The following is a 72,089-nucleotide window of genomic DNA, read 5'->3' on the forward strand; positions in this document are numbered from 1 at the left end:
TCATTCCACATCAGAGAAAAGTACATTTGAACCAAGGAGGTACTATGTTACCAAATCAAGCATTCTTAAGTACTTGTAAGTGCAGATTAGAAAATTAGATAGTGATGACAATGACCATTAAGTTGAGAGGTTAAAATTAATATTTCAAAAGTTCCCTAAAATGTGTGATTGAGTATGTTTCTGATGGTCTTAAAAAATACTCTACATTTCCCAGTGTAATTTGAACTTTTTTCTTTTTAAAGCAAAACAGATTTTAGTTGAAGAGAATTTAAAACAGACTGTAGCTTATGTAACTAAATTTAATGCCCTAAAATATTTCCTCCTAACTCATGCTCCACATATTTTATTAATCTATGAGTAAAACTTATTCCGGGATGGTACTGCACATATTTAATCATAGTCAAATCATTCTTCATCTAGAAGATCAAATACGGCTAATATTGCTTAGAAAATTGGAACTATAAAAGCTTTAAAATTAAGAAAAATTTCAACCACATTTAGATTCAAACAACTCTCTCATTCTAAAGCATCAAGAAGTCTAAAGCACTGTCTTTGTTCAGAACAATCAAGATAAAACATCAAATAATTCCAGTCTTACATGATTTTATTAAATAGTTCAGTACTTAAAGTCCGGCAATATACTAATGCTAGAATACATACAGAAACTATGAATACAAGTTGAAAACTAACTTTAAAGTTAAAGGATGATATTCTGTTAATTTGTCCCCTAACGTAAGCTAATAGCATAGCTGAAAACTACAAATGTCAAATAATCATACATTATTTAAAACAAAACAAAACAAAAAACCAAAACTAACCCAGTTGGACATGGGAGGCTGAAGTAGGATTGCAAATTCAAAGCCAGACTGGGCAACTTAGTAAGATCTTGTATCAAAATAAAAATTTTAAAGGGCTGGGGATGAAGATAGGTGGCAGTAAAGTACCTTTGGGTTCAACGCTCAGCACAAAAAACCAAAAGAACCCAACTATAATAAACAAACACCTAAATAATTTCATCTATGTAAAAAATACACTATAATTTTGTTGATAAATAAGATATCCTAATAAAAACATACACTTAAAGCCCCAAAGATATTTTCTAAATTCTTACAAATCATTACATTTTCAAGCATTTTAGATCAAAATGTTTCATTCTTGTTCTCAACCCAGATAAATACTTTGAAAAGCTGTAAGAAAATTTGTATTTCCTATTTTGTTTGAGGTGTCTCAATATGCTTGGGAAAAGATATTTTCCCCTTTCTTATTTGGGAATTTATATACATATTCACACATGGTATAAATTTAAGCTTTGAATTGGCATGCACGAAATCACAGACCAGAAATAAAAAGCTGGCAATTTCTGATTTCTGAAGCAGAGCATGGAACAACATTTGCAGTACCCTACTTTCCTTAGTGGTAAACTAGGCATTCATTCTGGCCAGATGTTTGTACTGTTATCCAAAGCCCAACTGAATAAGGCACTGGCAAGTAAGACATCATTGAGAAGTTCCTTTCAAGGATGCAAACTAAATGGAAAGTATACATTTTTGTATGATTTAAACAAAGTTTACAGGAATCAGAAGGTGGAAACAAAAAGAATTCAATGGTTTCTAGTAATAGCAGACTAGATAATCAATACATATTGACTCACTGCAGAAACTAGAAAAACTGGGCAAAACAACAAAAACAGCTGCTTGAATGCATCAGGATGCTGAAGAAGCAGTAAAAAATCTACAGGATTGAGAAGTAAATGCATACAGGTAAGCCTAGCCTTTGGGCTGCTTTTCTCCCAGCGACATCTGCTGATGAGGTAGTTCACAGCAGAGCAGAGGCTGCAAAGGACTCTTTGAGACAGCAGACAAAAATGAGTTTGGGCCCAAGACAGAGCTCCTGTGAATGCTCCAGGCTTAGGAAGGAGATCTTCCCTACTACAATGCAAAACTCTGAAAATAAAAATGGGATAGAATCTGGAACTGAATCTATCTCAAGCCCTTTAAGAAACAGTGACACAAGATCATAAAAACCCCTACCTATCTTCTAGAAGCAAAAATAAACATGAAGATGACATCATCCTTCTTCAAAGTAATTCCTACTATTTTCCAGATACAGTCAACACACAAAATAATTACCAGCACCATCACCAGGTATACTAAGTGAGAATCATTATCATGAAAATAGGCAAACTCACAGGGGAAAAAGATAATTGAGTTATGACATACAAACTTTTAAGTTTGTGTAATAAAAGAACATCAAACTCTTTTGACTAAAATTTTTGACAGAAATTTTGGGGAAAAGTACCAAATGGGAAGTCTAGAACTGGGGAGGGGGGGAAATATCAAATTGAAAATTCAATAAATGGATTTAAAGAATTAAACACAGCAGGAGAAGGGGCACATGCCTGTAATCCCAGTGACTCAGAAGGCTGAGACAGGAAGATCACCAAGTTCAAGGCAAGCCTCAGCAACTTTTCAAGGGTGTAAGCAACTCAGTGAAACCCTTTTTCAAAATAAAAAATAAAAAGGGCTGGGGATGTGGCTCAGTGGCAGAGAGCCTCTGGGCTTAATCCCCAGCACCAAAATAAATAAATAAACACAGATGAAGAAAATTTGGGAAAACTATAATGTAAGTCAGATGTAAATTAACAGAAACTTTGGACTGTGCAGAGGGGAGTGAGGGGAAGAGTGGGGCTGTGCGGATGGGAAGGATGTTAGAATGAGACAGACATTATTACCTTACACACATGTATGATCATACTACTGGTGTGACTCTGCTCCACGTACAGCCAGAGAAATGAAAAGTTGTGCTTCATTTGCGTACAATATGTCAAAATGCATACTATTGTCATGTATAACTAATTAGAACAAATTAAAATTAAATTAACAAAATCAAGACAGAAGAAAGGATAGAAAATATAGGAAAACATGTCAGAGACAAAGGGAATTAAACAAAAGGTTCCAACTAATATAGCTAGAATCTTAATGGAATAAAGGTGAATGAAGGCAAACCTGTACTTGAAAATTAATGAATTTTCTAAAACCAGTTACAAGTATTTTAAATCATTAAGTAATGATGGACATTTTCACACATGATTATGTGCTGACACAATTAAAATCCTTGCTGTAGGAAAATCCATAAGACACACAATCAAGGTTCATAATCCTGCAAGACAAAAAAAGAGGTGAAGCACTAATGGAGAGCATCAGGGATTAAGAAATCAACTAATGTTACTCTGTTACTCTATGTGGACTGTAATTGGATCCTGATTCAAAGAAATCCACTTGAGGGGAAAAAAACAACTGTGATAACCATTAAACAGGTAGGCTCCTGAACAGTAACTGCGTATAATTAACTAAAGGGTTATTGTTTGTTTGATTTAGGTATGACAATGATTTGGGGATTATGTTAGAACTAACATTGTTTTAGAGAGTTGATGTAGAGGAAATGGTAAAGTAAGTGGAATTTGCTTAAAATAATACAAAAGTGGTAATAATGGGATTATAAATTAAAGAACTCAACATGAGTTAACTATCAAATAGGTAATGTATTTATGCAAGTTCATTACACTCTTCTGTATACTTTTGCCCATGTTCAACATTCTTCATAATAAGTTTTATAAAATTATTAGTAAGCCTGCTTTCCTCACAAAACATCAGCCATCTTCAAATCCAACTTTTAAGGTCAGTTTCTAAGATAGTACAGAACTAGCATATCATTATGTGACTTTTCAATCCACTCTTCAAGGCCTGGTTTAATAAACTTATCAAACATTAATTAAAACCACAGTCATTAAACTGAATTACCCTAAGCCAAACACCTATAATTTTATATAATAGGAAAAACTTCAGAAATGTAGTAAGGCTATTATAACAAGTTGAACTTGATGAAGAATTTTGGAGCCAGGAAACATAATGCAGATTTAATTTATCATAATTTGTTTCATTTTATTCTATGGCACCCATTATAGTAAATTTTCAATAGTGCAACTTCAAAATAAACCAGATAAAAATAATGTGGAATTTCATTTTTCATTAACTTAGACTTGACCAATTCCGGATTAGGTGCAGGTTGACTATCCCTTGAGTTTCTCAGATTCTGGAATACAAGCATTCCAAATCAAAACTCCAAAATCTGAAATGCTCCAAAGTCAAAAACTTCATGAACACTACACCATGACGCTCAACCTGTATTTTACCATGCCACATGTTTGCCACAGTACATTATTTACAGCATCAAGTTGTGTCTGAAACTCTCTTTAAAACAGATCTCAGGGGCTGGGGATGTGGCTCAAGCAGTAGCGCGCTCGCCTGGCATGCGTGCGGCCCGGGTTCGATCCTCAGCACCACATACAAACAAAGATGCTGTGTCTGCCGAAAACTAAAGAATAAATATTAAAAAAAAAAAAAAAAAAAAAAACCAAACAAACAAAACAGATCTCAGCACTGCATTTTGAAAGTTTAGAAATTTGCTTATGGGTAGTGGTGATACGGGAAGTTTACATGCATTAACCTATAAGTAAACAGAAAAAGTAAACAATGCCTTTAATGTAGCTTTGACCACTCTGAGCATTAAAAGGTGGGTGGATACACAAAGATAACATAAAACATAAGCAATCACATTTAAGTATGAAATGTATTTTTAAAAACAATCTGTGATTTTATACATCCTGTATCATAGATATTACAGATTAAAGATTCTATCTACAACAGACACTTTCTGGGAGTTGCTCCATGGGAATTCCAAAGGAACGTGGTAATGTTTATATTCTTTGAAATCTGTATCTACAAATAATTGAATTCAGCATGGAAACCAAAATAAGCCTTTCAAGTACTTAAAATAAATTTTCCAACATCATACCAAGGTGAAAAGTGATTTCTAGTCATGTTTTCATTCCTTTCCAAGTATATACTGTAAAGAAGTTCTCATTAACAAGCTTTACATATAAAATCATATGTAAGTCATGACCTGATATTTCCTGTTGATAGCTTTAAACTACTCAAGATTTACTCTTACTAAACACTAAGAAGACGCTTCTGAGGTAAGTAAGGCAGTCAGCTTGGAATCTTTGTGGAAAACTGATGGTCAAATTCTATGTAACTTAATAATGGAACCTATGGTATTTAATTTTGCTTTAAAAAAAAAAAAAAAAAAACCATGATCTAGAACTACTTGGCTCTAACAAATCAAAAAACATTGCTTCAACTTTTATTATTCCCCTGAACAAAATCTGTCAATGGTTTACCACTGAAAATACATTCATTCCCCTTAACTTGCAATTGGCAGTCTTTCTAGAACTTATTCAACCTTAATTCTTGTATCATGGTAAAAACCACACACCCCAGGCATTCTGGACCTCCAGGTCTCCAAACAAGCTTCTTTCCTTCTGATTTCTATTTATACTGTTCCCTTTTCCCAGAATGATAATCCCGGCCTCTCTCCCCATGGACCCATTATTCCTGATCATCCCTGCCAGAAATAGTTCCTTCCTTTCAATAGCACTTGGAACAATCTACTCCTGTAATGTTTACTGAAGAGACTTAACTAAGACCCCATAGCTACTCACCAACTGAATACCAAACTCCATAAAGGGGAGAGTTGTTATATGGACAAGATGCATCTGCCTGGATGTTCTTTCTGCTGGCTTTGCCACCAAGCATCACTGAGTTTGTTTATTTACATATGGCAAATGTAGTTTTCCACAACATGGCACCAGCAGGCTGTAAAGGGGTTGAACATGGCTATACTTTTAAGGCCAAGGAAATTCTATAAACGTGAAATAAACAATATATTTCAGCTTTCACCTGACTATGGTGTAAAGCAAATGAAAGAAGATATAAGTAGTAAATGACAGCAGGGACAAAGTCTTATTTGAACTGTCCTTGTTTTCCCTTCCGTTTTCTGATCACTGGAGGCTTGTGAATGAGATAAAATACACATTGTTTTCTTAGAATACTTAAGCTAATTCTCATTTCCTAGAATGTCTCTGCCCAATTCTTTAATTTCCTAAATATAGGTAACAATATCAGGAATTATACTAGTGGGCTATAATACCTTGATTGATATACAGCTAAAATAAATTTGACTTAGGTAATCGCATATTAAAACTACTTTCACATACTGAAAATAAAATTCATTATAGGTGAAAGTTATTGAATCAAAGCCTACTAATACTAGGAAAAAAACGTGAAAAAATTTTAATTTTAATTAAATAACAGCAATGGCAAAAAAAATTGTTACTTTATTCCTATGATGTAATAAAAATTATGTTTTAAAACTTGGGGATATAATACACTGAAGTTATGAGAAAACATATTTGTCTGTAGTCCATATTTTATGAAACAGAATTCAAAACTGTACATTTAAAAAATCTTTAAAGACTAAAATTCATCACATAATTAAATCTATTCTGAAAAGTAAAATAGATCCACACTATCAAGTCTGTCCTGTAAATTACAAAAAGAAAGCTAATATACACATATTTTGTGTCACTTTAAATAAACAATTTAGACTTAACAGCAAACTACAAAAATGACAGATAAAGTATCTGTGAATAGAAAAAATATTTTAAAAAGCCAGAGACCCTTAAATAGTTGCTTTAGAATTTTTTAAATCAGTATTGATTTCCAGCCCAACAGAGTAAACTTATTAAAAAACAATTTAAAACCTGGTTTTTAGTTTAGACTCCGCCTGCATTAAGAACACTGATTACTTGTTTAGTTTCAGATGTGAAATCCAACAGCACAGCCTCATGGACAACGAACTTACTTGCTTCATAACAATTCTATTACTGAATTTCTTATACCAAGCAGAATACATTATAATTTTTGAATTAAAAATTTCAATGCAAAACCTTTGAAACCCCACCCAACAAGCTCTACACATGATTTTTTAAGTATCGAGAAAAATAATTACACACCCAAACACTTGACAGGAGTGACTCGATAAAAAATATTCAATCGGTAACATATACTCTGTTTCAGGTTCTTGATCTAGCACATTCCTATGTTATCTTACTTAAACTTCAACAACAATCTAGTTAAGTGGGTACTATCATCATTCCCATCTTATAGATAAAACAACCAGGGCCCAAGAAGACTCAGTAATTTGCCATGAGCCAGTATGGTTCAAGTCTGTTTTTAAACACTACACTACTTGTTTCTTCAACTGAATGTTACTCTACATTGAATGTAATAAAAATTACATGTATTTCCTATAAGGAAAAGAAAGTTCTAAATAACAGAAGTGAAGGGCTATTGGGAATACCATATCACATTTTAGTAGAAACAGAATTTTATTTTTTAAAACAGAAAAACTAAATACTATTTAAAATATCATAATATTTTTATATATTTGATTTGGAACACCTTGAATGTAATGATCACAGTATATGGGTTGGGTTCATGTTTAAAAAACATAAATATTCTTGGATATCAGTATCAACTTTTTAATTTATATGTGAATAAAAGTACTTTGTTGCTTGAAATATAAAAAATACATATTAAAGAGCACTCCCAAATTCTGAAGCTTTATTGTATTCATTGCCATACATATATAACTAGAAGTCCTTTTAAAGGGTTAGATTCTAAAACTCATCTTTACTATTTAATTTGTATAGTTTATTTAGTCAAGTACATTCCAACCTTCTTTTGTCCATTCCTTGTAGTTGACGTTGTAATAAAATGCCACCTTAGTGTCAGCTTTGGTCAGGCAGAAAACATCCCACAAAGTTAAGGGGGCAAGTGATAAAGGCTGTGCAAAGGAATGACAAAAGATGAGATCTGTCAACTGTCACATCTGTTCTTCTCGGTAGTCCATAGACCATTATGTATGATAAAATCAGTTCTTAACGCAAAGCAGCAGCCATTACGTATGAGTACTAATTGTTCTTTTCCCATTGCCGGTTGTGTCGTTTTCTGTACTGTTACTTTTTATGGAGTCTAACAAGCTTCTAATTCTTTCACTCGCAGGCCTTTTGTTTTTCTTCTTGGCAAGAGACTTACTATTTGTGACGGATGACAGCAGTAGGGCTGCCAGCCCCCAGGGCTGGTTACTTGATGGAGAAGGTCGATCTTTATCTTCCTCTTGTAGAATCCAGGCACTTTCTCTGGCCAAATCTACAAATTTTTGTAGCTGACTTTGACTTACATTTTTGCTAATGTTGAGAGAAGTTTCAAAAGGGTTCTGAATGTGCAGAGGAGAAGAATCGGGTTTGTTTTGTTCCCTTCCCTATAGATTATGATACAGGAGAAAAACATGTATAAGTATATGAAGGGTTTTAATGACAAAAATACATAAAATATTACCATTAACTTCACAGGGTAAAAAATAAATCCTTCCCTAAGAGAGTTAGGTAGGTATACATGTGATATGAATGTCAATGTGTATACTTCTGTTATCTTTCCCATTTTAGTTTTATGAGTATCTTTAGAGAAAAATAATTAGATTCATGATCTATGGATGATGATGTCACTGCTCCAATGTCAGGTAACTGCACTAGTTTAAAAATAGAAATATATTTAAAATAATGTAACTATCTGAAATAACATGAAAGGAAGAGAAATGATAGAAAATAAGATGAAGATACATGTATCTTGGTAAAAACCTATTTCAGTGGCCACAGAAAAATACAAAATTAGAATCTTCAAATGTAGAAATTAGTTTTCCAAGTATGAAATGAAAAAGAAAGAGAGGAACAAAGGTATATTCATTCTATTACATTCGTAAACATCCAGTAGTAAGGTTCTTGCACTTAAGACCTTACCTCAGAAAAATATAAACCATGAATCACATAAACAGTAGTGAGCCTATCTATTTTTTCCTCCTTCAAATGATACCACAGATATTACATAAATATTCAAAAACCAAAGATTTGGATTCTCCAGACTTGGCAGCACCTATCTATTCCCTAACTTCTCTCACACCACTGCTCAGTGGGTGTCATGCCTGCCTGCCATCTCTGAACCTCAATTAAAAAAAAGAAAAAGAACCTATGTTTGGTGACCTTTTGCTTCTAGATCACATTCCAGAGCTTTCAGTGTCCCTTCCCGTTCCCTTCCTCACACTTTTACTTTAACAAAGTCTCCCAAACAGGAGAGCGAAAAAAAAAAAAGACAAAAAAAGAATATGTATGTTTTTGCTTTATGAAGCCAGATCTAAACAGAATAAGCCCAGAGCTTTCACAAGCATTCCCTAATTGTAAACATATTTTGCCTAGGTTTCTGCTGCAATTTTCTTTCTTAGAATAAAGTCTATCATTAGAAGAACCACAATCATAAATTCATATACACTAAATAAATTCATTCCTAAGGGCTCAAATCAAAACTTGGGACTTCATATTAAATTTGCTGCATGGAAACCCAAATCTAGTTTAACTGTATGTAAAATTACCTTTTCCAGAAAACTTTTCAGGATATAATTCCACATTTTAAAGAATATAGTATTAACACTAAATGATGTCAGAGGTGCCACAGCACTGTGATGGAGGCAGAGTTGCCTTTTGCTCTTCCAATTAACTAGATGAACAAGCTTAGGCAACTTAGACAACTCCTATGGATATCAATCTCCTTACTACTATTACTTTAACATTATAATGTTAGAATACTCTGAAAACTAAATTTAAAATATCACTACAGCAGAACACCAGATAACTTATAATCAAATACTAAAACATTTACCTGTCGAATATTTATGGAATTCTTATTGAAAGCGAAATTTCCAAAATATTCAAAAAATTCCTTCAGTAGTAATTCTGCAAGAAAATAAAGTAATAAGAAAGTTGAACCCCAAAAGAAATAAAGTTGAACCCAAAAAGAAATAAAGTAATAAAAATAAGAAAGTTGAACCCCAAAAGAAATAAAAATAAGAAAGTTGAACCCAAAAAGAAATAAAGCACTTACCTAATGTTTCTGTGTTTTCTGAAGGTTTAATTTTATTCAAGTCACGAATAAATGTACAGTTGTTGCCTTCTATTATACATTTATCTTCTGCATCTTAAATAGAAGTTAAAATATTTCATATTATACTTCAAAGATATTTCCTACCTCAGAAAATAACTGATTAAAAAATCAAAGTTTTATAAATATATGTGTGTATGTCCTATTATTAGAGTTATATATGTTTATAGTTAATAAAATTTAAAACTTGATTTAAAAAGATTTGAGATTATACTACAGTAAAATTAACATTACATTTTTTTCTTTTCTTTTTTTTTTTGAGGGGAGTGGGACTGGGGATTGAATCCATAGGTGTTTTACCACTAAGCTACATCCCCAGCCCTTTTAACTTACTAATTTTAAGACATGATCTAAGTTGCTTAGTATCTTGCTAACTTGCTGAGGCTGGCCTCAAATTTGCAATCCTCCTGTCTCAGCCTCCCAAGATGCTGAGATTATAGAATTATATGCATGCACCACTTTGCCCAGGCAGTACTTCAGAGTGGCTAAAATTCAGTAAATTCAGTAAAACAAATTCAATGACATACTAATTTTAGGCATTCAACTGTTCTACTAGTATTATCTAGAGGTAATCATTTCCTAATTATGATATATAGCCATGATGAAATCCCTTATACACTCTAATCCACCTTCTACTCTATAACATATATAAAAAAGAGCAGTTTTTAGAGCAAGCTCACATTATTCAAAAGTCTAATCAATGGCTACCTCCTATCTCAACACATTTCATAATTCTAAGGTATTGCTCCTCCATTCTTTCAGCTTCATCCTCCATTGGAGCTTCTCTGTGTTCACTCCTAACCTGGGACTAAAGAGCCACTCTACTATTCATTACTGTCCCTCTTCCTTCTCTGTCTAGCCCACAACAAAGGTGTGTACAGCATACAACAGGCATCTGAATGATTACTGATATTTGATTTTGAATGCCTATATTTATACCAAAAAGAAATTAGAAAGACAAACAAGATTCCTTCAAACTTCTGTCTCCTCTTTTTCTGTCAATTTCTGTTACTGATGACTTCTCAAACTTTATTCTAGACTCATACTAATTTTAATAGTGAATCTTACATATTCTTCTACTTTTAGGAGACCTGGGTACATGTTTAATTATTTCAAGTGATCTACAATTTGTATTTTTTGTGACACAGCACCACTGACATATATTGATGATCTTTCAGCAGGTGCTTCTCTTTTTAGGACTATTTCTCCCATTGAAGCTTTACTAACATTCCAGAAATGTACAACCATTAAAAACTAAGACTATAGAGTGTTGCTTGTCACTGAAAGGATTTCAACAGATAATACTGAAATTTGAAAAAAAAAAATTCTCTGATTCAAGATAAGGCCATCTTTATTTTTTCAAAACCTCTAAGGCACTCAAATCTAACAAGCAGCTTTGTTGACTGCTTCACCTTATTTTTTTTTAATTTTTATTTTTTTTTACTGTAACTAACACCCAAACAACATATGTAAGTCCAATCCAACAGCCATTAGCTTCCTACAGCTATTAAAATTTCAGTTCTTCAGCCACATTAACCATCTTTCCAGTGCCTAACAGGTCTAGGTGGCTAGGGGTAAAACTATCATACAGCACAGATACCGAACATTATCACCACCATAGAAGGTTCTGTTGGAAAATGAAATTAGACCTTCTCTCACCCTGCATAAATCTCAACACAAAGTGATCAAGGACCAAGGCATTAGAAGAGACCCAGTGCCTACTAGAAAAAAAAGTAGGCCCAAATTTCCATCATGTTGGTTTAGAAACTAAATTCTTCAACAAGACTCCTAAAAGTACAAGAAGTCAAATCAAGAAGCAATAAATGGGATGGTATTAAACTAAAAAACTTCTTCACAGCAAAAGAAACATGAGGAGAGAGCCTACAGAATGGGAGAAAACCTCTGCAACCTGCACCTCAGATAGACCATTAATCTCCAGGATATATGAAGAACTCAAAAAACTTAACACCAAAAATAAATAAATAAATAAATAACCTAATTAATAAACGGGCTAAGAAACTCAACAGACACTTCACAGAAGAAATGACTGGTCAACAAATATGTAAAAAAATGTTCAACATTACTAGCAATTAGAGCAATGTCAATTTAAACTACACTGAGATTCCATCTCACTCCAGTCAGAACAGCAATTACCAAGAATACAAGTAACAATAAATGATGGCAAGGATGTGGGGAAAAAGCTACATTCATACTTTGCTGGGGGAACTGCAAAGTGGGGCAGTCACTCTGGAAAGCAGTAAGGAGACTCAGAAAAACTTGGAATGGAACCACCAATTCACCCATCTATCCCACTCCTTCGAATACACCCAAAGGACTTAAAGTCAACATACCACAGTGACCAATGTTCACAGCAGCTCAATTCACAATTCTAAGCTCTGGAATCAACCTAGATGCCCTTTAATAGATTGTGGTATATATACACAATGGAATAGTAATATTACTCAGCCATAAAGAAGAATGAAATTTTGGCATTTACCAGTAAATGGATGAAAAGTGGAGACTATCATGCTAAGTGAAATAAACCAATCCCAAAAAACCAAAGGCTGAATATTCTCTCTGATATGCTGATGCTAACTAACAATTAATCAGGGGGAAGGAGGAGTGGGGGTTCAGTGGATTGGGATAGGGAACAGGGGGGAATGGAAAAAGTGAGGGGGATTGGAAATGGGAAAGACAGTAGAGTGAATCGGCCATAACTTTCCTATGCTCATGTGTGAATACACAACCAGTGTAACTCCACATCATGTACAACTACAAATACATTCTACTGTCATGTATAACTAAAAAGAAGAAAATTTTAAACGATATTAAGTTCTGTTGGATAGTAATGCCTTAGAAACTCCATTCTTGCTCTATTCAAAGATGACATCCCATTACTGTTTAATCCTGTGCCATAGATTTTCTTCTTAAAAATGTTGTTTGAAACAATGGCAAATATTCCTAAGAAAATACGAATACTCAGTTGTGAGAACAGTAAACACAGACATAACTTATTTAACGCAGAAATATAATGACACCTCCCATTACATTACATGAACTTAAAAACCATAAGAAAAGTGAAATATATGTACTTATTAAATCCCTTGATTTCTTTGGAAATCTTTAGCTTTTCATAGATTCATACAGTAATCACTTTTTCAGCACAATACATACTAAAAATAAGTCACTGAGTAATATTCTCAGAGACACATATAGATTGATAAACTTAGCCACATTTTTCAGGAAGCCACATGATACTACAATAATTCATAATTTGTTGCAGAAATCACTACTGGCAATAACTGATATTAATAGATTACTAAGGGTTACAGTAAATATATTTATGGGCTGTATAACCATTTATGTTCATTTGTCTGGTCAAAGGAGCAAGAAGCAACATTGTGTCAGATACACTTTTTTTTTTTTTCTGGTTCTAATAAGTTATACATGACAGTAGAAAGCTCAATTCATTATACACAAATGGAGCAAATGTTTTTTACTTCTCTGGTTGTGCATAAAGTAGAGTCACACATTCATGCAATCATACATGTAACCTGGGATAATGATGTCCGTCTCATTCCACCATCTTTCCTACCGCTTTGCTCCCCCCCCTCCTTTCCCCCATCCAAAGTTCCTCCATTCATCTCATGCCCCACTTCCCGTATGGATTAGCATCCACTTATCAGAGAAAACATTTGGCCCTGGTTTTTTTTTTTTTTTTGAGACTGTCTTATTTTGCTTGGCATGATATTCTCCAACTCCATCCATTTACCTACAAATGCCATAATTTTCTCTTTTAATGTTGAGTAATATTCCTTTGTGTATATACACCACATTTTCTTTATCCATTCATCTATTGAAGGGCATCTAGGTTGCTTCCAGAGTTTAGCAATTGCGAATTATGCTGCTATAAACAATGAAGCAGCTGCATCACTGTAGTATGCTGTTTTTAAGTCTTTAGGCTATAGATTGAGGAGTGGGATGGCTGGATCAAATGGTGGTTCCATTCCAAGTTTTCCAAGGACTCTCCATACTGCTTTCCAGAGTGGTTGCACCATGCTGCAGTCCCACCAGCAATGTATGAGTGTGCCTTTCCCCCCATATCTTCGTCAACACTTATTGTTGCTTGTATTCTTTATAGCTGCCATTCTGACTGGTGTGAGACGAAATCTTAAGAGTAGTTTTGATTTGCATTTCTCTAATTAGTAGAGATGTTGAACATTTTTTTCATATATTTGATGATCTACTGTTTATCTTCTGAGACTTGGCTGTTCAGCTCCTTAGCCCATTTATTGATTGGGTTGTTTTTTTGGTGTGAAGTTTTTTGAGTTCTTTATATCCTGGAGATTAGTGCTCTATCTGATGTGTGTGTGCACAAGCACTTCTAATAAATAAGCAGAGGTTGATGAGAACATGAATAAAGGATATAGTAGACATCAAGTTCATATAAAGGCTTAACACCTCTTATAAAAAAAAAAAAAACCCGTGCCATGTTCTGTTTTATAATGAAAATTTACTGTAACTAGAATAGCTAAAAATTATATAAAGAGCTATATTCAAGTTCTATTATAATTACTAATAAGTCTAAACCTTCCAGGATGCCATGAGTCAGCAATCATTAAATGAGAGAGGCCAACATGTGGTTCTGCCCTATTTATTAACAATGCTAACTGTGGAGGACAGAAGCTTAGGCTTAGCAGACATCTAAGGAAAGACTCCAATGTGAGGCTACACAAAATAAAGGGGGAAAACTATTTTTTAAAAAGAGTCTAGACAAAGACCACAGACCACAACATGCATGAATAGATCATATGATACTTCTGAACATTTCTGAGAAAAGATAGACAATTGGTAACAAGTCTAAGATTGAGTTAATGTTAATATGTAGCAAATCAGGAAAACAAAACTAAGAAAACCATTAGCTCCAAACAATATAAAAAGTTGGGCAGGAAAATTTATTTTACTTTATACCATGATTAGATATGAACAGCATTTATATACTCATAATAATGTAATATAATAAGTAAATAGCAAAATTTTGCTATTTGAGGGATAGAAAGGATATGTACACAGTGGGAGTTACAGGAGCAAAAGAGTTAATTCTTCCTCTTCCATAAAGGGAAGTCTTGGGTATCTAAATCTAAAAAAAAAAAAAGGAAAGGAATCCAAGCATTTGATTTAGAAATAAAAAGTTTAATGTCTGAAATAAATTAGTTAAAAGAATTAAAAGTAGTTAGCCACCCATGGAGCAAGATAAAAGAAGTAGAAAGAAAAGGTTCAGAGGGTAAGTTACTGTTACGAAATTTGTAAAATTAGTTTACTCTTTAACTATGTGTCTGTAACTTCAACAAAAAAATGAAACATTTTTAAAATGTTATTTTCATTATTAGATTGTTAACCCTAGTAAGAGTGAAGTCAATACCAGTGTGCATATATTTGAGCATTTTATACACACACACACACACACAAAGAACTCATTACCAGAATATATAAAGAGTTCCCACAAACTAATAATACAAATATCCCAAAAAAAGATGGGCAAAGGCTTACAGAAGCTTCTTATGAAGTACTCAAATGGCTAAAAAGAGACATGAGAAGATGCTCAACTTCATTAGTCAATGGAGAAAAGGAAATTAAAAGCACACCATGATGCCATTACACAAGCACTAAGAAAAGCCAACTTATGTATAGTATCAGATGTCTGCAAAGACAAAGAAAAGCTAGAACTTATATATAATATGCATGGGAGTTTATACTTTGGAATATTATTTGGTAATATCCACTAAGCTGAATATACCCAAATTCTAATATTCAGGAATTCTACTCCTAGTATATACCTGACAGAAATGAATGCCTGTTAGAATCTGTAAACAAGTCTGGATGGCGCCTGACAAAATGCCAGAGGGAATAATTTGTGAAGTAACAAAAGCGAGCCATTAAGTATGGAGATTCCTTATTGGCTGACTGCTGTATCTAGTTTATGCTAATTAGATAGGCTGTGTAAAATGTTTAAATACCACTCTTATTCTAATGTTTACCAAAAGATATGTGCCGGAAAGTTCCTATCAATGGATATTTGTTATAGTTTCAAACTACAAATTACTCAGCTACCCACCAAAAATAGAATTAAAACATTTTTGGCACATCCATATAATAAAATACTATATACCAAGGAGAACTAATAGTTCACAAATACACTAAAAATATGGATGCATCTCCCAAAACTAATGTTAAGCAGGATGAAGACACAAAAAGAATACATACCATATGATGCTATCTATAAACAGTTAAAAATATGTGCTGTTAGGAAGGGTGGGGCGGAGTAGGGTCTCAAAGGAAGCATAGCTGGAATTTCTGGAGCATTTTATCTAATCTGGTGGTGGTTACTGGTGTGTTCCGTTTGTGAAAATTAGTATGTATACATGCACTTCAACATGTATTTATATTTCAGTTTAAAAAGTGTAAGTTCTGAAAAGAGTGTGGGTTTTAATCCTAGCTCTATTAATTACCCTCTAGTTATGTGACCTTAAGAAATTTAGAAAACTTCTCAGTCTTATTTTCCTCAGCTACAAAATGAAAATAGTAATACTGTCTCATAAGTTTGCTGGGAGGACAGAACGAAATGCTGAATACAATTTTTTAGCCAAATGCATGGCATAAAGCTAGCCCTCAAGAAATTGTTACTGGGTCATAAATTAAAGCTCTCCTCTCTGCTGGGGTCTCTGCATCAATACTGATAATAACACTGCCCAGTCATTTCTTCCTCAACCTCTTAATTCATCCCTGAGGACCCAGACTAACAAAACTCTTACCAACCAATGTTTATAAGAGGAAAACATTAGATATAAGCACTATGCACAGAAATAAATTTAACAAAGGTAGCAAAGCCAAAAAAGATGGAGGATAAAAGAAAATAAGACACATGGAGGAAAGTAGTAGGAAACACAAAGAAACAGAAAAATTCAAGAGTAACTAAAATATAAAGGTTCCCATTGTAGTCCACCTTGTTGAATACAAACATTGAATACAAATATTAAAATGTTCATCCAATTAAGTTTGAAAGATATTTACTAAACTTGTACTATAGACTCAATTGTATGCCAAGAACAAAAGATGCCAAGGCAAACAAAGACAGTCAGTCTGCTGTAGTAAAAGCTTTACCCAGTTGAGTTGGGCAGATAAAAGAATAGCAACAATCTAACAGCTGTTCCCCTACAGGTGTGGAGCACTTAGAAGGCAACAAAAGAGCACACTACTTCTCGAAGGCAAGAAGGACAGCCAGGGAGGACCTAACAAACCAGATCTACACTGCACTGGGTTTGTCTGCTTTCTTCCATGGCTAATCTTGTGGAAGCTCTCCAGGTAAAACAGAGGGTAAGGATGTGGCCATCACAGACAAAGGCAGACATTTGAAAAAGCATGAAAGAACTGACATCAGCAAGAAGTTTAGAGTGCTCACAGAAATCAATGTAAGAGATAAAAGAGAAGACCACAAAGGGCCTACATACAATGCTGAAAAGTTTGGGCTTTATGTTAACCTAAGTTCAGAACAGTGCTAGAAGTTCTGGAGGTGTTCCAAGGATTCATGCTGTCCTCTATTAATAAATAAAGACAATTTATTTTTCATTTTTTTTAGTTACTTCTACAGATGGACACAATCCCTTTATTTATTTTTATGTGGTGCTGAGGATCGAACCCAGTGCCTCACACATATGAGGCAAGTGCTCTACCACTGTGCTACAACCCCAGCCTCTCTTAAAACTTATTTTTCAATAGATTAAAATAAAAACAACATGTAATTTTTAATTTGTTCACAAATCACATTTCTTCCAAAATAGTTATTGGAAACATTTTTAAGATTTTAAGCTTAAAAATTAAAATTTTTTTTTTTTTAGTGTCGACAGACCTTTATTAATTTATTTTTACGTGGTTCTGAAAATTGAAACCCAGTACTTCACACATGCTAGGCAAGCGCTTGCTCTACCACTGAGCCATAATCACAGCCCTACTTTAAAATTTTTTTTGAGGGATTTCAAAAGACCTAACACTATCAGATAGGTCTTTTTGAAAAGTTACTTTGTAGGTAAGAACAGATGGTAGGATGCAAACTACAGGGGAAAAGACTATAAGTCCTAAAAGGAGGGACAACAAGGAACTGACTCAGGTAGAGTAGGAAATATTTGTAATACTGGAAGAGAACAATTAGGATGCTCATAGTACTTGGCCCCTAACATAAACCTGTCTCAGTTATTCCTCCATTTTGTAGCTTTTTCTGTTTTTGAACTCAAAAAATTTCATGATTTTTCCCCACAATGATTTATACTAAAAATCAGTGCACACACACAGCAGTAATAAAAGAAGGGTTACTTATAGGTTGCTTATTAGTAAGATTCTACCAGTACTTTGTTTGAGTATACCTTACCTGTTCAGTAGAACATCATCTATATTCCCACTGCTCCAAAAATAACACCTGACACCTAATAATCAACAAACACTAACTGAATAGATGATACCAAGGGATGAAATGAGCACAGGCATGGATGTTGCTCTTTATTTCAACTTCAAAAGTGACACACATGAGTATCACCCTACCCCTCTGAAAACTTCCTACTTTACATTAACTTATCACAGCTTTCTTAAAAGCCCAATTTCAAACTATACTAACACAAGTGTTCACAGGAAGGGATTACTTCTAATTTGGATAATATGGGAAGGCAGCACAGAATAAACTGTTTATTATGAGAGGAGACGTTCCAGGCAGAAAAACAAGTGTGAATAAAAACACTAAGATAAAATGTCATGAGACTAATCCCAGCATTGGTTGGATTGTGGAAACACATGAAGACAAACAGTGGAAAAACGAGACTGGAAAACTGTATTATAGCTAGATATCTAAAGGTTTTAAGTGCCACACTAAATAGTTTAAGATTCATTACAAAGAGAATAAAATCCCCTTTAATGTTACTGTAGACAGGGAAAATTCAAGGATGAACTTAAAATAATTATATGGCAACAATATGTAGGATGGATAAAAGATAGGAGTATAATATATTTCCAATATATACATCCCTTAATTATCTTCCTTTCAGAAATTAGAACTACAATGTTTTACTATAATTCTGGAAAGAATTCATATTTAGAAAGCCACCTCTGAAACTGTGCTCCAAACAAAAGCTGTATTTGGAAATTTTTTTTTTTTTTTTTTTTTAACTCAGTCAACTAAGGGAGAGGCTCTGATTTGTCCCATGACTGTTGTAAACAACCTAGCCAATTGACACAAATAAAACAGAACTCTCAAAATTTGGAAAAGCCCTGGCTCTGTAAATCAAATCTTCTCATGACCCCTGGTGGCCATTAAAAAGAATAAAAAAAGCACTTAACCTTCAGATCCACAATGTAATTTTTGGATTTAAAGATAACATTATACGACTAAAAACCAAATATTTAGGGCTTTAATAATGCATGGCAATTTAACTTCATTCATAATGTCAAAAGACAAAATTCAGAAGACTGCTTGAAGTCTTACCTGCTAGGGTTTTTAGGGAATCTAGTGTTGGAAGTATAGGGGGTGACCTTTGCTGAAGAAAAAAGATGACCATCACTGTAAGAGAGAAATTTGTAATCCAAGCACCAGGAATACTAGTCGTTAAGGAATGTGCTCGAGCCCAACATCGCACACTGAACACCAAGGCTCTTACTCTTGAATCCAAGGCACCATAGATATAAAGGAGTTCAGAACTTTTCAAGGCAATCCTTCCAAAAAGAAAAAAAAAAGAATTTTCAGCCCCCCAAAGTTACTATCCAAGTTTCAAGTAATCATACAAATGTGAAATTATCTAAATATCTTAATACATCTGAATGTACTGAGAACACCATGATGAAATAATCAGAAGCATTAGGTATCAGCAACATAAAATTCAATGTAAATGGTCTAATATCAAATACACTTATTACCATTAAAACATCCTTTTAAAAACTGACAATCACAATGAAATTTTAAAACTCAGATTTTTAATGTTTTTCTTTTTACTTTTTTTAGATACACATGACAGTAGAATATACTGTGACATATTATACATACATGGAGTATAACTTCCCATTCTTGTGGTTGTACATGGTATAGAGTTATCATGTATTCACATATGAACATAGGAAAGTTATATCCCATTCATTCCACTGTTTTTCCTATTCCTATCCCCACTCCGATCTCTTCATTGCCCTTTGTCTAATCCAATGAACTTCTATTCTCCCCAACCCCACCTCTTATTGTATGTTAGCATCTACACATCAGAGCCTTTGGTTTTCTGGGACTGGCTTATCTCGCTTAGCATGACAGTCTCCAGTTCCATCCATCTAACAGCAAATACCCTAATTTCATTCTTCTTTATGGCTGAGTAATATTACTATTCCATTGTGTATATATACCACATTTTCTTTTTCCATTCATCTATTAAAGGGCATCTAGGTTGATTCCATAGCTTAAAATTGTGAAGTGAGCTGCTGTGAACATTAATGTGGCCATATCACTGTAGTATGTTGACTTTAAATCCTTTGGTACATGTCAGGAGTGGGATAGATGAGTCAAATGGTGGTTCCATTTCAAATTTTCTGAGTCTCCTTACTGCTTTCCAGAGTGACTACACCACTTGCAGTTCCACCAGCAATGTATAAATGTATCTTTTTCCCCACATCCTTGCCAACATTTATTGTTACTTGTATTCTTGGTAATTGTTGTTCTGACTGAAGTGAGATGGAATCTCATTCAGTGTAGTTTTGATTTACATTGCTCTAATTGCTAGTGATGTTAAACATTTTTTCACATATTTGTTGACCATTCATATTTCTTCTTCTGTGAAGTGTTTGTTGTTGAGTTCCTTAGCCTGTTTACTGATTGGGTTATTTGGGTTTTTCTTTTTTTTGGGGGGGGGGGTATTATTTGTTTGTTTGTTTGTTTTTTTTGGTGCTAAGTTTTTTTGAGTTCTTCATATATCCTGGAGATTAATGGTCTATCTGAGGTGCAAGTTGCAAAGATTTTCTCCCATTCTGTAGGCTCTCTCTTCATGCTCTTGATTGTTTCCTTTCTTATGAAGAAGGTTTTTAGTTTAATACCATCCCATTTCTTGATTCTTGATTTTAGTTCTTGCGCTTCAGGAGTCTTGTTGAAGAATTCGATTCCTAAGACAATATGATGGAAATTGGGCCTACTTCTTTCTAGTAGGCACAGGGTCTCTGTCTAATGCCTGGGTCCTTGATCTCCTTTGAGTTGAGTTTTGGGCAGGGTGAGAAACTGGAATTTAATTTCATTCTGCTACATATGGATTTCCAGTTTTCCCAGTAACATCTGTTGACAAGGCTATCTTTTTCTCCAATGTATGTTTATGGTGCCTTTATGTTATGAAATAACTGTATTTATGTGAATTTGTGTTCATGTGTCTTCTACTCAAAAAACTCAGAATTTTAAAATCAAAGTTCCTAAACATTATTTAAATAACTTTATAACCATCAATAAAGACACAGACACCTCACACCTAGTTTATTCAGTCCTTTGGCAGAAAAATTAGCCCATACACAGAGAAAAACATTCTGTAAGTATTTAATCTTAAAATTCTTATAATTTCTAAAACAGCCCAAATAAATTCCAATGTTTATAAAAATCAAACCTCTCTGAAGGTAAAATGCCTGTTAAGAAACCAAACTAAAGCTGGGCGTGATGGAACATGCCTATAATCCCAGTGACTCTGGAGGCTGAGGAAGGCAGATTGCAAGTTCAAGGCCAGCCTCAGAAACTTAGCAAGGCCCTAAGCAACTCAGTGAGACCCTGTCTCAAAAAATAAAAAGGGCTGGAGATGTGGCTCAGTGGTTAAGTGCTCTTGGGTTCAAACCCTTGTACCAAAAAAAAAAAAAAAAAGAAAAAGAAACCAAACTCAAACCCTATTTTCAGTAAGTTTCCTAGACAAAATTTTAAAATACAAATCTAAAGAATTATTAATCAGAAATATTTTAAAATTAAGTTCCTACTGATCAAAATGTATCTTGTAATTTCTCAAAGAACCTACAGAGGGCACAAAATCACTTAAGAGTATCAACTTAAACTGTCACTAAATGACCATTACAGCATTTACATCTGAATTTAAAATAGAAGAAATAGCAAATTAGAAATATATGGTGATTGTTTTCTATGTGTAAATACAGCTAAATTAAGCTGAAAAACAAATATCAATAGTGTACAATATCTGGTATAAACAATGCAAGCAAATAAAACCATGAAGAAAGAATATGACTAATTCTTAAAAACCTACAACAAACTTACAAAAAGACATGTCATTCTACATTCTATAAAGAAAAATTTATAAGACAAAAAAACAGACATTTAATTATTAGATTAAAACTTGGCAAGAGCTGGATGCAGTGATGTATGCCTATAATCCCCACCAACTCACAAAGCTGAGGTAGGAAGATGACAAGTTCAAGGTCAGCCTTAGCAATTTAGGAATTTTTCAAAACAAAACAGGACTGGGGATGTAGCTCAATGGTAAAGCAACCCTGGGTTCACTCTCGAATAGTGGGGGGAAAAAGTGGCAAGAAACCAAAAGACTTTATTCTGTGGGCTACTTGAAAGAAATTCAGAAATACTTATAGTTAGCTTTGTTAGTGAACACTTGAGTTTAATCTAAACTGCTCTAGACTGAATTTTCTGCATCTATTTTCAGTTATGATTATTCATGTAATAGACAGTATATTCAAATCAAACTCATCCAATGAGACTAGTAGAGTTAAGAAATAAACTCCTGAATTGAGAAGTTTTCCCTATTTCCAACTTAGGAAGAGTAATCATTATATAAAAAAATTGTCATTCCCATCTCATTTTTTTTTAAGTAAACATCCTGCAGAAGTCTTAAGCTATACAGAACTCTTTTTGACCCAATAGCATAAACCATATTTATTTAGTACACAAAACTGGAGGCAATTCAAAGGTCAAACTCAAGGTGCTACTTTATTTCTAAGTATACTTTTGAAGACTTATGCTATAAATAGGTACATTTTATAACATCAGGCTATACAGTTAGAACAAAGAAATATAGATCTTCTTCTATGATGTTAGGTAAGCTGACATTTTGATGCAATACTTTGTTCAGGAACGCCAAATAATCAATAGGTATAACACAAAAGATTTCCTACTTTTCAATCTCTTTGAATTTTTAAGAAATTAGTTCTGAAGTATGTCCTAATGAATCCAAAGTCACTGTTCCTGTATATGAAAAAATTAAACTAATAACTTACAAAGTTCATATTTAAGATGATAACTTAAGAGATCATACCTATTGTTAGTAGTCAAATCACACTGAAATCCAGAGGCCTGGTGGGAGAATCTCACAAGCGGACACCGAGCATTTAATATTTTTTGTACACCCACACAACTGGGGCCAAAGTGGTCAAGGCATTCTCCTATCACAGAAAGGATCTTCTGAGTTGCAATTCTTTCTGAAGGAACATTTTTCACTTGAAATTCCACCAAAAAATTTCCTATGTTCTAAATAAGAAAAAAAATCTGTAAATAAGGGGTTTTTGTAAGAAAAGTTTACAAAGTTATTTGTAAACTTTTCTTGTAGAAGGTTGCCCTAAATTATATCTGGCAAAAAGGAACCAAATCTACAAAATAAAAGTCTTCATTCAATCACTGCCAAAAGCTGGCTTAAAATATCCTTAGTTGCCTTTTGTTTCTCCAGAATATAAAATACTTGAAAAATCATTGGCTTTTCTAGTTAACTTCTAAAGCAATACTATACATGCAACTACTTATTCTATAAATTCAGTGAACATATATTTGCCCTCTCCCAGTTAGCCATTACATTTTCATAGCTAAAATTATAAGCCTACAAGAGTAAAAGAGTATAAAAGAAAATAATATACATAGACTCAATTATGTATAGGAATTTTTGATGTTGAATAAAATGAACTATAAAGTAGTAGAGAAAAATCCCTCTTCTACAGATGACTCCAGAAGACATTTTAAAAAATAGACTACATCCTTAGTCTTAGAACCAAATTGAATTCAACATGGATCAAAAACTAAAATGTAAAGGTGCATCAGTAAAGTAGCAGAAAATATGAAATATTACAATAGCAAAGGATTCTCTAAGTATGACACTAAATTCCAAATTATACAAAAGAAGTAATACGATTACATAAAAAACTGATAACATATTAAAGTAAAGCATACATTCAATACTAGATAAAACACAAAACAAAGCAGTAATACACGTCACACAAAGCAGGTTAACAGTGGCATTGTAGATGTTGTAATTCATGAAGAGTTCATACAAATGAAGGAGGGGAAGATGCCATTGTTAATGGGCAAAAAAAGATAAGCAATGAAATTTTTCATTTAACCATCTGTCAAAAGCTGACTTCCAGCACTGGTAGGTATAGGGAAATTAATATAATATAGGTGGCAGTGTAAACTCAGACATACTTTTTATAGAAATTGTCAGTATCTATTGAAATGCTGAATGTATATAGGAAATTATTTTAAATAAACAGTTTCATAAATGAGTCAATTCACAAAGATGTTCCGTTCTCTAAAGCACTGTTCATATGGTAAATTCTTTTGGTAACTCTAACTACCTTAATAAGCTTCCCCTCTTCTAGAACACACTTCCCTAAAGGGATTAAGTCCGCAACAACGTTTATCACGGAAATCTACCCAATTCTTCTCAGCTGAGTAGACAAATCATGGAGAGCTAATCTATCTAAGCACTGTAGGAGCATACCATGCATTCACCCAGAGATCTATACTAGAAATTAAAACTAAGACTGAGAGATAACCATGTAGTTGAAATATGTAACTCTGAAGCTTTGGGGCCCATATTCTATACCACAAGCATGAAAAAGTAAAGGAAAATCAATAGAAGTGAGAGGGTAGAGTGAAGGGGGTTAAAGAAAGAGATAAATGAAGCAAATATATGAAGAGAAACAGATACTTCATGGGTTCTTTTTAGTTTATACTTCCTTATTCCAGAACATTCCTAAGACTCATCCACACTATTGACTCTGGGTTTTAGTTAAACTAGCTTGAGCTTCTTTCTGTTGTGTACAACCAAGGAACATTAACTAAAATAACTGGCAATAAAGGTTAGAAGAGAAGATAGCACCCTAATTGTCTAACAGAGGACTGGTTAAGTTAATTAAGATAACAATCATTTAAAAGAATACTATGCAGTAACTGACATGGATGCAGTAGTAGACTGAATTTCAAGACACTATTAACAGGAAAAAAATCAAGTTACAATCTATAGATTAAATTATACTCTACAAATTTTAAGAGTTAGTATTGTTTTTTCAAAAAGCACTTATATATACAAAAGAAAAAAATCCGGTAATAAAACACATTGTACAATTCACAGTAGTTATTCCTGGAGATGACTAGATCAGCAGAGATAGTCACAGTGTATGTTTTTGTTATCTACTAATCTATAATCAGAAAAAATAGATTAAATAAACATACAAATATACATGTAGACAAACAACACCTATAAACATGTTATATTTCTCTATTAATTTTTGCCCTCTAGACAGATTCCTATTTACTAGAATGCTTTTTTATTAAAGGGAATAAAAACACATTTTCCTTAAAAAACATTAAAGTTTCAAAACTCTGGCTTAATTATTTTGGTTTAACATTTTTAATATTTTTCCCTAGTCCACTCTATTTTAAAATACAAACACATACAAATTTAAATAGAAAATAGGACAAACAAAAACAACCAGCAAATTAAGTATGGGGTGCCTTTACAGGAAAACAAAGAAAGAGAAACATTTTCCATGAATATTAAACAGGACCAGAAGAAAAAACCCAATCTGGGTCAAATCATCTCAGGATGGTAAAAGAATATTAATTGGAAGTGGACTATCATACTTGATGATAGAGGAGTAATGTAGGCCTCAAAAGCTCAAGCATAGGAAGAGTTAGACTTACTCCCAAGAAAAGTGATAATTAGACTTTTACAAAATTAATATTATGAAAGAAGAAAATCTTTGAGGTAACAGAAGCGAAAATACTACTAGAAAAAACAGATTTGAGTAACGGAAATACAGACAAAAAATTGGAGAATTATGAACTTAATTATGAATTATGCCTAGAAGTGACAGATGAAGCCTTTGCTAACATTTTTTTGGCCAAAGCAAAACACAGGAATGTGATATCTTACCACATTGACTGTTAACCTCTTGCTGTCACTTTGGTTAACAGTCAATGTGGTTAAATCACTGAGATTTGGGGGTTATTTATTACTAAAGCATAAATCAGCCTAATCTGACATAAAAAAACAAGAGGACAAGAACCATATGGGGTAATTAAATAAACTGACGGTGCACAGAAATAAAACAATGCAATTGTAGAAGATTTAGATGATGAAAAAAAAAACTATAATGAGCAAAAGTAGAATACTCTCAAAAACTATTCTTCAATTAAGAAGTTTTTCAACTTTTTACTTATTTGAGAGAGAAAAATTCTTTAGAAACAGTTAACTCGCATGGATGGTGGAAGGAGACCCTCATCATTATACAAAACACATGTAAAAAAAGGGAGAGAGAATAGCGTTACCTTAGATTAGGTAGAGAGAAGTGATGGGAGGGGAGGGGATGGGAAGGGATGGGGGTATAGGAAGGATAGTAGAATGAAACAGACATTATTATTACTGTGTGTATATATGTGACTGCATGACCAATATGATTCTGCAACCGGTATACTCAGAAAAATGAGAAATTATATCCCACCTGATTCAAATGTATGATATGTCAAGGTCATTGTACTGTAATGTGTAACTAATTAAAACAAATAAAAACATACAAAAAAAAAAAAAGGAACAGTTAACTCAACAGACAATTCCTACTAATATTTGCTATTCCTCTAACACTACCTAAATGCAGATAATCTAATAAAGAGGCACATTGCACATACCACTCATCTATACAACAGAAAAAAGGACACAGCCATTAATTTTTACTTCTATTACATAAATCCTTTAGGAGCCAGAGACCTACTAGAAAAAGCAAGGCTGAAGGTAAAATGAAAGCCAGATTTTAACTTAGGATTTTATGCTAAAATGATTGTTAAATGACACATTTCACATGTACGCATCTCTCATGCATTGAGATAGTGGATAAATCTAAAATCTACTTAGTAAATAACCTTCATTTATTTATCAGCAAATAATCAGTTTGGTAACTGTTGCACATAGGGTAAGCATACACAGTGCTGTAGACATACCAAAAAGTCTAACACACTCTATCTGACTCCTCACAATTTAGGCGGAAGAATAGAAACAAGTACACAAAGAGTTAAACAACAAAGTGGAGTGCCAAAAAAGATAACAAAGTAACAAGAAGCAACAGATGAGTTCACTAATGTACAAAGTAAGGCTTTAAGAACTGGATGAATTTCTACACTATAATTCATTGCAAATGTTTCCATAGCAAAGCTATTATGAAATTGAATTAGCATATATCTTAAAAAACTCTTAAGCACATATTTTCAAAAAATCTTAAGTATCCTACTATTTATAAGAAGCACCCCAAACTAAACAATAAAGGCTGAAACTAAACAACAAAGTGTTTGAATAAAATAAAAATCAAAACAATCAAGAAAAACTTAGCCAAAAATGAGATTTAGAAATATTTCAATAGGAAGATCACAGATAAAAACATTAGTTAAGATGCATACAATGTAACATAAGCAACCTTACCTAAAGGAAAAACGATGCACCATTGAAAAGAATGCTTTTTTTTAAAAACAAATTATGCATAGAATAGTGACAATAAGTGATTCCCTATATAAAATGAATACAAAGACTTTACAATTCCTAAGAATCAATAGCAAATAAACCACATTATTTAATCGCAATGTTACTATTTAAAAATAAAGTTAAAATTTTATTAAGTCCAAAGATTTCACTTTTCTGATTTCCTAACTTTAAATGATTATAGTAATGAAAAACAAAAATACAATTACCTTATGAGTACTGAGTTTTCCAATTTCATCTAAATCCAAAAACATGTCCAAATCACATCCCAATTTCCCGAAAGTGTTCACTGAAGAGCCAAATGGTCTGACTGTACAGTCTGGAAAATATGCAGCTGCTATGTCCTCAATAAGAGAACAGGTGAGGTACCGGAGCCTGGTATTTTCCTCTGTTAGCTGCAATTCCTTCAGGAGAGTGTTTAACTGATCATCTATCTAGCTGGCCAAAACAAAACCCACAAAATATAGAAAATGTACAGGTCATATAAATAATTGTCATTTTACTTCTAAAGATGGCTTTAGAGACATACGTTAAAAATACACTTTTTTAAAAAAGCACTGAAAACACTAGCAAAATAAAAGCTGACTAAAATTAAAACTACTTTTTGCAAGAAATGAGTAGAAAGCTGTTTTAGGAAAACAAAAAGTAAGCAAAGTGCTCCAGACGAGGTCAAAACAATCACAAAACTAGGAAACCAATGTTAAAGAGCAAGAAACAACAGAAGCAACCAACAACTCAAGTCATAAAAACCCAAGGCTTACATATCTATAAACAACCTGTACATTCACCAGAAGATTGGTATTAAAATAATCAGACTTTGAAATTGTATGCTACATTTTAGTATTTAAAGTAAAAAAGAAAAAAAATCATAACTTCAAATTCCCTTACTTAAAAACAATATTTGAAAATAACTGAACTAAACATTCAACTCAAAAAAAGTGAAAATAAATATATATATTAGAAGTACAGAATTCAAAAGTTAGAAAATCAAACCAAAAAATGGCAATATTTTGATAAATAAAACCATGAATTGATTCTTTCTAAGGGCTACAAAACTAGCTAAAAGTTCAAGAGTCTAGAAAAATCAAAATAAAACAATATTAGGACAAAGAAAAGAGACAAAACTAGAAATAAGCACTTTAAAAATTTACATAATACCAAGTACAATTTACATTCATTATTAAAACTACTTTTTGCAAGCCCCCATGTTGTTTAGTTTTACAAACACAGAGAATAAAGACAAGAACTACCATAGACAATAAATAAATATTAATCATCCACTGGCCACAATGTTCATTATGTTGAAAACAGAAAGAAAATTTGAATCATCCAAAAAAGGCCCAAAATTTTGGAAGACTGATTACCTCTGAGGAGTACAAGAGGGCATGGGGTGTGGAATGGAGGATTACTTTCACTCTTCACTCAACATATTCTGTAGTTTGAATTTTTTATATAATCCAATTTATTAACAGTAAAGCTGTAAAAAATTGGCAAAAAAATAATACTAATGCATTTTTTAAAAATATACTTTAAGTTTAGGTTTATTCTGTGAAAGACATAAGGAGAAAAATTGTATGATCTCAAGATCATATACCAATTATCAAGAAAAATAATCTGAAGTGTGAAAAACCTGACATTTACTTGATGTGCTGAACCTTGATGAAATTCCTAGAAAGCTAGAAATGGAAGAAAACTCTTCTTCATGTTGTGCATATGCATCCATTCCACCATCCATCTCCACAACCCTTTCCTTCTTGTAAAACCAAAGCTCTATACCCATTAAACAATACTACAGTGTGCATATTTTGTAAGAATTTCTATAATAATGTCATAAAAATATTTTTAAAGTATACCTATAAACTTACACTTTCTGCATAACAAAGTAATTCAAAAAGCTTCTTGCTTGAAGGAGGCAACTGATTACTTGACTGTATACATGGCTGTTCAGAAGTCTGGTTTGATGGATTCTTTAGCTTTAAATTGAAGAAACGCGACCTGAATGGAATTGCAGCCTCTGTGACCATGCTTGGAGTATGAGTTCCATTCTGCAGTGAACGTATACTTTCCTTTTGGCAAAATTCTACAACAGCGTAGAGACCCTATACCAAAAATACAAAAAAGGAGAAAAACAAAATGCACTTCAGGATGAAATGTTTAATATAGTATCGTTAAAATAATTATCATAATGCTATAAAAACTACTTTTTAAAAATCTACAAATGATATGATTCTAACATGAGCATTTGTTTTGGTCATTATAAATAGATTAAGAAAACAAAGATTTCAGTTAAGAGAAACTTTAAAGAATGCTGAAATTGAAAATTAAAAGGTAAACAAAGATTCCCTCCCATTGCACTTTATCTAGCATATTAGATTATCAAAAGTATTCAAATAAGTGGATTATTCAAATGTTATTTATAATTCTAAAATACTGCTGTTATGAATTTTTATTCTCATGTCAAAAGAAAAACCTAATTAAAAAATTTAGATGAGGAAAGATGTAGGACATAAAAAGAAAATCTAACTTTACCATATTACAAAAAGTCAACAAGAAAAAATATCTACCTTTCAAAAGCATGAACATTAAATTAGATTGTTTTTCAAATACGTACAAAGCTCTCATAGAAGAAATGATTATTAATAGATCCATGTTGGGATAAATACTTGAGAAACTTTTTTTCACTGATTTTATTTGGGCAATGAATTAAAACAGTTCTCTGTGCCTGTTCTCGTCTTTCTTTTTGCACCTCAGTGAATCTCTTTTTCGGACTCCTGTCTTCAGAGCCTATGAATGAAACAAAAACATTTCCATGACATACATATATACTTACATGTAAAATTTATAACATACTTTGAAAGACTAGGCATAGAACCATGATATGACCCACTCCTCAGTATTTATCCTGAAGAATTAAAGTCATCTTAATACAATGATAGGTGCATTCCCACAAGAAATTATCATAAGCCTAATGTATTGAGACAATGAGTTTATAAGTTCAATACAGTGAATTAAGTTTTTAAGGATTTTTTTCTTTGTCAAGGGTCTTGATCAGTCTCTAACAATTAAGTTATTATCTATCATACAACCTATATTAGAGAGAAATTAAAGAATTTAAAACCTAGTTGTTACCCAAGAAGAGCTCATAATAATTTCACTAAGGATTTGGGGCATTTTCTCTCCCCACCCCCCATTTAAGTACCTTTCTACAGACAAGGAGTTTTACAAACAGAGGATGAAGACAAGAACTGTGATAGTCAAGAAATAAATATTAATCATCTACTGGCCACAAAGGGAAGATCAACAAATGAACTACATATATAAAGAAAAAAGAAATCACTCAAGTTCTAAGAAAACATTAAATCCAAACACTAATTTTCTTTTTTAACAACTCATTTTGCCTCCAAGATATTTAACTTCCAGTTAAGTAGCTTAAGTGCTTCTTTTAGCTACATGGAAATCAGAAGGAGTTTTTAGCCTCATTTTCTTTCAAACATCCACAAAACTGATGGATCAAGGAAATATTCCACCTACACTATCACTGAATTTCAGCAACTCCAAGACATCTTCATGGACGAGACAGATAAATATGGGTTATTGACAGTAGAAGCTGGCTGAATCGTGAGTATTAGCTAAAGGGCAAATCTCTAATGGCAAATCAGAAAATTCTTGTCCCTGACCTGCTTATCATTTTTAACATGCGATCAAACCAAAGTGTTTCATATTCCTAGTGTACTAGACGCTGAAAATACATCCTTTTGAATATAAGCCTTTCTCTCCATTTCCAGTATCAATTCTTTAATGCTAAACTCTTATTTCAGTCCTGTATTGTCACAACTGCTTGACTCCGAATTTATTCTCAGTCATTCCAGCTTTGTCCTTCTCAAGTGATTCTCCATGCTGCTGCCAACATAATCTTTATAAAATTGTTTTTTAAAAAGCCTTAATTCTGGGCTGGGGTTGTGGCTCAGCGATAGAGCACTTGTCGAGCACGTGTGAGGCACTGGTTTCGATCCTCAGCACGGCATATAAATAAATGAATAAAATAAAGGTCTATCAACATCTAAAAATATATTTTTATAAAAGCCTTAATTCTTTAATTTGCCTGTTTAAAATCCTTAAACAGTTTCTTCATTACCTTTAAGATCAAGTCCAAATTCCACAGCACAGTTATAAAGTTCCTCACACTTTGTCCCATCTTCCCTCTTTAATGTCAGTTTCTACTATTCTTCCCTTTGCACTTTTCATACACAGCAGTGTAAACACATGATACTGTCACATACTATGGACTCTCTTTTGTCTTCTCCCTCTATTGAAATGCCCATCTTCTCATTTTATATCTGGCAAATTCCCATTCATCCTCCAAATTTTGCTCGGGTCTGTAAAGATTTCTGACTATCCATGGTAGAATCTCTTACATCTCTGTATTACCTTACCTCAGCTTCTATGAAGGAATGTAATTGTAGTGTTGTTTAATACTACAATTTAAATATATATTTAACACTACAGGTCTCAGCAGTTAAATAAATAAACATTTATTTAATAATATAGAAGAACATCTTTTTCCATGTTTAGGACACAGACATCTCTATTCTTGTTCAATCTGATCTCAGTCTACTGATTGTTCTCCTTCCTGCTGGTCCCTATTTCCTTCTCATGCTACAGGCTCTGCTTAGTCCATCTTAATAGTTTTTCAGTTGTAATTACCACTTGTATACATTCTTGCCTCTGATTTCACTGAGTCTACACAGATGCCCACCTGCTTACTATAAAAGTAAAGTCAAAAAGTACAAAAGTTTATAATGTAAAAGTATAAATGCTCCTCAGAACCTCTTACCCTAATGATAACTAACCAGACATTTTCAAAGCATATTAAAACAAAATACACTATATAAATTAACTAGCAGTAGTTCTTTAAGACTTTTAATCCAAGGGATAATAGCATTCCTTTGCTATTTACTGGACAGGACACATATGGGAAATATATTCCATTCTAGATATAATGGATATGAATATTAATAAGCCAGGGAGCACTCAGAAAGTAGTAGCAGAAAGACTATAAACTATAATAGAGAATTACTATATATAAAGGGACGATTTATAGCCTGGGAAAGAAGAAAAAAACAACAAAAAAAAAACACACACAAAAAAACAAAACTAATGAGAACCTAAAAGCTAAGCATTGCCTTCAAATACACTATGACATCTTCTCTTTGAGCAGTACTTGACAGTTTTCCAGTCAGTCACATATATGTTCTCTTCTGAAACTCCTAAGAACCTTTAGATAGGCATAGTAGGTATCATTACAGATTTAACAACAACAAAAAAGTTTCATAAAAACAAACATCTAATATACTGCACAGCCTCTTATAGAATTTAGCTGTTGTTTGGCTGCTTGGTATGCATCCCCACCTGTTCTGATATCAGCACACCCCTGTTTAAAACACACACACACACACACACACACACACACTGTGTAGTTGTAGAAGTGTCAATACAATTATCCTACCCATCACATTTACTCCCACCCCATGAGCCAGGCCAAGATTACCAGGCAATTTTTGGAAACTTCCTTTTGGTCCAAAGGGTGGGCATACCATCAATGGAAAGTTCTTTCATGGAATTTGTCAAATTCAGGTAAAAGTTTACTTTACTCTTTCTTTTGGAATGTGAACAGAGTTGCCCATTATCATCCCCACCATAAAAACCCCATGTAGAAGAATCTGAAATTACAAGGCCACCAAATAATACCTGATGAGGCTCACATGGACTACATTAATCAAACAGACCTTAAAGCAATAAAAACGTGTTTCTGGAGCTGGATTACCTGGGTTGGTATATCTTCTCTATTCTACTTAACCCATTAAGTCCCAAGCTTTCAATTCTGTAAATGTCAATGAAGTTGACACGGGTGCATTAAAATAGGCTGGAAATCATAATCTACAGCTTAGGCATCCCTTACATATAAACATATATACATGTATACATATATACATTTCAAACATATGCACCTATTTTTCAAAATAATAGAACTCTAAAAAGTACAACCTTTATTTCAAAAGCTACCATGGTGGTATATTTGCTCTCAATTTAAAGTTTTACAGGTGTCCCACATCTAGAAACATGGGAATTAATGAGTTAATTTGAGTTAAGTTTTGCCACCTGCATTCAAAAGAGTCCTGAATAACACTCTTATTCTCTTGCCACTAAGTGAAGAGGAAAGCCCTGAAATAAAAAGTGGGTTTTACTTTAATCTGTGCCATATGTAAATGGGGAAGGACTGATCAAGCCAGCTGAACTAGTCTGTCTTCTCAACTGTAAAATGTAGTAACCCTAGTCCACAGGTATGGAAGATCTCAAAGAGCACATGAAAATACTTTCAAACTTAAAGCACTATACAAATATTAAATTACAGAAGCATTTTTGGAAAAATCCTTACTCAAATTTGCAGGACTAATGAACAATTTTCTACGGAACAGCTTCTACTAAATAGAATCCAATCAATATTTCAATGAGATGTTATGAGTATTTGCACTCTGTCCATGAGTCTTATGAAGACAATAACTTATAAAAGAACAATATTCTACTTGTTTAGTATGCTTTTGAACTGTCGCTAGAAATAACTTCATCTCTATTAGCTCCAAGAAATGGTAAAAATAAATACTTCTTTGGCAACTTGACTCAAGATCTAAGTTGTATGTCATGCAAAAGCTATTTAGTTCTTTAAGCCTCTTCCTATTATCTGTAAAATGAAGACAAGCATATATCTGTAGCAAGATTGTTTTAAGAATTATAAATAGCATACACAAGCTCTTGGGCCACAAGATGGGTTGAATAAGAATGGGCTTTTCAATACACAAGAAGCATATACAAATTTAGAACACTCGTCCCACCCACAACAGTGAATGAAAATGTGTTACAAAACAGAGTTTGCTCAAAACAGCCCAAAACTAAACAGCCGAAAATTTTATCAGTAGAGCCCTATTTCTGGGAGCCAGAAGCCCTGGTAATTCACTAGCCTTCACTACATTCGGCCTTCGGCAACATCTTAGGGATTTTGATTAACAGGAGGCATATTATTATGGGCTGGCTAACTGTACTCCAGCTGAGCTTCACTGAGGCTTAGGCAATCTCATTACTGTACACATTAGCGGACCCTCAAAACGTCACACAAGCAACTTCAGCAAAGGCGGCGGCCTTAGGTCTCCCACGTGAAATGAAAGGCGGGCGGGACACAGCCTTAGCTGTGCCAAAGGATCCACGGCCATTTCCACACGCCAACGGGTTCTCCGCGATGCCCAGTCTCCTCCCTTTCTTGGCTCGCGGTGGGACGGATGTATGGCGAACCGACGACCCAGAGCCATTACCTGTCGCCGCGCTCCCAGAGGGCTGCTCTTCTCTCCTGAAGTCTGCGGCTACAGTTCCTGGACAACTGAGAGGCCTAAAAGCAGGACGCTGGCATCGAGCATTTCTTTGGGCACACAGGGACAGGCAGGTCAAGCGCCCCACGCCGCGAACCGCCATAGTTAAAGGAGCGGAAGGGCCAAGCTCAAAGGTCAATTTTTTTTTTTTTTTTTGCGCATGCGTTCTGAGACAAAAACAACGGGAAGCCTCAAGGGCCAAACTAGAAGGAAAACGTTGGCTTATAAAACAAGAAACTGAAGCCAGAAAATCGGCTGAAGTTTCGAGCACATTTATGTTATCCAAATTTAAGCGTTTGTATGTCTCACTGTATTCTTGTGAGGTAAGTAGTATTATTTCCACTTTAAAGAGTGTAACAATTTTTACAGCTCATCCTTATTTTACAGAAAAGGAAAATTAATGAGATTCAGGTCCTATTCCCAATATTATTGTTTTGTCCCCTACAAAAGATGAGTTTTGTTTATTTTCAAAAGCGTTACAATTCTTATCGGTTTGTATATGACTATAAGTTGATTTATATCACTGTCCCCGTTTTCAGTTCATTCTTTGTTCCCCTTCCCTGAATAATTTCTCCTTTTGTTTCTAAGTGCAAATTTCTAATTGGACTACATTTCTTTACCACCCCCTCTCATAAAAGAGGAAAGTTTCAAAAAACTAATTCCTATACACGCCACGAGTGGGGAGAAAAGTAGACAAGACTGAAAATTTCAAAATGAACACAGCACCTAATTTCTAAGATGTCTTGAACGCAGTGTAGTTGAAACTCCTCTTAGGAAAGAACTTCAGAGACTTTGATCTCTGTCATTTATAATGATGGAGTAATGGGAGGTAAGGTATTTGTGCAATGATTTCAAGAATAACTTAGGGTATAGTAAATGGCACAACATTTTTTTAACTAGACACTTTTCTTATACATGTTGTCTCTCTTAATCTTTATAACAATGATGTGAGACAGAAAACATTAATATCTCCATTTATTTACAGGGAAACTAGGCGTAGGAAAGTTAAGTAATACTCATAAAGTTACCTAGCTAGTCAGGAGCAGATATTGGAGTTAAAACTTCCAGGTGGATAGTGTTTATGTTTTCCATTTTTTAATAATAGCTTTATTGATATTTAATTTGTATATTAAGATGTACCGTTTGTGGGTTTTTTAGTATTACACCCGATGACTTTTTTACTGTATTCACAGTTTTACAATAATCACTAATCATTGTTAGAACATTTTCATTACCTCAAAAAGAAGTTTCCTGAAGCTGTCACCTCAGTCACCCCATTCCTCACAACCCTAAGCACCTACTTATATATTGTCTTTCTCAATGGAATTGCCTGTTTTGGATGTGACATGTAAATGCAATATGAGGTTTTTGAGACTAACTTCTTTCACTTAGAATGATGTTGTCAAGGTTCATCCATGTTGTAACATCTATCAGCTCTGTACTTCATTCCTTTTCTTTGGCCAAATAATATTTCATAGTATTAATATGCCATGTATTGTTATTGATTCACCACTTAATGAATATTGGGGTTGTTTCTACCTTTTGGTTACTGTAAATAATGCAGTCATGAAATTTTTTTTTTTTTTTTTTTTTTTTTGGTGGATGTACATTTTCACTTCTCTTGGGTATATACCTAAGAGTAGAGGGCTGGACCAAAGGGTAACAATGTTTAACTTTTTAAGGAAATCTCAGGCAAAATCCCAAATGGGCTATACCATTTTCATTCCTACCATCATGTTTGATGGCTCCAATTTCTGCACATGTTTGCCGATACTTATTTTCTGCTTTGTTTTTAATTTTAGCCATTCAAGTAAGTGAGAGTGTTGTATTATATTTTTTAATTTGCATTTCATTGTGAATGTTGAGCATTTTTAAGATTTAATTGTTGAACATTCAGGTTTTTCTTTTTCTTTTTTGAGAAAGAGCTATTCAGATCCTTTGCTCACTTTTTTTTTAGTTGTTGTTTTTATTGAGTTTAAAGGGTTCTGTATGTATTCTGAACACAGGTCTGAAAGCTTTAATTTCATTTTCTTGCCTAATTGCCCTGGCTAGAACCTCCAGTACAATGTTGAATAGAAGTAGAGAATGCGCATCCTTGTATTGGTCTTGATCTTAGGGGGGAACTTTCAGTCTTTCACCATTAAGTATGATGTTAGCTGTGGATGTTTTGTAGATTCCCTTTACCAGGTTGAAGTTCACTTCTCTGTTTACTTAGAGTTTTTATCCTGAAAGAGTCTTGGATTTTGTCATATTTCCCCCTCATCTATTGAAGTGGAATATTTGAAGTGATTAAAAGAAAATCATCCTACATACTGAAGTTCTTACCCCAGGAAATTTCATCTGGTGGCCTAGCATTGTGGGACTTTCCCTGATTGCTTTTGTGATGAGAGTCTATATTTCTATGGAATATAATCAAATGAGTTATAGACTAGAATACTAAAATTTGAGTTCAAGTGTTGACTTGTTGATTTCCTGGAGACTGTTACAGCAATTATTTTACTTAGAACCATTTTCATTTCACATACCAGGAATCCAACTCAAATACATTTTCATTTTACCATACAAGCAATCCAACTCAAATTCATATGAATTTCAAAGGTATTTTCATGCTTTTTATTCATCATTTCTACCTTTAGGAGTTTACCTTATATACTTGCAAAAGTGATCATGTTATTTGTAGAAGGTTGTTCACTGCAGCATTATTCATAATAGCAGGAAAGTGGAAACACATGATTGATTATGTAAACTAGGATGAAGACATAATATGGAACTCCCTGTTCCTATTCCAAAGGTTTATGTACACATAGAAGATATCACTGACATGGGAAGACTTTTTAATTTTTACCCCAAATAATTTTGAATTATATATTTTTATAATAAACAACATATACCAATATTAATTTTGTCATTAAAAACAAACATGCTGAAAATATCTTAAGTGAAAAATGCTTTAAAAATTTTTAGATAATTAAAAATTCAAGAAGAATAATTGTATTTTATTTTTTAAAACTGTATTGTGGGGCCATGGGTATTTATTAGAATTATTCTGTCTGTACACATATTTATAAATATTGTTTTTTATATACTTCATTTAATAAAAAGTTATGATACCTGATTATTTCTATGTAATAATTACTCTTTTAAAAAAGACTAGTGCAGGGCTGGGGTTGCGGCTCAGTAGGAGAGTGCTTGCCTCACACATTTGAGGCACTAGGTTTGATCCTCAGCACCACATAAAAATAAATTTAAAAAATAAAGATATTGTGTCTATCTATAACTAAAAAAGAAAAAAAACTAGTGCAAATAAATTTTTTTCAGTGAGTTGGAGAACTGACTGAACTAAGGTCAGTTCATTCAAGTTTTTCTCTATCTATCAGAATCCATAGATTCTGTAGATTCTCTCAAACATGAGAAGAAAAAACTCTCAGGTATTACTGTTTATTTGTTACAGCCTAAATTTATTGGTGTACAAAGATAACTTGCTGATATGGATGGTATTGTGTCCCTCTCTTTAAAAAAAGATATGTTGACCTCCTAACCCCCAGAACTCAGAATGTGACCTTGTTTTGGAAATTGGGTTATTGCAAATGTAATTAAGATGAGGTTCTACTGGAGTAGAGTGGGCCTCTAATCCCATGTAACTGCTGTCCTTGTCAGAATATGAACATGTGAGGACAGGAACACACTGGGAGAACATCTCAGATGGCAAGCCAGAGAATGGAGTTATGCAGCTGCACAGGACTTCTGAGACAAGACTGCCAGTCTCCCCACCTATAAGACAATATATTTCTGTTATTTGAAAGCACCCAGTTTGTGGTACTCTGCCTAGGAAACTAAAACTTACAATTATTATAAATATTATCTTGACATCAAATAATAATTATCAGATTCAGTGTATTTCACACCACTAAGCCAACATACTTATCTTCTATTTAAAAGATTCTCTGAAATACAGCTGCATGAGTGGCAGCTCACTGTTTTGTGTATATGTGTGTGCACGCACACACACATTGGAAATGAGAAGGTTACTGTTCACCCTGTCCCCAGTGGCTATAGCTGAGGAGGGAAATTAGAAGCTGAGGTACCTAGAGGGACTTTTAACTTATTGGCTTTTTAAAAAATATTATTTTTTATCATTAAAAAGAAAAAAGAGTTTGTCTATCCCTCCCATGCTCCCTCTCCCTATCCCACTCTGCATCAGATTCCTTATAGCAAAGAAAACATTCAGCATTTGGATTTCTGGGATTGGCTAACTTCACTTAGCATTATCTTCTCTAACTCCATAGACAAACTCTAGATAGGGAGAGTTGTTGGAGGGGAAGGGAGGGGGCATGGGGTTATAAATGATGTAGAATGTGATGATCATTATTATCCAAAGTACATGTATAAAGACACAAATTGGTGTGACTATACTTTGTGTACAACTAGAAATATGAAAAATTGTGCTCTATATGTGTAATAAGAATTGTAATGCATTCTACTGTCATATATAAATAAAGAAAAAAGAATAAAAAAGTGTTGTTCTAGATTGGAAATCCAGTAGAAAAGTAACAAATTCTTGGATTGTGCTCCTATTTCACTTAAAATATTCATTTTAAGATAACGTAGTCCATAGATAAATTGGGAACATGTGATTTAAGACTTGTGTGACTATATATTCAGGTCATGCCCATGTATTTACCAGTAGTACCCACTTTCACTCTCAAACGTGTTCTGATTTGAATGATAAATTACATTGTTATCTAACTAATGGTCTTTAAGATCCTAGTTTTTGCTTGAGTCACTAAGGAGGATTTTCATGTTGAAGGCCAACATCAACTGATAATGTATTTCTGGTCAGCCCGCAGAGGTTTCAGGGTAAATGTTACTAGTAGAATACAGCAAATCTATAATTTCTTGAAGTTTTGATAAACATACGCTATGAAATTCTTTGAAATTGTGCTTTTTATCTTTAAAATCATGGAAGGGAAATGGTTGAATACACAGCCTTTCTGTTCACACTAATGAGGAAAGCTCTCAAGCCCTTTTCACTGGCTTTTTAGACTAATCCTTGTAAAAAAATTTACTTGTATATTGAGTAAGTGGAAATATATGTTGACATTTATTTCATGTGTCCATTCACCACAAAAGCTATTTTTCAGGGCTTAGCCCAGCTCCTTGCACAAGAGCAGCCCTTAAATATTAACTGAAGATCAGGCAGAAGCACCAAGGAATAGTGAAAAGGGCACTGTAAAGGATAGTGCAAAGGAATCAGGACCCCTTGGTTGTAGTCCTGCCTCTACCAGAAACCTAAGTGGCATCAGGGAAGGAATTCAACACCTTTTTTTTTTTTTTTTTGTAGTTGTAGATAGACAGCATGCATGACTTTATTTTTTTTTGTTGTTGTTGTTGTTTATTTTTTTAATATGGGGCTAGGGATTGAACCCAGTGCCTTCTGCGTGCTAGGCAAGTGCTCTGCCATGGAGCTACAGCCCCAGCCCCTCAACATCTTTCTTTTGTTTAGCAAGAAGGGGAAAACAAGATCTCTTTACTCACAACACAAGCACTTAGAATGCAATTAAGACATATTCTGTTAAAATGATGTGCCAGTAACTAGAAAGTTGTATGTATGCAGGTTACATAAAGCATAAATAGTATTTATGCCCCACGGAGTCCATCCTGTGCTAGCTGATAGGTAAGTGTGGTCTAGCTGTAAATGCTAAGAAATGAGAAGACACAGAAAGTATTTATTCCAAGAGAGAGGTGGGGGGGGGGCGGTGAGTGAAGGACAGCAGTAGGAATGAGCCATTGACTTATAAGAGTAGGTAAATGTATACATCTATATGTGTGTGTGTGTGTGTGTATACACACATCAGTACTGTGAGCAGTTTGATTTTAGAGATATGACTTATTCAATCCTGTTTGAACAGCATAGCAGCAGGTTTGCAATACTTTAAATACCTAATCAGGCATAGTGGCACACACCTGTAATCCCAGCAGCTGTGGAGGCTGAGGCAGGAGGATTGAGAGTTCAAAGACAGCCTCAGCAACTTAGAGGCCCTAAGCAATTCAGTGAGATCCTGTCTCTAAATAAAATGCAAAAAAGGGATGGGAATGTGGCTTAGTGGTTAAGTGCCCCTGAGTTCAATCCCTGGTGTGTGTGTATGTGTGTGGGGGGGTATAACATATATATATAGACTAAAATATAAAGAACTTTTGCTGATGACATATGTTCATAAACTTGAAAACATGCTTGATTACTTATTGTCTTTCATTTTAACTTGGTTCAATAGTCATTTTCTTCCATTCAAACAGACTTTTTATTATAATAAAATTTAAAAATATATTAAAGAATTCACTGACATTAGTTCTTCAAGAAATATGTTGATATTCTACCAATTTGGAATTTAATCTTGAAGAGAGATTAAAATTTGCCTTTCATTATTTTTGAAGCCAGGATATGCAAAGAAAATTCAAATGTGGTCTGTGTCCAAGTTTTTTTGAACTACTTAAAGAGGAAGACTTCAAAAATCTTCTTCAGATGCTTTGACAATAACTACAAATTATTTTTATATGCAAATTACAAATGCATATAGCCTTGGGTGCAGAAAGACATTTACAGTGATATATGCTGTAGATATATTTTCTTGATCTTGAAGCTGATTTTTAAAAAGAGATAAAACACAACCTAAAGGAATGAGGAGGTTCTTTATCTGAAACTATCTTCAAGATACATGGTTAAGAGCCCATGTAGTGGCACAAACCTGTAATCCCAGCAGTTTGGGAGGCTGAGCCAGGAAGATTCCAAGTTCCAAGCCAACCTTAGCAATTTAGTGAGACCCTAACCAACTTAATGAGAACTTATGTCAAAATAAAACATTTTTAAAAGGGGCTGGAGATGTATGAAGTCAGTGGTTAAGTGCCATTGGGTTCAATCCCTGGTACAGAAAAAAAATGGTTGACTTTAAAAATACCTATTTCAAATTTATTATAATTCCAACTGACCATTCATACCATATTTTTGTGTTTTATGATCTTGCTGCCAATAATAATTTTCAACTGCTACTTAAAGCTCTATTTTTTTTGTTTTAGATATTCTATTCAATACATCCCTAATCTGAAATTTGAAATACCCCCAAAATGCAACATGATGCCAAAATGGAAAATTTCACACCTAACCTCATTTAGTAGGTCACAGCCAAAATGCAGCCATACTAAAAATATTTTATAAAATTACTTTAAGGCTATGTGCATATAAGGTATGTATGAAACATGGATGAATTTTGTGTTTAGACTTGGGTTCCATTGGCAAGATATATCAGGATGTGTGTGTGTGTGTACATATATTCCAAGTATGAAAAAAAAATTCAAAATTCAATGAAGTTATGGTTCTAAGCATTTCAGGTAAAGGATATATGAAACCTCTTTAAAAAGTAGAAGCTTATTTTATAATCATATTTTCTTCAGGGGCGCAGTTGCTCATGCCTGTAATACTAGTGGCTTGGGAGGCTGAGACAGGAGGATTGTGAGTTCAAAGACAGCTTCAGCAATTTAGCGAAGCCCTTAGTAATTCAGAGAGTCCTTGTCCCTAAATAAAATATTTTTTAAAAGTGGGGACTGGGTATGTGATTTAATGGTAAGTGCCCCAGGTTTCAATCCCTGATACAAAAAAAAAAAAAAAGAAGAAGAAGAAGTCGTATTTTATTTAATATTTGAATAGATTGTAGAAACCATGGAATTGTCTAATAGATTGATATGATGTTCTCTGAAATGAGATTTATTCAATATGTATATGCATCATCAGACAAGCCTCTTGCTTAATGTATTCAATTTTAGCATCACTATCTTGTACTTTGGAGCCTTTATTAAGTAAAATAACAATTACTTGAACACAAGCACTAAATAGACAGCTACTAAGTCACTAATGGGTGGGTGATATACACAGTGTGGATACACAGCTGGACAAAGGGCTAATTCACGTCCAGGGAAGATTGGTGATGGAACCTTACAGGATGGCATGAGATTTCCTCATGCTATTCAGAACAGCACACAATTTAAAACTTATGAATTGTTTGTTTTCCATTTAATGTTTTCAGATGGGAGTTGATCATGGGTAACTGAAACCATGCAGATGGGGCACAGCTACACACACACACACACACACACACACACAAGATCCAAATGTGATGATCATCCTGTTTGATCTTTAAAGCAACCACTTAGAATTGCATATGCAAGTTGGCAGGGTCATTTCTCTCTCCTGAGATGAATCTGTATTAGATTACTCAAGATCCCTGGCACAACTTCTACCATCCAAATGACCAAGAAAAAGAATGAGTTGGGGATTGGGGCTGTGGCTGAGTGGTAGCGCAAACATGTAGTGCCTGGCATGTGTGAGGTGCTGAGTTTGATTCTCAGCATCGCATATACATAAATAAATAAAGGTCTATCAATAACTAATTTTTTTTTTAAATTAATGAGTTGATCAATATTTCTAATAACTCGTGTCTATTTTGTGCTGCTGCAATTTCTCTTATGGCCACACAGAGTCACTGTTGACAACCGGTGGTTTTACACAATCCAATGAGTTCTCATCCAAAGTTGGGATGAAGGGCTGCTGTGCACCCCTCTTGATGTCCCAATAAAACAAATTTACTATGTGGCCAATATTATGTTATATCCAATTACATCATCTTACTTAAATATCAAAAGATGCCTATGAATGTTATTATTATCATTCTCATTTTATGGATGCAAAAACTGAAAAGGGTTAAGTAAAATGGCCAAGGTCAGAGAAAGTGGTGTTTCTAACCCAGGTTTGACTGACTTCCTAATCACTATGATTCTGAGTCCATCCCATAAATATGTCTATGATTTTTGGATTTAGTAATTCCACTTCAAGAAATCTGTCCTAATTAGAGATCCATATAAAGCTGGACATACAAGGATATTCAATGTCATATATGATAGGAAAATTGGAACAATCTTCAGGCCCAACAAGGGGAGGATGAGTTAATTCACAACCTATACACAGGTGAGATTATAATAAAGTGATTAGTATTAGCCAGTCATGGTTCTGAGCATTTTTGTTTCTTGACTCAGTTAATCTCCACAAAACCCTAGAATACAGTGTCATCATATCTATCCTAGTGCTAAGACATCATTAAAAAAAAACAACTCTTTATTATTTATTTTCTGCATCCTTAAGAAAAATGCAGGGGCTGTGGTTGTAGCTCGGTGGTAAGAGCACTTGCCTAGTACATGAGTTCGATCCCCAGCACTGCATAAAAACAAATAAAGGTATTGTGTCCATCACAAAAAAAAAAGGGCTGGGCACAGTGGCACATGCTTGTAATCCCAGCAGCTCTGGAGGCTGAGACAGGAGGATGGTGGATTCAAAGCCAGCCTCAGCCTGTGGCTCAGTGGTTCAGTGTTGCTGAGTTCAATCCTCAGTAAATCCCTCCCCCACACACACAAAAAAGGAAAAATGCTGCAGCTGGGGCTGGGGATGTAGTTCAATGATAAGAGTATCTTCCTCACATATATGAGGCTGCAGTACCACAAAAAAAAGGAAGAAAAAAAGATGCTGTTAATTCAGTTAAAGCACACGGTTTTTTTATTGTAAGTGGTGAGACACATTCTGATTTTAAACATATTAAAATGTGAAATATGTTCATATTAGAATAGATATGATCATTTTATTATAAAATATTTTAAATTAGAATATGAAGTAATTGTAATTATCATCCCTCATTTTATTAGCAAGACACTTGAGGAACAAAGAGATTAAATAACTTGTCCAAGGTCAGAAAGTCTGAAAGTAGAGAAAAAAAATAGTAACTAGTTGACTAAAAGCCCCAATCTTTAAATAAAAGGTAACCCATAAACTTCCGAGATTTGGGGCAGGGCTCAAATTGTGGGAAATATGTCTATTAGGACCAAAAGAAACTCTTCTGTCACAGCTCTGATCTAAAAAACAAAACAACAAAAAAATGTGTTCATTGAAAAGGTTTTGTATCTTCGCTATCCTATGGACATGCTTTGTGTTAACCAGGAGCACTGGCAATTGCTCCTGTTCAGAAAACATGAAGGTTCAACTAAATTTAAAACATCCACCACACCAGGGCTTGAGGCAAATGTTTTTTAAAATGTAGACATTGGCTTTTGGAATGTGACCCCTATGTTCTGACTTCAGTGTTTGGCTCTGCATATTCCAAACTAAGTTTCCTTTCCTGTGGGAGACTTAGGGTTCCTGAATTTGATTCAGGAATCCCATTCTTTTCTTCAGAAGTATCTGGAGAGCTAACGGGGTGAGATTCAGGAATCTGCAATTTTTTTAACAAACTCTTCAGTATGCTAAAGCATGGGAACCATTGCTAACCACCATCATGACATGTGTGTATAATCTACAGAATTCTATAGTTAGGTTTTTATTTACTTTTCCAAAAAGGTGGCTTTTCCACATAAAAAACATCTCACCTAATCTACCTATTGCTAAAACTGAGAGGAAGCAAATGCATTTTATGCTTGTTTACATATTGATTTTTTACTCAGATTACAGAGTCTTACTAGTTCACTTATGTGATTTTTAATTGTGATCCATCTTATAATAATGATTTCTTAAAGTCAGAACCCTGATAAGCTCATGAACTTCGACAGATAGCCACCATTAATGAACCTTTCATTTCTATTCTTGCCACATTTAATACTAACTTATGTTTTCATTTCTTTAAAAGAGGAGAGGAAGACAGAATAGATCTTTGGAGGAAGCAAAAGGTAAGGGAGATTTGCCATTTTTCTTTTCTCTGCAGGCTCTTGTCCTCTCTCAAAGCCACTGGCACCCTTAGGAAATGCTATTGCCACTGAGATGCTGCATTCTGGGCATAGGTGCCTACCAGGGGTTGCAGCAGAGAGAAAACCACCCTACAGTTGGATGGGGACCTGCATATGGGAGCAATCTCATCTCACTTCTCAGGATAGAGCCCACAATTTTTCTCCCTGGGTCCAGCCACTTCTGCTTGCTCTGTGGCATCCCAGCTGGGTTAGGAAAAAAGACACCTGCCTGAGGAACCTCACAGAAGGAATGAAAAACATTAAATACTAGACTCGTTCTTGTTTGTTTCATGTTCTAAAAAATGGGCACTCTGAGGATGACCCTGAGATACAAAAATAGGGCTTTAAGATGACCTTTCTAAAAAGACTTTTGAGATCTCTCCAAAGCCTCTGCAAAGTATGTCATATATTCAACAGTTTCTTAGTTGGGTATTTCCTTAAAAATGTCCTGCTGCTTATCAATTTCAGATTTTTTTTTTCCAAGAACTAGAGGGAGATTTGCAGTGGGATAATCCAGTTCACATGGTAAAAAAGAAACCACTACCGCAAAACTTATGATGCAATGAAGTAAGTGTAATAAAAGAAGGCACTAAAGGAAACCGGAAGGTTTGGTATCTTAAAAAGAAAAACCACAGTGATAAGGCTGTGATCTGCTGCATTGCTTACCCAGGTTTCTCCACACACGGACCCAGGGTTTCTAGTTACTAACTAGAGCCCTGTTTGGTTGAAAGGAAAACCCGACTACCATTAAGCTCCGTTCTATTTCCCCTGCATTGAAGAGGTTAAATTTTTTCACTCTATGCCAATTTTTAACTTTAATCTCTCACTGTTTTCTATATTTAAACATTGAAACAATAAACATGCTTCCCAAGTATCCTGACTTCATAAATAAGAAAACTAAAGCTCAGTGGGATTAAATAGCCTTTCCAAATCTTACAGCTAATAAGATGAAAACAAAAATTGGCATTTATATGTCATGTAAATCAAAAACCCATGTTCTTTTATTCCAGACTTTCCACCAGAGGGAAGAAAGATACAAATACTATGTATTTGATTATAGTATGTTTTTTGGAATTATAGGAGTAACATTTTTTATATCACTTTTTTCTAAAAGAAGTTACAAGGTATGGTCGTAATAGATGGAATTTGGGAGTTCAAAAAACCGGCCTCTGGGTTGGGTTCTGTTATTTGCTAGTAACTGAATCTAATTAAGTCCCACTCCTGCTTGATCTCAATTTAATCACTTTTAAAATGAAAATAGTGGATTAAATCACCTCTAAGATCTTTGCTCACTTTGAAAATTGATCCATATTAGCTAATAAGAAAGTTAAAGTCCCAGCACTTCAACTAGCTGGTAATCTGCAGTGACTTGTGAGTTTTGGCTTTTACCAGATTGCCATAATCTGCAGCATTACCTCCGTTATTTGAGGGTACATTCTCCGAAAGGACTTCTGTGACCTCAGAAGGTCAAAAGCATCCCTCCACACCATGTTCACTTTCCCCACCTTGTTCATTTCCTTCTTGGCACTTGGCGCTACTTCTTCTCTTTTGTATGTTCATTTACTTGTCCAGAGTGTCTCTTTCCCCAACTAAATTATAGGCCTATGAGTTCTGTGCTTGGCTGTTTCCCAGCACTTGGTACTGTGACTAGCATATAATTCAGACTCAAATATTTTTTGCATGGCCGGGTGTGGTGGCCCATGCCTGTAATCATAGCGGCTCAGGAGGCAGAGGCAGGAGGATCACAAGTTCAAATCCAGCCTCAGCCAAAGCAAGGTGCTAAGCAACTCAATGAGACCTTGTCTCTAAATAAAATACAAAATAGGACTGGGGATGTGGCTCAGTGGTAGAGTGCCCCGGTACCCCCCATGAATGGTTGAGTGAGCAAATTATTTCTGAAATGGCATAGTGGTAATTCTTCTCACTTTGCAAAGTTAATTTTAGAAGCAGCTGCCAGGGTTAAAGGTAATAAAACCTTAATGTCTCTGCATTATTAAAAATTCACAACGATGATTACTAAAATATTGACAGCAGTTGTTACTGATATGAGATTCATGATGGGAAGTAAATTTTTAATCTTTCTTTCCCCAAATGTCTTAACTGAACATGAATTGTATAGCAATCAGATTTAAGTGTTTTTGTTTTGTTTTGTTTGTGGTTCTAGGCCTCACATATCCCAAGCAGGCACTCTACCACTGAGTTACATCTCCAGTCCCAGATTTAAGTTAAAAAAAAGTGAGGGGAGGCGGAGTGAACTCTTGGTGTGCTCTATACTTTGGTGTTCTTCTGGGATGGGGCATCTGAAGCTTCCCAATCTTTAATTAACTGGAACTAAGAAAACATCTCATTATTCCACACCCTCCCACCAGAGGTCTGCTCCCCAAGACTGTGCTCAGTCAATCTTGGATCAAAAAGGGGAAACTGGGGAAACTGGCTGGGCAGAGTTCACTTCACCAGTACCACCCATGGTATGGGTCTCAAGCGAGGAGGACCAAAAGGGTAACCTGGTGTGAACTCTGAAAGCAGGGCTGCAGGCGGAAGTGAGGAGGCTGGCTGGCCAGTGGTTTCATGCTCCACAGCAGCCTACCAGCAATGTGGGTGACCCATGACGGTTAACCCCCTTCCTTGGTTCTGCTGTGTGAATAGGGATGAAGTGACAGTAATACCTCAACTAAGCATATTGAGATCCATGATCATACTTTATTCTCCATATGTTATTAAATATTAGAAGGTATGGTACACAAATAAAACTAACTTAAAATTTTAAATGTTGCAAAAGTGCCACAAAACAAATGATGCCTTGGAGGCAAGTACTGGGCAAATGCTTAACAATGAAGCTCTCTGAAAATCCTACACTGATTTGTAGACTTTGCTACTTTCTGTGGTGTAAATATTTCCACCAAGGTGTGTTTCAGGGTTTCAAAAAGCACACCAAACGTAGTATTTCCATTACACAGATAAAGCAGATATAATAGTAATTGTGTCCTAGGTAATGGTAAAAAGTAAGTCAATACTCAGGAAGTTTATTACCTATCTTTAATGTATATTTTACTTACTTTTAATTTCATGTGATTTAATTTTTTGATAATGGCCATGTTCAATAATTAGCTCTCACAGCTTCTGAGAAGTTTGACACTGGCTCCCAGAGCTGGTATGACATTGGGAGTCTCTGGGGCAAGGACCCTTTTTGGAGGGGGGGTGTTGACTTGGAGAACTGTGATCTCTGTGGGAGCTGTCTGAACCAGTGGGAACATCTGCTTCCCCCAGGCCTTTTTGAGAACATCTTAGGAAGAGACCATAAGCCTCCTTGCTTTGTCCTTTTGTGCTGCTATACCAAAATGCCTGAGTCTGGGTAATTAACATAAGAACAAAAATTCATTTTACACTGTTCCAGAGATTGAGGAGTTCAAGATCAAAGTGACAGCAGGTTTAGTTGTCTTGTGAGGGCTTCTCATCCCCCATCACCGCACCCAGGCAACTTCCTTGGAATCTCAGTGTGAGAGAAGGCAGGACTCTGGATCCCTGCCACCTGGAGAAATTGAAGCAGACTGACCTTAAGGAAAAGCCAAACTAGTGTTCTATTTCTGAGGCTTCCTGGGCTCAGCCCTTTCTCGCATCTGAAATTCCTTCAGAGCCCCTCCTCTGGATATTGCAAATGGAAGACCAAGCACTGCCTGAAACCCACACACATCTTGAGGAAGGGCCCATAGGCTAGAACCTGGATAGAAAAGTCAACCTGAAGAGAAGAGACTGGGGTAAGAAACAACCCAGGCATGTCACAATCAGCCTATGGCAGCCCTGTTCTCCTCCAAAGAGCACCAACAAATACCAGCTGTGCTCAGAGATGCCTTTGTTGTGGGAGGAACAGCACGTGCAGGAGGATGTTTAGGTTCATGGTCAGATGGACATGGATTAGAATCTGGTTTCCTTGGACACTTAAATAAAGGTAAATAAACTTCTTTAAATTCATGTAAATCTCACACGTAAATGGAGAGAATAGTACCAGCTCAGAACTGTTCTGAATATATAAGAAGGTAATCCATATAAGGACTTAGCAATGTTCTTGGACACAGTATGCACTCAAAGTGCAGTAACTATGAAAGTCATTTTAATATGGCCAAGGTCTATAATGATGCTTTTTTATTATGAAAAGTCTGATTGGCATTAATCCATAGATTTAATAAAGGAAGGAAAGAAATCTCTCCCTACCCACCCTAAAGAGATTGAATCAGTTGGCAGCTGCTTTTAGTACTGTAACAAAAACTATGATGGTTTGAATGTGTCCCCTTTAAAATCCAGGCATCTGTCAATGTGACAGAATGAAAAGGTGGTTCTTCAAGAAGTAATTGGTTATGAGGACTCCTCCTTCCTGAAGAGGACCAAAGCCCTTACAAAGGGGACACCTTGCAGCATTTGGCTAGCTTGTTCCTCCCACTTTCACAGAAGGACCCTCCAGAGGATGCAGCAAGACACGATTTGGAAACAGAGCAGCCCTCACAAGACAACTAAACCTGCTGTCATTTTGATCTTGAACTCCTCAACCTCTGGAACAGTGGAAAATGAATTTTTGTTCTTTATTAATTACCCAGACTCAGATATTTTGGTATAGCAGCACAAGAGGACAAAGCAAGGAAAGGCCAAAAAAAAAATTGTTTAACATTGATTTTAAACCAAGTTTCACATTAAGGTAAGCATGCCACACCCCTTCAACCTACTGAAGTAATCTCATCAATTTCTTAATATGTTGCCTGTGAAGAACAACATTTTGATAGAGGTTTAGAAAATTATTATTTTTGAAGAGTACAGTAGTCTAGTCATTTTTTTCTCTACTATTGCATATACAGAGAGAGGACCAGATTGTACATATGCTTTTCTTTTTAACCAATTTCTCCCCCACCCAAACAACATGTTGTCAACAGTTCTCTCAGATCATAGGCAGGGCCCTCTCTGTGTTGCATGTATGGTATTGGGGACAGAGAGGACTGTGAAGTTAGTAAGAAAGGTTAGTAGATAAAGGAATAGCAGGAGACATATAAAATGGTACGTAGGTAATCTCCACAAGTCCACCTGGGCTACTCCATAACATCTGACCCAGGCAGTTTGGAGGAATACCCGATAATCATTACTGAGGATAATCATTATTGAGGATAATCATTACTGAGCCTTTCTGGATCTCTAAATATGTGACAAATAAGTACAGAGCCCAGCACAGTTCCTGGGAGTGGGCCTGAGCTGTGTGGTCATTTTGGAAGGCCACAATTGAGAAATGCTACAGAAGTTTCCACTGGGGAGGTGGAACAGAGAAGCTCAGAGCAAACGTTTCTGTTTTCAAAATGTGGTCCAAGTGAACCACACTTTGGGGAAGTCAATACTAAGCAAGTAAAATTCAAAACATTACACATACAGAACAGTGCAGTTTAGGCACTTGGAGAGGCCTAGGTTTTAACTTTCTGCACATGAGAACAGATGGTGTGATTCACACACAGGCCCAGTTTACACACAGCCTTCACATATAAACAACAGCTACTGCTGAGTGCATTCAGGAACTCCCCTTCCCTTCCCAAGGTTATGGGGACTTCTCTCCCCTTCCCACACGTGAAGACTCCCTCTCTGCCTGGGGCCCTGTTTCCCTGTTCAGTTGCTGTTCCCACTTCACATAATGATGGTGAAAGTTTTTAGTACAGTAAAGGTTCAAAGGGTAGGAGGACAGAGAAGACAGATACTTCCCTCCTTGTCTGCATCCCTCCCCTATAGTCCTATTGGGGACTGGAAGCCCAGAGGGTTGTAAGAGCTGAGTGTATAGGATTATACACATTGGAGCCCCAATGTGTTAGAAATACTCCATTCACTCCCAAAGGCAGGCAGGTGGAGCCTGAGGCTCCAGGGCCTTTAATCTTTGCAACTGTATCCAGGATGTCTTAGGAGACTGCTAGAGCAGAGCAGAATCTAATGGTGTACCTATGGTCCCCACAGCTGTGATAGACATCCCTATGTTTATCACATAGAGATAGACATCCAAGAAGGTGATCCATCCAAGATGGTGATCCACCCAAGATGCGGAGACTGAGCAAGTCCTGCATCAACCCATAACTGCAGAACACACTTCTACTGTTATCTAACTCAGGTAATTGGGTCCAGGGTGGGTAGAAATGAAAACTGGACACAGAAAGGATTTAGTATAGGCAAGGTTTTACTATTAGGGGCTTCTGTTCAAGTCAGAAGGAAGACAGCATTGACCAAGAGTTTCAGGTCAGCTCAAGCAAAGGACAAAGGGATCAGCTTTTACAGCATCTATGGGGCCAGCAGGAACACAGTCTCTTTGTGTCATCATGTATGGAATAACCACATCTACATTTTTCTTCATGCCTCTTCATGTGTGGCATGTCTCATACCATCTTAAGACTGTACTTGCCGTGTGTGTTTATTATGCTAATAAGGTAAAGGTAACTGTAGTTATTTTAGTGACTCTTCTCTGTGTGTGTTTGCTCCTCACCATCTGGAGTTGCCCTTTATCATCTACAAAAGCCGCTGGTTTTTTCATAATGGGACAAACTATTGTCCTCCTTAGTAGGCTACTTTCAGTGATTTTTTTTTTTTTTCTGACCCCAGCTCCTTAGCATTTGCTGACCACATAATCTCAAAAGCTGAGCTGGCTTCTCAGTCTCTCATCTCCAGGCATGTCATCTCATTACCAGAGCCTTGAGGACTGATTCACTTTTTGATGCCCAATTTTCTGGTATGGTTCCTGACTCCCTAAAACCAAGATCTAGCCTGGCTGTCCTATTTCCCCTGAGAAGTTTCATCTCTTAATTCTTAAAGGCTCTGCTACTGGTGAGATAGGGGGCCCAGTTGGTGTTAGAGGAAGAAACCTGTATTTCAGGTAGCAGAGGAGCATGATCAAAGCCCAAGAAGCCCAGTCAGAAGCAGGAGTGGGGCATGAGATAGATTCCCAGTCCACAAAAGGGATAGAGCCTTGACTCTCCACCTCCCTGGAATATATTATCCGTGATGCTCTGTGCCCTTTTAGTGGTGTCCAAGCCAAGTGCTCTATTGAAGCATGTGTGTTGTGCACACTAAAGCTTTGTCATTTTCAAATACTTAATGTGAAAAATTCCCATTACATTTGAAATCCATACGCATTATCAAAAGAAACTTATATATGTCAACAAAAGAAAAAGAAGAGTTACTAGATCTTTAAAATCCAGTTTCAACTGCTTAAACATTTTTAACGTAATAATAGATTTAAATGTATTACCTATATGTCTAAAGGATTTCTCCTTAGAAAGTTATCAGAAGTGTGAAGAGATTATTCAAACATCTTAGCAAATGTAGATATAGCTGTTTCAATATAAAGCCATATTGAAAAAAGTTATGCTCATGAAATAAGGTTCAAATTCCTCTTAGCTTTAAAAGTACCTTCATTAAACTTTCTTCAAATTCAGCAATTATCTTCCTTTAACACTTTGTGTTTTGTGAGTATAATTTTAAAGAGAAAAACTACAATTTTCACTAAGCTACATATAAGTACCACTGAGTTTATTCCAGTTCATTTTATTCATAAAATTCCAAATTTTATGATTATGAAGACACTGGAAAATAGTACCCTATATTATATTTATTACTACACAACCACATTTGTGATTATATAGATTATTAGACTAGCCAGATAATTAGTTAATTTTTGTTTCTTGCATGAAGAAATGAGCAAATGAATTCAGATTTCCAAACAATAGAGCATAAACCCATTATTATCTCAACTTGAGTGAAGATAGCCTTTTTAGGTAAATTGCAACCTGTTACAACCCAGTTTATAAGTGCATTTTGTTGGCTGTCAGCAGCTTCAAGAGAGCCATTTTGTAATGTACTTTAAATTGATTTCTCTCATAACCCCCCTATGATGACCCGCACTCTGGTTTAGGTGGTTTCTCACTGGCACATTTAAAACTCATGCTAGCATGTTCCTAAAAGAACAGAATTGCTCTTATAAGCCTGTAAAAAGTCCTAAGAAAAATGTAGTAAGTGGACAAACTTTTCTTTCTTTTGTTTCCTCCCTTCAGTCTGTTCAAGGTGGCCAGCCTCAATCTTTGTTAGACTTTAAAAGTGTTTTAAAGTAAAACCATCTATTTCACCCCAACAGATATGAAATCTCCTATTGCATAAGTCAGGAGTAGCCACCATAAGCAGCCATTGCACCAGCTCCCTAAATGCAGCTATCTTTGGGAGACCTCTATGTAGGAAGTAAAACTAATACTTAGTTCCCAGAAGATTAGGTGTGGTTTTAATGAGCTCATTCGAGGGGGGGTGGGGGTAGGGGCGGAGAAGGGAGTGGCGTGAAGGTTCTATTTTTAAAAAGCTTATAAAGGTCATTCTCTGTTGTCTTCAGTCAACAGATGAGGGAGAGACCTCTCTCACATTACAATTACAATCTGTGCTAACCTGGTTTCCAGCGAAAAAGCTAAAAGGGTACACACAAATAACTTCCATTCCAACGGAGACTGGGATAATCAGCTCCTGAACCAGTGCCAAATTTCACTGAGTGGCGTCTAGGCCAGCGGGGCTTCTCCACCTCAACCTGGGCTCAGCTGCTTCTGCCAAACCAGTGCTGCAGGGTGGGTGGAAATTCCACTCCTTTCCTCCGAGACTAGAAACCCCCGCTGCCCCCCAGAAAGGGTTCTCCTCAAGGTGCATGCAACCGCCTGGACCATTGAGGGGATAGCAAACGTCTTGCGTCACTCCTGTCACAGCACTCACTGGCGCTGGCATTTAAAATAATCTGTTCCCGTCATTGTATTATGCTAGTTGGACTTGCCCATAAGCGAGTTAAGGTCTTGTAATGAGGGCCTTGCTTCTCATTCTGGCTAGCCTATGTCCGTCACCAATTCTCTCAGGACTTACTCAGAAGAGTATTTCACTTTTCAAAGAGTCCTGTGTCGAGCTCTAGTAAGGGTCAGAAGCAGTTTTGAAATTGCGGAGGGAGAATGACCATGGATACCGCACAGAGTAGGAAAGAGAAGTTTTAGGGTGTTTTCATCTAGAATGTGCCTGGGACGCCCAATGCTCTCGTCCGTCGGTAGGACCTAAAGGATGTCTGCCTTACCTTACCTCTGATTCTCTGCCTGTACTGCAAAATGCCTGGTTTCTACTAGGTGCTTGATACTTGGGAAATTTGGAGGGAGGGAGGGAGGGAGGCGTGTGCTTCAAGTACCTAGGTGATGGAAATGCCCAGCAGAGTGAATTTCGTGGAGAGCGGTGCTTTTCCATAGAACTCTCTTCCGGCTTCACCTGAAGTTCATGCTTTTCCTCTCAAGAAGGAAAACCCCTGATTATCAGCTGGTGCTAAAGGTTAAGGGGAGATCAGAACAGGTACATTTCGTAGTGGGGGTGGTACCCCTGAACCACCAGTACCAATAAAGACTATACATAACAAAATCAGGTTCTGCTGGCCAAGTACACAGGTCTCCTTCTGGGTGCTCGACCCCAGGTTCTGGGCTCGCAGTGCCGCAGCCTCTCCCAGCAGAGTCCCTACTTGCGACCACTAATCACCGCCCTGAGCCGAAATCTGGGCGGAGCCGGTCCGCAATGCGGGTATTCCAATAGACTTGGTTCCGAGAAATCCAGAAGCTCTCCATGCCTCCCGCAGTTCGGCCGGGAGAGGAAGAGGTGCCTGGACTCCCTGCTCCGGGCGTGGAGCGCACGAGAGCGTATCCTCCCGGCCGCAGCCTGGGACACTGGAGCAGGCCAGAGCGCGTGAGCACACTGGAAGACACTATCTTCCTTCAGACTGAGCAAGGACACGGTCACCCTTTCCGACGCTGCCTGAGTACGTCCTCTGCTCACAGGGCCGGGAGCAAGCTCATCGGTGTGGCCTAAGTTCCACTAGGGCTGCGGCTGCTATCCAGGGTCCCAGTGGAGCCTGTCCTCAGATTCCCCCCTCCCCTCAACACACACGTCTCCCACGCTGGAGGTGACACGACTCCAGCGCCCAGCTCCGCTCCTCCCTAGTCCCGCCTTCGGCTCCGCCCCAGCGCCCCGAGGGCAAACGGGGGGCGGTGAGAGGACGGAATTTCCCAGCGCGGGGGCTCGGGCTTCCACGGCAAACGGGCAGTCTCTTTCTGTTTACGGAGAGAAAGGGGAAATGGAAAAGGCGGGGAGGCGGCGGCTGGCGTCCGCTGCGCCGCCCCTGGGCTGGCTCAGACGCCGTGAGTCAGGGGCCGACGAGGACGGCCTGACAGCACGGGCCGCCGGGAACGCACTCGCCGGCTCAAGTCTGGACAACGCGCCACGCTCCGAGGGCCGGTCGCCCTGGCTCCCTATCCTGCCGCAGGACCTCGGTGCCCCGGTGTGCCTGGCTCCGGAAGGCCGGCCACCAGCTGCGCACCGAGCCTTCGGGGGAACCCGACTGGAGCGCTGGGGTGGCGGGAGTGCGCGGAGAACGCAGGTAACCCAGAGTTTGGGAGCTCGAGGTGCCATTTGGCAGCCTCCCCTGGGTGCTCCGGGGGTTCACACTCAGAAATAGAGTGTACTGCCCGCAAAGGGGAGAAGTCTGGGGCCAAGTGAGTTAGGAGTGTTGCGGTGAGCCCGTGCAGCTCCGCCTGGCCCTTTGCGCTGGTCGCCAGCTGCAGGCAGGCACAGCTGGAAAGCACCTTGCGCAAGGGTCTCACGAGGTATGGACTCGCGGCTCCTCCCCCTTCCTCCTACTTCCCGGATCCCCGGCTACTGGGCAGTGCGGGTCTGGGCAGTGAGCTGTGAACCCGGGACGCGCTGTCACTGCGCCGCCTTCGGGGGACGCCGCCTGGGCGGCTGCACTCTCCCTTCTGAAATCGGTGAGTGCACCTTGGCGGCTGGAGGAGCCTTCTGCTACTCGCTCAAATGATGGGCACTTTTATAAGTTATTAGCCCTTTGAAGCTTCCTTGGCTTTAAGGATCAGGTAGAAAGGAGTGTGTGTTTGGTGGTGGTGATGGTGCTGTGTGTGTGTGTGTGGGGGGGGGTGTTAGGTTGAAAGACAATTTTGGACCGGAATTAAAGGCTGCTCTTGATAAAAACAGAGAGAGAAACGCATTTGTCAAATAGAGTATATTCCAATTCCAGCGGAGGCCTTCATCCCCCTGATGGGTTGAGGTTTGTGTGCTGTCAGCTCTGGCGTATGGCCCTAAGGCTTTGTCTTTTATGGGAAATAGGATAGTTGTGGTATCTAGAAGAAGAGCGACTTAGATTATACAGGGCTGGAATGTACCATTCTGGGACTTTTTGAGAACAAAAATACAGTTAAGAGATGTGCCCTGCGGGGCAAAGAACCATTTTGGCCGGAAAAATATCTTCTAATTGGGAAGTAACACAAGATGTATTCATCTTTTGTTAGGCAGAAGTTCGTGCCTAACAATCTTGGCCATTTTCATTCACACTTGCCAGGAAACACTCAAGTTTTGTTTATGTCAGTGGCAGTAGCCAGGAGCATTATATTAATGTTTACCAATAGTATTTTCTCTTGATTTCATTGCTGATTTCTGAAATAATTTGAAGTGCATACTTTTGTCTGTATTTGCCCATATCTCCATTTCTAAAATTAGCATAATTTTTATTCTATTAGAAAGCCAAAATTTGATGAGATTTTTATTATAAACTGTATCTAGGTCAGTCATCTTATGCTAAAAGTCTTTATTGCTAAACTAAAATGTATTCACCATCTGTACTTTGTCTAGATAGATGTGTAGTGATCATGCATATCTTAAACTGTTAGCCTACTGTCTGCTTAATTAAGGTGAGAAAGTACTCAATGTCTTTGCTGGAGTGTGTAGCAGGAATGACTGGTCATCAGAGTTGCCAGGGAGCACAGATTTGTGTGACAAGAGTCCTAAGTTGCTAAGGAATGGAGCAAGCTCTGGGGAAAGTCTCAGTGTCAAACACTCCTTCACCTCTCCTGTCCTCCCCTTCAGGTCTCTCTTCTCCTCACCTTAAAGTTTAGGGGTGTGCTTGTGTGTGTGTGTATGTGTGTGTGTGTGTGTGTGTGTGTGTGTGTGTAACCTCTTTGGTTTACATATAAATGCTTGAGACTTTCTGCAGGATTTAAAAACCCAAAGCTGTCTTTCCTCTCTAGATCAACTGAGTAAATTATATAGACTTTTCTTCTCTTAAGTCATCTTAGCATTGGGAACTTTATTTTCTTTCAAGTGATCCATTTAAGTCAGTCCAGGAGGCTTGGATCCTTGCAGCTAGTTGGGCCATAAATTAGACTGGTTTGTTGCAGTTGTTGTTACTTCTGTTTGTCTAGTAAATTCTATGAGGAGAAACTGCAACTAAATGGCTCAGTGAAACTGAAGTCAAATGTTCTTCCATTATCCTGAGAAGTTCCCTTCATAACGTTACAGATGCCGAGAACTTGAATCTCCGTCTCCCCTCAAAAATGTACAAGATCTTGCTGTTGGATCTGTCTGTCTTTATAAACTTCTGAGCTCTTGAGGGAAAAAACAAACATGCAACATCTCTGAGAGGGAGCAATCTCGTTCTCTAGATTTAAGGGTGGAGGTAGCAACCATCAAAGCATTTCATAGATTTCTGCTTTTTCTTTTTTTTCTTTGACTCTTAATTTAGGTAATTTTCAAAAGTTTACTGTGAAGGAGGCTGCGGAACAGGTAGCCACATCCCATTTGCTGATAAGAAAGGTGGCTAATGCGATATCTGCAAAGCCACATCTATGACTTGGTACTTCTCTCTTCATACACATAAAGCAGCTACCCATGACAGTTTATTTACTGTGCACCAGACATGTGCACACAAATTGATTTAATGCTTTCAGTCTTCTCAGGAAGTAGATGCTGGTATTCTTTCCATTTTAAGTTGGGGGAAAATGAGATACCGAGAGATTAAGGTATTTGTTTAACATCAGGCAGGCTAAGGTTTGATTCCAAGTTGCCTGAGTCTAGAGGAATATTAGACTGCAGGATGGTAAGAAACTGATGATACTAAATTATGTGGGGTTTGTTTGAAAAATGAAATGCACTCAGAGAGAAGCAGATGGCTGGGTCATGCATGCAGGTGGCCACGGGTGGAGCATTTCCTAAAGCTTTGAACTGAACCTCCAGGTTGATCGAGATACATAGCATTGGTAGTGCTGTGTGTATTAATTCTTGTGCTTTTTTTTTTCCCTTTTCTTTTTTGGTGTTTGGTATGGAATCTAGGACCTCCTGAATGGTAGGCAAGCACTCTACCACTGAGCTATATCAGGGCAGAAACATCTCTGAGAGAGAGGCCCTACTTTCAGGAATGCTGTGGTTTAAGCAGACAGACAGCTTCAAAGTTTGCTTAGATCTTTTGGATCCTGTTGTTTTTACTTTGGGAATGGAGTTGAGTTGTTCTAACATCCACAGGAACAGCTTCTCTTTTATCCTTGCTTTGCATTCTTTTTCTCATCTACGCATTCCCAAGTTGTTGCACCTGATTGCTTAAAAGAACTGAAATCCAGCTTTGTCTGAGGTAGTCAGTTGATCTTAACCTGTGGTTTGCTTATGATAGATTGGTCTTTCTTGGCTTATTTCTGCTGCTACAACTTCTAGAAGATCATTGGTTTAGATATTAGATTAACCTTCTGGGACTCGCAGTATGTTTGCTTTATACTATTACAGAAGGGGAGAGCTGTATCACAGATTAGACAAATTGTCTCCTTTCTCATACTTACCGCAGGCAGAACTAGGATCTGAGGTCCCATCCCCTTCTAATGAGCTTTTAAACTTGTTTGTGTAAGAATTTTACTGAAACTTGACCTATCAACATCACATTTGCCTGCATTAAAATCTGTTTTACTTTCTTTGGGTTTTCGACTTGGCTTTTATTTGTAAGTTAGTTCCTGAATTTTGTCAAGTAGTTCTTTTTTCATTAAAGTTACTATAAGCATAAAAGACACAGTGATTCTTGCAGGGAGATACTGCTTTGGGGTACACTTGGGCTGTGTGAAGTTGGAAACTGTAAGGAGCAGGGAACCTCAGGACTAAAGAGTTCTGAGCTGCTCTTTAATTCCTATTTATGTTTAGTGAAGTTCATTTTCAGTAGCTGATGCCACAGTGAGTAACCAGCAGAATCTCTGGATCTCAGGTTTCCCTTTGCAAAACTAGCTGCATGAAAGATTATCTAAGGTCTCTTTCAACTGACACTGCCTGTCCACTTGAATTCACACACACTGTTGACAGAGAGCCCTCATTATGAACAAAGGTGGGGAGAAGCCTAGTCACAGTACTTTCAATTCAGATTCCCATTGGTTTCGAATACAAATATCAATAGTAAACTAAGTGGGTTTTTGTTTTGTTTTGTTTTGTTTTTTTTTTTTGTAGACTCTCCAGAAGGCACCACAGTAATGGAGTACATGAGCACTGGAAGTGACAATAAAGAAGAAATTGATTTACTAATTAAACATTTAAATGTATCAGATGTAATAGACATCATGGAAAATCTTTATACAAGTGAAGAGCCAGCGGTTTACAAACCCAGTCTAAGGACCATGTGTCAAGATAGTAATCAAAACGAGGAGCGTTCGGACTCTCTGCTGCTTAGTGGCCAAGAGGTGCCTTTGTTGTCATCTGTCAGATATGGAACCGTGGAGGATTTGCTTGCTTTTGCAAACCATATATCAAATGCCTCAAAGCATTTTTATGGACACCGACCACAAGAATCTGGAATTTTATTAAATATGGTATGTTTTTTCTGATCAGTTGAGTGCTGTGTGTCCGCTTTACTAGTGTGGCTTCATTTAATGCAGAGTGGCATTTGAACTTGGTTTATACTGTCTGCCAGGTGTGGTTTTTGAATGCAATTACTGGTAAAAATAACCTCCATGTTAAAAATGCAAAAAAAGGTCTTCTTGAAAATTTCCACTTAAAGAGTCAATCATAATTTAGTAGTGGCTCTAAAAATTAAGAATGTCTTTTTTGGGGAGTGGGGATGGAACAAGGCCTCCCACATGCTAGGAAAGTGCTATTTCACTATTCCTGCAGTCCTTAATAATGCATTTATTAAAAAAATTTATTAAAAATTTATTAAAAAGTTCATTCATCATTTACCCAGAAGAGAGGTTTAATGAGACTCCTTCAGTCGAGACGTGAATAAACTCTTTGTCTTAATACTTTTAAAGGCTGATTTAGTTGTTCTTCTCTTACCACGTTGTGAAGTGTTATAATACACTAATATTGGCTAAATTCAGTTCTTGCAGAAACCTAGTTTGTAAGTAGCAGATAGCTACCCACAGATCAACTCTGCAATCGCCAGCCTGAAAGACAGATGATGTATTTGCGTAGTCATCCCAAGTATGCAAATAATCCAAAATATTGTGACAACACTTTGTTGCCACAATAGTTCCATCAGGTGACATGTTTAGGTGTAACTGGCTTTCTGCCAGGCTTTTAGTATGTTAGAGGTGAACGTGGGTGCTGGCTAAAGGTGATCTAGTTTTTTAAAAAAAGAACAGTTTGCAAAACAGTAGGTGGTAGCTTGCAAAACCTGCTTATTGATGAAAGTGACTCTCTTTCCTTTAGTATATCTGAATGGCAGAACGGCCAATGCTGAGGGAATATTATCGATAAATGAGCATACAGTCTGATACTATTTAATGAAAAACAACACAGTAATTTAGGTCAACTATGTTGTGTTGTTTTGTTAGAAGCCAATTATGTTCAGGTGAATGTGGAGCAAGATTATATTTTGCATTATTGTGTGGCTTCCTTTGGTCTGGATATACTGGATATAAAATGCTTTTAATAGTTCACTAATTCCTTTGCTTTCAGAATATTACTTGCTTTTATAAATAGGAAGTAATAATTTGAACTGGGAGCAATGACTGATTTTAATAATATAAATGTGTATAATGACGAATAGACTTTTTATGTTTGATTTTTTTTTTTACCTATTTGTTAAATGAAAACATTCAGAATAAGCAAATTGCCCTTGCTAGTAAACATATAAAGAATTAGGTATGATTGGCCATTCCCCTGGCCCATCAGGCTGTTGGAGAGATGGGGCATGTATAGAAAAGAATTCATGAAAGTTACAAGGAATACAAAGAAATAGCCTCCTGAAAGTTTTTAGGAGTGAGGCCAGGAAAGCTAAGACAGAAGAGGTGACAAACTAAGCCATTTCATTCAAAGGAACTGAAAATTTCATAAACAGAGTAAAAGTAAAATCTTGTCATTCTCTGACCAGGGGCCTATGCTCTATAAAGGAACAAATGCATACTAAAGAAAAATTTTAAAATAGGACATTACCATAAAGGTAGGGATCTTGAAAGCTTTCATAATATTTTTATTTCAAAAATGATCAACAATGTGAAAAAACAAGAAGTCTGAAAAACAGAATGGAATAAGAGAAGGACCTCAAAATGCACAGGAATGTGGATCAAGTCTCACAGGCCAGTGGTCAGTGGGTCTGGGGGGCTACAATTGACTTTGCTGTCACTGACATAAAGATTGTCTCCACCTCTGTTACTGGTGGTAACCTACTTCATCAGTAATGGCCTAGGCATTGGGACTTGTCACCTCTGATCTCAGCCACTGTGAGACAGAAGGTTGCTTTTAACTTCCTTTCCTTCTAGCCTTGTGCTTCCTGTGGACCCAGCTGATATACCAGATCTTTTTCTTCTCGTCAATCTCCATCCACTACCCTATCAAAACTTTACACTTGTGGGCTTTATTTGCTGTTTTCCATTTAAAGAGCCAACCCTAATTTAGTAGTGGTTCTACAAATTAAAAATGTCTTTTTTGGGGGGTGGGGATAGAACAGGGTAGGAAATTATCTACCATCTAGATTGGTTCCAAGATAAAATCTATCTATAAATTGTACCTGTATGTCCATCCCTTTGTATTATAGGGGTGGACAACTTTGATTGCAATATTCACCTGTTGATTTGCTAGCTATAGTTGGGACATCCATAGTATATCAGGTTCTTTTCCAGAAGCTACATACAGAACTTTGAGTAGACTGAAAGTTTACTGCCTGGTGCATGCAGGAAACAAGTGAGTAGGTAATTTTAAAACAGTGTGCCACTTCACAATACAACTATGCCCCTGTTGTTCTGGGAATGCTTCAGCAGAACCCCTCACAGAGACACAAGTATGGGAAGGGGAAGAGAGAATGACAGCACAGGCTTCCAAGAAGAATTGGTACCTAAGCCAAGGTCTGAAGCATGGAGTCAGCCAGATGAGGTGGGGAGTGTTGTGGATGAAGAAGGGCACAGCATGTGCAAAGGCCTGGAGGCACAGAGACCAGGTGTGTTCAGGCAGCCAACAACCACAACGCTGCAGAGTTAATTAGGCAGGGTGGAGTACCAAGAGTTATAAAAATAACCTGAAGCATAGGCATGTTGAATGGTACTCTGTGTGTGTGTGCATGTGTGTGTGCTATTTTCCTAAAAATAATATTTGTTAAAGGTTCCACTGACATCCAGTGAGATGTAGGAAAGGAACTTTAGGAGACTAAACTAGCAATTGTTTTGTGTTAGAACGCTACAAGTTTTCTTCTGTTTTTTAATAACCTAGGCTGTCTTATGACTTGATCCAGGGATAGATAACCCAAAACGGGTTTCAAACACTCAACTCTTTCATGGTTATGTGTGGAACTGAAGGGCTCCAAAGAATTCAAAGGTGATATTCCCTGGGGGTTAGTCATGGAGTCGGAGTTTCTCTGGGTTCAAAAATCCTCCTCATGTGTTATAGTGTTAACTTGCCTCAGCATCTGTAGTGGCCTCTGAACTCACACCCCTGCACCTATCTTACAGCCCAGAACTTGAGTGTGAAGGCTCCATGTGTTTTGTGACCAGCAGAGTAGGACACAGCTAGCTTTGCCTTTGTTCTAGATAATCTGTTTCTGTGACTGTAACCCAAATTTACATCATATAGTCATTTACAGAATTTTTTCTTACTAAAATACTTAAGAAATTTTTTCAAGTGCTCTTCCTGGACCCAATATTGTTTAGGATAGATTATTATCTAGATGAGGAAATAGAAAGCAGGATCATAGTGTTTACATTTGAAGATGTAGTGTTTGCACTTGGCAAGTTGAAGAATTGGCAGAGATAAACAGCATGGAGTTCCATAAGATTCTTTGGTGAGGCCTCTAGAAAGAAGGAAAAGAAGGAAGGAAGGAAGGAAGGGAGGGAGGGAGGGAGGGAGGGAGGGAGGGAGGGAGGAAGGAAGGAAGGAAGGAAGGAAGGAAAAATCTCAAATCCCAATAGGGAAAGAACCAGGAACTTTGCAGAACTGTCCATTGGTCAGCATTTGTACATCACAAGTTCAGAGCCTGTCATCAAAGTAGCCATGGGGAACTTAGGACATTCAGAGCAGGGCCCTGAAGGCACAAAAGTATGTAAACTAGGGTTGAAGAGACTTGCAGAGGAGAAGACTAAAATGTGCTCAGTGACATGTAAAGGTAGGCTTTTAATAACTGGGTTTGCATCATAGCTCAGCTTTAATGGAAGCCTTCTAGAACACAAAAGGCTCCTAGGCAGACAATGGGAGCTATGGCTTTGGGGTTAAGACAGAGGTGAGTTTGAATCTTGTCTCTGGAACTGACTGGTAGATTAATTTAACCTCTCGAAGTCAGTTTCCTCATCTATGAAATGGAGATAAAAATAGTACTTGCCTCAGAGGGCCATTGTAGACTTCGATGAGATGATGTATTAAAGTACTGAGTATACTGCCTGGTCCATAATTAGCACTCAATAATCTATTGCCATTAATGTCCTTCATCCTCTTGAACAGAACAAGAGGGTGAAACTGGGTCATAGCAAAATTATTTTGGACAAAAGTAAAATTTTCATGAAGGTGAGTTAAGCCCTGAAATTGTTAACTGGAGGGTGCAGTGAAATTGGGTCTGTTAATATTTGCCATCAAGAAAGGGCCACAAATGAAGTTCAGTTGAGTACTGAGTATAATTCTGTCTACATGTGCACCATATCCTCAGCATGCTGCAAAGAGGCCTCTAGCAACTACAGGCGACACTTGGAGAAAAGAGGTCATGTTTCAAACAAGGCAAGACTGTGGTGTGTACCTAGTCATATTTCCTCCAGGGCCCTGCACAGGGTTCCATACAAGCAGAAGCACTCAGTAAATGTCTGATTTTTAGGTTTAGTGATTTTGCATTTCTCAGGGTTATTCTCTGCTTCATTCCTTGATGTAGCTAAAATGAGCTATAATGGAGGCTGAGGGAACAACCCTTCTGGTTTCTAGAACTATGCCTGAATCAGTGATGAGTGAGGAATCCCAGCCATCTGCAGCTGGGTCAGGTGCTCCTTCCTGCCCTGTAGAGTAGATATGGCAGTTTTTTATGTCCCCCTTCAGGTGCTTCTGTACTTGATATAGCATAATGTCCTTAGATAGTTTCAGAAATTCCTTAATTCATAATCTGAAGCCATAATATTGCTTGTTGTATTTAGGAAAAACTAATTTTTTGAGACTACCTACCTATCCCTTGAAAGAACACTCTAGACATTCTTGATATGTCTTCCTGGTCATGTTTCCCATGGATTACCATATTAATTTGTGTTCATTTTAATAGTTATCTTTTCATTTTTTTTCTCTTTAAAAGGTGGGATATACTTTCTACCCTGTAAAACCCACAGAGCTTAAATGTCCAGTTTGTTGAGCTTTTTTTGACAAATGCCCACAGCCCTGTCACCCTCAGTGCTATTAGCTCTTAATTTTTGAGTTGACTAATTTTGTTTTTATTTATTTATGTTTTTCTTTGCATCGACTAGTTTTGAAAACCGGTTCTAAGTGTTTGCTTGGTCTCAAAACTTCTGAGGTCAGGCATCATCTATCTCTCACTCATGGCTGCCTCTTGAGCGCCAATTCCCAGTGCTGGGCACACATTAGGCATGCAATAGATATTAAATGAGTAGGTGGATGAGAAATGACCCTTCCCTGAGTTTATTTATGTGGCATGGTTAAGTCATTGCTCTGGCATCACATATTGTTTTCCAAAATCCTCCATGATCCTCAGGTAATTTCCACGCTCTCTCTATGCATCATGTGTGAGTAAGAGCTATGCAGACAAACAGGTTAGCACATTTTAATAGAAATAAGTCAATGTGCAGGCATGGTGGCGATCTTCATATTCAGCCTTTGGGTCATCCTCCTTAGATAAATAATTTTGAAGTTCTATTTGACAATTAATCACTCATGCATAGATGGAAATGTGACTAGGTCCGACCAGGGATCTCTGTCTCTCTTACATGCTTTCTCTGTCTTGCTCAAGTTCTAAATATAGTCTCTGTACAATGTTAGGATTACACAAGTCACCATTAATTTTAAATGCAGTGTGTAAGAATGCTTCTAAAATAACCAGCTTTTATTGGGTGGACAACCTTGCTGAGATTCTCACCCTGCTGCATGTTTATTTTCTTCTAGGTAATCACTCCCCAGAATGGGCGCTACCAAATAGACTCTGATGTTCTCCTCATCCCTTGGAAGTTGACTTATAGGAACATAGGCTCCGATTTCATTCCTCGGGGGGCTTTTGGAAAAGTGTACTTAGCACAAGATATGAAGACCAAGAAAAGAATGGCATGTAAACTGGTATGTACATTCAGATAGCATGTTTGACATTATGAGTTTTTTTTTTTTTTTTTAAATTGTATTGATCCAAGTTTCTTACCCTTACACTGGATTTATCTAGGTGTATCTTACCCCAAGGCATTTGTTTTTCTGGATTTTCTTTCTACCTGGTACCATTGAGCCCCTGAATGTCTGCATAGGTGCCTGGTTGATTTTAATCAAATTAAAGGTATGTGATGGTATATTTAGTAACAGCTTGGACAGCATCACCTCCCTTAAAGGGAAGTGAAGGCCTGCTCTCCTGCACTGTAAGAGCAATCTGTGTGTAGCTCCTTTGATCCTGTCCACAAACAAGGGGACTAGGCAGAGAAGCAGACTAGGAAAGCAGAAGGCTTTTCAGGGCTTCAGATTTAAAGGGCTGAATTTAAATAAATATACCACATACTGAAAAGACCAGATCTCTTCTTATTAGTAATAACTGCCAAGGTGTTGCTACCTGGGAACGTGTCTAGCAGAATCTACCTGAGCTGAGCATTCACACATCATGTGACTTAATAATTCCATTCTTGTAGGTACACCCAACAGAAGCATTTGCATGTGGTCATTAAAAAGGTAGAACTAAGTTCTAGCATGTTCATATGAGTACTATTTGTAAGAGTCCCAGACTGGAAACTTTCCCAATGTTGACAGATAGAATATTTATACTCTGGAATACTGTCTTACAAAGAGAATAAATGATTTAGAACTAAAATAAGGTGGATGCCTCTCAAAAACATCATGTTGAGCCCAAGCAGACAGACACAAAATAAGATCCACTATATGAGATTTCTCTTAATATAAAGGACAGAAACAGGCAAAACAAATCCATGCTGCTCCATACCAGGATAGTGGGGAACCCTTGTAGAATGGTGACTGGAAAAGTCAAAGAGGTGATTTCTGGTTTGCTGGTAGAGTTCTGTGTTTTTATTTGGATGGGGATTTCATTTATGTGTTTAGTTGATAGTTCATTGAGTTTGACATTTCACTATCTTTGCACTTTTATATATGTCTGGTTTGTTTATTTTAAATGGACTTTTAAGTGTGGTCAAATAAAGTAAACTCATTTTTTTTTCCCGTGGTGTTGGGAATCAGACCCAGGGCCTCATGCATGCTAGGCAAGTGCTCTACTGCTGAGCTATATCCCTAGACCCAACACTCAAAATTTGGATTAAAAAAAATAATAAAATAAAAACTAATTGCTGAATATTATGTTTCAATCTCTTATCATAATTAAAGGACCAATAATATTTTATCCTCATTCGTTCCTTCTTAAAGATTCACTAGAGTACTTGTTTTGAAATTTATACCGAGAGTTGATATAATGTAGAGGCAGATCAGAGGTAAACATTACTTTAAGGTGGACATACCTTTTCATACAGTTCAAAGTAGCTTTGAGTTTATTTATTGCCCTCTGGTTTGTTGGTTGACCAGTATTCTATACTTTTCAATTTTTCTCAGGTTGTGTAGACTCTTGTTCCAATTTTTGTGTTCTAGATCCCCGTAGATCAATTTAAACCATCTGATGTGGAAATCCAGGCCTGCTTCCGGCATGAGAACATCGCTGAATTATATGGTGCTGTCCTTTGGGGCGAAACTGTCCATCTCTTTATGGAAGCAGGCGAGGGTGGGTCTGTTCTGGAAAAATTGGAGAGCTGTGGACCCATGAGAGAATTTGAAATTATTTGGGTGACAAAGCATGTTCTCAAGGGACTTGATTTTCTACACTCAAAGAAGGTGATTCACCATGATATTAAACGTGAGTAGCTTGGGGTGTGTACCATTTTAGCTTAAGCAGACTCTTGGGGTGGGAGGCAAATGGTCTCTTTCCTTTAACCTGAAGCCTCAGTGGCAGGGAAGACAGCACAGTTCACCTTCCTTCTCTTTGCACCTGAGGTAGGTCTTAGAATTGGGCTGGGTTGATAGCACTTTAAAAGTTAGATGAAAGGATGATAATCCAACAGTCGGTTCAAAGGTTATAGCCACACATCTGTCAGATATTCTGCCTTGGCCATTGTTAACAAGGCTGGAGGTGGAGTTCAGTAGTAGAGAGCATGCTTAACGTGCTTGAGACACTGGACTGGATTCCCCAAAACTGAAAGAATTAAAAAAAAAAAAAATAGTTACTTCTTTAAACACATAAATCAAGAGTTTTTTTAGGAACAAAGTAACTTTTTAATTTTAATTTTGAGCACCAACTATTTAATGATTCAATCAGCCAGGCTTTTCTAGAATTAAGATATGGTGAGGAAATAAAGAAGAAACCCATTATAAACCTTTAATACCTAATGTTGGTCAGGGGTTGTAGCTCAGTGGTAGAGCGCTTGCCTAGCATGTGTGAGGCACTGGGTTTGATCCTCAGCACCACATAAAAATAAATAAATAAAATAAAGGTATTGTGTCCATCTACAAATAAAAAAAATATTAAAAAAATACCTAATGCTAAGTTGGACTAGCACAGTTTTAACTGGAAAAAAAAAAAAAGAAGGATATTGTACTTCCTGTTTTAAAAAAGTGACTTGATAATAGTATGCTGATATCTTAAAATTTGAAACTCAAGCTCTTAAGCATTATTCATGGCTATAATCATCTATGCCAGCATTGGCTTAATTCTTGACAGATTTGAAGTGATTTTCACCTAAACTTTATCAAGGTTCATCTTCCTCTTTTAAACATAATATGCCCTCTCATTAGAGAAAACGTTTCAGTCTGCTCTGATTTGAGACTCATTTTTATTTTAGATAATGGTTTCATTTTATAACATAGGATATATAAACAATTTTGTGCTAAAGTTTTTTCTTCTCATTATAGCTAGCAACATTGTTTTCATGTCCACAAAAGCTGTGTTGGTGGATTTTGGCCTAAGCGTTCAGATGACTGAAGATATCTATTTCCCTAAGGATCTGCGAGGAACAGAGGTAATTATATTCATATGAAAATATTTAGTATCTTTTTTTTTGTTTTTTAGAGAGAGTGAGAGAGGAGAGAGAGAGAGAGTGAGAGAGAGAGAGAGAGAATTTTAATATTTATTTTTTAGTTATCAGCGGACACAACATCTTTGTTTGTATGTGGTGCTGAGAATCGAACCCGGGCCGCACGCATGCCAGGCGAGCGCGCTACCACTTGAGCCACATCCCCAGCCCAATATTTAGTATCTTGAGAAAAAAAAATGTATTCTAGAATTACTGTGAGAAAGGACAAAGAAGGGGATGAAAACCATTACATGAAAGTCATTATCATCGGAACAAATTTAATGGCCACTTGTTTTGTACCCAATTTTTAGTTTAACACTTTAATTTTAATTATTTATTCTCTACTATTTATAATACATTATAATATTTATAATATAATATTATGCATGTACACATATATATTTGTATATATATATAAAACATAAAACACTTAGAAACTATCTAATGCCAAAATAGATTACCAGTTGAGCAATCCTCATCCTAATCTGAAAATCCAGAGATTAGGGATGTTCAACTGGTAAAGTTTATGCAATTACTCCCAAATCCAAAAAACTCCCAAATCTGAAATACTTCTAGTCTTAAGTATTTCATATAAGAGAAATTCAACTTGCACGTTCACAATTCAGCTTTAAAAGCAATTATGGAATTACAGTTAACTTTACAAAAATAGGTTTAACACTGTAAATGAATTATGTTATTTAATTCTGACAACTCTATTATTGGTAATAGTGTTATCATAGCTAATACTATTATTATACTATAAGGAAATAAACTTGAAGAGATTAAAATAAAATACCTGAAGTTGTTTAGCTACTAACAGGTCTCAGACTTGAATTATGTTATTTCTTTAAGCCTAAGTCTACCTACTGTGTAATTTTTTTTTTCAGTACTAGTATTGAACCCCGGGCCTCAAACACACTAAGCAAGCACTCTACCACTAAATAACACACATAGCCCATTTAATATAATAAATATATTGCTAAAATGTACTACTAATATAACTAATATCATTATGTTTTGTTTCAATTATGGTCTTAATTACCATGATCATTACTATTTATTGAGAACTTCCTACAAAGCCCTATTTCTCATTCTAGGTGTCTTATAATAAACCTGAAGTCATTTGCACAAACACATCTCATTTGAAGATATAAAATAGTTACAGTATTTAACTCATCTGTGAATCTAAATGAGTTTCTGGGGCAAACATTTATGGGCTTTCAAATAATATATCTAACATTCCCATCATTAGGCTGAGTGGTTGACTATAGCCAGCGTCTATTGAGGGTCTGGCATGTGACAGACTGTTAAGGACACCAGCGAGCATGTGCCCTTGGTGATACTTCTTGGTCCCCACTGTATAGTTAATTAGATTAATCGATTTTACTTTTTAGAAAGTTATTCTAACATATTATCTATTGTCTAACTAAATTTATTTATTTATTTTTGCATTACTGGGGATTGAACCCAGGGGTGCTCTACCACTGGGCTATATTTCCAGCCCTTTTTTTCTAGTTTAATTTTTAAAGACAAGGTCTTACTAAATTGCCCAGGCTAGTCTCAAACTTGGGAATCCTTCTGCCTCAACCTCCTGAGTAGCTGGAACTACAGGCACATGTACCATATCATGTGGTGCCTAATTACATTTATTTTTTAACTGCATACATAAAGACATAAATTGTACATATTGATGAGTTATCCTGTGATGTTTCAGTACACATATATATCAGTTTAAGCATCTCCCTCCTCAAACTTATATTGCTTCTTCTTGCATTTCAAGAGAGACAGTACACAATCACTACCTATAGTCACAATACCATGCAAATAGCACACCAGAACTTTTTGCTCGTATCTAATTACAGCTGAGCTCTCAGTGATCAACCTTTCCCCATCCCTCCCTCCTCCAGAAGGATCTCTTTGAGATTCACATGAATTATTAAGAGATCAGCAGCTGAGTTCACAATAGGATGTGATGGGAACAGAGCAATGCACCTGGGAAAGGTAAAGGTGACTCTTGGCTACTCCTGCTGCCATGAACCTCCCACACCCATAGTGGCCACTGGAAGTGGAGAGAGTCCTTGGCTACATGTTTGCTTCAAGTTTACCATGTCAGTCTTGGTGCTGAACCAGATGACAGCCCATAGTGTAGCTACTGAATTGCAATGAGAAAAAAAAATATCTTGCTTCCAAACTGAGATTCTGTTATGCTCTTCTTAACTCTCCCAAAGCAAAGACTCCCTGGGCAGTGAAGAAACCCTTGTTTTGCTGACATGCCTGATGTAATTTCTGGAACTTACTTGAGAGAAATTTCTTGATCATCATCTTTGAGCAGAATAATATTCAGAAGAGAAACTGTAGAGTGTTAAAAAACAACAACAACTATGTTTAGTCCTCAGATCTTAAGAGTACTTTGCCAGAGCAAAATCTAATATGACTTGATGCTTATGACATGTTTTCTTTGGAAAATGTTTCAGCATATTTTGGCATTACTTAGGAGTTCAGATATGTGACATTCCACCCTTTTTCCTGGAGCCAGTATGAGAAACTATTTATGGTATTAGAGATGGAAAA

General features: G+C 36.4%; 2 protein-coding genes across 3 annotated transcripts in view; one reads left to right on the plus strand and one right to left on the minus strand.

The window, feature by feature from the left end:
• Nucleotides 1–7,495: 7,495 nt before the first annotated feature.
• Nucleotides 7,496–35,293, minus strand: Mtpap (mitochondrial poly(A) polymerase). The gene is made up of 9 exons (XM_076873014.1): nt 35,116–35,293; nt 30,363–30,535; nt 29,617–29,850; nt 27,961–28,185; nt 23,270–23,481; nt 19,477–19,703; nt 9,894–9,986; nt 9,672–9,745; nt 7,496–8,223 (listed from the first exon to the last, which is right to left on the minus strand). The coding sequence occupies exons 1-9, from the start codon at nt 35,270–35,272 to the stop codon at nt 7,861–7,863; spliced, it is 1,758 nt and encodes a 585-aa protein (XP_076729129.1). The 5' UTR covers nt 35,273–35,293; the 3' UTR covers nt 7,496–7,860.
• A 20,740-nt stretch (nt 35,294–56,033) lies between these two features.
• Nucleotides 56,034–72,089, plus strand: part of Map3k8 (mitogen-activated protein kinase kinase kinase 8) — a 22,400-nt gene continuing 6,344 nt past the window's right edge. Inside the window, exons 1-5 of one of the 2 annotated variants that reach the window (XM_076831465.1) lie at nt 56,034–56,419; nt 60,304–60,662; nt 66,364–66,531; nt 68,044–68,305; nt 69,358–69,464. In XM_076831465.1, coding sequence (XP_076687580.1) covers nt 60,327–60,662; nt 66,364–66,531; nt 68,044–68,305; nt 69,358–69,464 — 873 coding nt within the window. In that variant the 5' untranslated portion in view covers nt 56,034–56,419; nt 60,304–60,326. Of the gene's footprint in view, nt 56,420–56,456; nt 56,805–60,303; nt 60,663–66,363; nt 66,532–68,043; nt 68,306–69,357; nt 69,465–72,089 lie in introns of those variants that run through there. The other variant, XM_076831464.1, reaches the window with a different exon arrangement.

Source organism: Callospermophilus lateralis, chromosome 13 (assembly GCF_048772815.1).
Source record: "Callospermophilus lateralis isolate mCalLat2 chromosome 13, mCalLat2.hap1, whole genome shotgun sequence".
NCBI classification, from domain to species: domain Eukaryota; kingdom Metazoa; phylum Chordata; class Mammalia; order Rodentia; family Sciuridae; genus Callospermophilus; species Callospermophilus lateralis.

What these genes read in the sequence shown, in the direction of transcription:
- Mtpap (XM_076873014.1), bottom strand. Translation starts at nt 35,272, where the DNA reads ATGGCGGTTCGCGGCGTGGGGCGCTTGACCTGCCTGTCCCTGTGTGCC. An exon ending in ATTTCTTCTATGAGAGCTTT is followed by an intron (nt 29,851 to 30,362) that starts GTACGTATTTGA and finishes TTTTTGGTATAG; the next exon opens with GGTCTCTACGCTGTTGTAGA. An exon ending in TACTTTGTTATGCAGAAAGT is followed by an intron (nt 28,186 to 29,616) that starts GTAAGTTTATAG and finishes TTGGCCAGCTAG; the next exon opens with ATAGATGATCAGTTAAACAC.